Here is a 72,089-nt window from a genome sequence, read left to right on the forward strand (position 1 = left end):
GCTACCTCTTGAAATGGCTGATTGTGAACTAGTCCTTTTTGGGTACTCTGTGTATTTCTTCCATCTTTTTTCTGATGCTTCTTGTATCATTTAATATTTTGCCCAAGAACCTTTCAAACTTCAACTCAGAATTGACTTCTTATTCAGTTCTTTCAGTTGAGATATGCTGAGAGTGTTCTTCATTTTGGATCCCTCTACATCTTTGCATATTTCATTATAATAATGTTCCATGTATTTTTGAGTTAGTTTTGAAATAATCTGTTCAGCCCTTTTAAATAATGAACTATTCTATTTGCTTTAGCTGAATACAAGATGTGGGGGGGATGTGCCAGCCCCTGACAACTAATCACAGGTCTGGTGGGAGCAGTTGTACGGTTGAGATATATAAATATTATAGGAAAGTCACAGGAAGGGGTTGCACTATAGGTGATACAGCAATGAGAGGGGGACAATCTAGGGATGTACATGCCATAGGAAGAGGAGGGATTGGAGGTATACATGTGACAAGATGGGTGGATGCTAGATTCAGGATGGCAGCCTAACTTTGGATGTCACTGAGCAGGTTTGACTTGTTCTCTGGTTGTCCATCAAAACTATTATCAGTAGGGTGCAAATCCCACCTACAGGAACCAAGCTTAGGGTCGCAAGTCTTTAGGGAGAAGTAGCCCATTGTCCTTAAGAGCAGGGAGTGGGCCCTACCAGTCCAGACAGTTGTCTGGCAACTGACTGCCTTCAGGGAGGTAACTTGACAATCTCTGACCATTAGCTGCAAGCGGTGTCCCAAGTCTAACATATATTTGGGGGAGACAACTTGGGAGAAACCTTTGTTTCCCACAATTCCCCCTTTTGTTTTATATATAAAATTCAAAAGAGCCACATGGGCGACATAGCTATATTCTATATATTGAAGCCTGTCAAGGCAAAAGTTAATGATCCAATTAATATAGCCCAAAATTTGGGCTTATAGCAAACATTTTGGATCCAGGCGCTGGAGATAAAGTCCCCCTATACCCATCTGCTATTGAAGGAAGGTATAAAATGGGCTGGATGCTGCGGTGGGAAGAAATGGAGCCAGTAGGAATGTCTGCCTCTATAGGGAGAATGAATCAACCATTTATTTGCTCACATTAAGGCAGCACAGCTTTTGAGGAAGAAACTGTGGAAATGGTAGACTACCTCAGGAAAATGTACTCAGATTATATCTCCAACTACCAGACTGGTGGGCTTCCTGCCATAAAAATACTGATCTTCCAGATTCCCTACGTACCAGTCAGGGAGTAAGTCCCAGATTTATTTTCCTCAGTGCTAGTATCCCACATTTCCCCTTTCTGGATTATGTTTAAGATTCAATAGTGTCATAGAGGCAACATGGTCTATTTTCATATCTCTTGGCTTCCTATAGAAGCGACATGATACTGCAAGCATCAAAAGTATGATGAAAAGTAACAGAGTCAGACTGGAACTTAAGCTATGTGAAAGACTTCGAGCCCACGCACGTGGGATCCAACCCTTCTATGACATTCACCAATTGCTTAATCACATCAGAGCCAGGAGATGCCTCAAGTCTATCTTTGAATATATAGAAAATATCCTTTTAAGCTGATCAACATGTTTCCCTTAAACCCTTGCTGATGTTTCCTAATCAAATCCCAATCATGCAATGTCTTGTTGTAAGGATAAGGGGTTATACAAAAAGTAATAACATTCCAACAACATTATAGCATTGACAAGTCCAAAATCTTGATCTTTCAGCAAAAGAACAGTTCATTGTCACAGTCCAGTCACTGTTGTATAAAATGCTCATTTTTGATAGAGTCCCAGAGTGTCCCGTAGATAGCATCAGTGATGGAAGAAATATCTCAGCAGTCAGCAATCGCCATTCTCAGGAATATGTGAGGTCTTCTTGATGTTTTGAATAAACTCAGTAGCAGGACAGGGTCAGATCATGCATCAACTTCCCTCATTTCTTCTGGGCCTTGCTGGCTGAAGAGGAGTCCACCTATCTCCTTTTCCTGTGAAAATATAAACAAACAGCCACTCTCTTCGGGATGTCAGTGACCTAGAAAAGGAATTATGATTAAGATTGGATGGATTCTTCATATCTTTCTTATCCATCTTTCTCCAAATGTGACTGTACCCTTCTAAAGGGAGTCCATCAGCTTTATTCTGCAAAAACATAAATTATAGCCCTTTCTCCAGGTGACAAATGAACCTGGATCCCAAACACGATTTCCATCTTCTTGGCACTCCTTAGGATCAGCTTTCTCCGTGGAAGTAAAAATGTGTTTATCTGCCCTAATTTTGTTACAAGCTTTTAGTAAGGAGATATTTTTTTTGGTTAAAATGACTAAATGAACTTTGTCACACATAAGATTCCTCTTCTTCCCCTTCTGTTTTAACAATGCAGATGTTAAAGCATAGCTAGCAATATCCATCAACTTGCTTGGTTTAGAACCAATATTTTCACACTCAGGATGACTTGAAAGACTGAAAAAATTCTTAATAAATTTGTTCAGCTGTTCTTGAAGTAACTTACCAAACAGATACAAATAAGGTTTTAGGTTCAATTAAGACGTATTGCTCCTTTGGGTTATTACACTGTAGGATTTTACAATCTTGCAATATTCTCTCTTTGTGAATTTCACTCATTCCTTTCCAGCTGGATTTAGAGGAAGTTAGTGGGCGTGTTTTAGGCCCTCATGGATGTCTTAAGGAAATGACCCTAAATCCAGAACTTTAAAACTTTTCCCTCCAATTTCTAATTCCATGTGGGGGGTGCTGTTGTTTCTCCACAACATTCCAAAAGACCCCTTGGTTTAATGTGGCATGGTCTGACTTCTCAAGTACTCTTTCCTGATACACATACATTTTTACTCTAGGAATGCAAGAAAGCAAAAATTGGCTTAAGCGATCTTCCTTTATAAACCATGGTATATCGGATTTTTTCACTGCCTTAATTTCTTCATAATTTGAGCAACACCTTGAGAACTTATATTAGACTTTCCCAATAAGTGTCCCATAGTTCTTTTAGGTAGCGGGCCCAATTATCGTTCTTAATAATTTCTGATTTAATTACAGCTTTTAGCTTTTCCTCACAACTCTGATCAACTCCAGTATCAATTTTAATCCCTTGAGTACTTAGGTTAAATCCTCCTGATAGAAATTGATTACTCTTTCAATAAGAAGCTCCTGCTTTTAGAATCAACGAACTGTTGTGACACTGGGGGATACCTGTGTTTGCAGCCATTCAAAGATTCTTTAGCGGCTTAGGCAGCGGCTTTGCCTCCCGAGCTCTGTTGGGCAGGACCTGGATCAAGCTCCCTCCTCTATCTTCCGGCCAGGAAACCTTTGCTAATGGCAATCCTTTACTGTTGAATCTTGAGCGACATTGACTCACCCAATGAGTTCCCTTCCTGCAGTGTGGGAAAATTTCAGGTTCCTTTAAACCCGAACTAGGTGGCCCTGGCCCATTCTCTGGTGCGGGCCACAGCTCTCTCTCTGTGGCCAGGCTGATTACCCTGTATTGCCTATTCTCTCTTTGAAGATGACATGTCTTCCCAGCAACTAAAGCACTTTCTTCTAGGTCTGGCGTAATTTGCCAAGGCAGCTGCCATGAGGTTGGCCTTCTACTCAGCTGTCTCTACATTCCTGCATGTTCTGAGATAATCTGACAGCATGTCCTGTTCCCTGGAGGGACGCAAGGCATTTTTACAGTGTTTATTAGTGGAATCATGAGATGGCTTATGCAGTATTCTAAGTAGGTGCTAGATTCAGGATGGCAACCTAACTTTGGATTTCACTGAACAGGTTTGACCTGTTCTCTGGATGTCCATCAAAACTATTATCAGTAGGGTGCAAATCCCACCTACAGGAACCAAGCTAATGGTCACAAGGCTTTAGGGAGAAGTTGCCTGTTGTCCTAACTGCAGGGAGTGGGCCCTACCAATCCAGACAGTTGTCTGGCAACTGACTGCCTTCAGGGAAGTACCTTGACAATCTCTGACCATTAGCTGCAAGCAGTGTCCCAAGTCTAACATACATTTGGGGAGATGATTTGGGAGAAATCTTTCTGTTTCCCACAGAGATGTTTATTCTTTCTGAGACATTGAATGATAATTCATTCTATACATTTCTCTTAATTTCTGTTAACTCTAGGAGTTCCTTGGCTGGGAGATTTAATTTCATATTTACTCTCTATGTCTTTTTACATATTTTCTCATTTATAAGTTTGAATTAAGGTCTGCCCTATTCTGGTATAACCGAATGTTAAGTAACATTTTTAAAGACACTTTTTCCAAACAAGGTCACATTCATAAGTATAGGAGCAAGGTCGCCAACATATCTTTTTGGAGACACAATTCATTCTATGGAATCTGCTAATATTTAATGGTTTTTAATCTTATACAAAGTTTTTGAATGTATATATATCCATTATCCATTCTCTTCTAACCTATTTGTGTATTTATTTCTAAATTGATTTTGTATAAATAATAAACAATTGAATCTTCCTTTTCCATTCAATTTGATGATCTTTTATTATGGTGTTGAGATCATAGACACTTAATATAATTGTAAATATGGTTTGGTTTAAGCTAGGTTTGCTATTTATACTGTATTTATCCAAGTTTTGCTTGTACTTTGTACTCCCCACTTTTCTTATTTTTTTCTTTTTTGGATTATATTAAGAAAAATATACAATTCCATATTAGTTCACTTTGGCTTATTTTTATTGTTCATTGCTTCATGTTATTGCTGATTGGTTTAGGGTTTACAACATGCATTTTGACTTCATATCAAAAGTACTTTCATGTTACATTATACCACGTAACATACAATGAATATCTCTTACAACAATATGCTTCTATCATCTCCTTTCAATTCTTTGAGCTATTTTAAACTTCTCTATTTGTTATAAATCTCATAATATATTATTATATTTAAATTAAAAAATCTGTTTTAGGATAACAAAAATATTATAGCTATTAGGGTTCAAGTTAACATACATTTTCCAGTGTATGTTAGGTTTATTCTAAACCTAATATGTTTAAACCTGTCTCTGTGATCAGTAGACTACTGCAGACAAGGTCTCTCAGTAATTATTTTATTAGGATGTCTTAAAAAAATCCAACTGCAATTGTGGCTTCCATGGAGGTCTGCTACTCCAGTTAAATTCACGGGATAGAAGTCATTTCGGAATGTTAGAGAGGCTTTTTTTTTTGGTGGGGACTCCAAAATGATAGTCCTGGAAAATTTCCTAGAAGAACCAAGTATGATCATGGGGCTGATTAAAAAGGCTGATTAAAACCCCATTCTAGTTATTGTCTTTATATATTAAGCTATCCTGAGTTTCATATACAGGAAAACATAGAAAATCACATAACAGGGAGTCAAGAAGGCTACAAATTATGAAAAAATACAATGAAGACAAATCCCAATACGAAAAAAAGAAAATATTAAAAACCAGATAAAGCACAAAGTATATCAAAAGGGATAAGCTTTTAATTGTTCAAGTCAGATTTATAATTTTAATCTACTATAGTCATCTGTCTACTCTCTGGCTGAAAACCAAGTTACTCTCATCCCTCAATTATGGTTACAGGGAATTTACCAGAAGCTATAGATCCTGCAAATGTGTTTTGGGCTTCCACTGCCATCCACAGCCTTCTGCCCATCAGAATCTCACAATGTAAGCTCTGGTACTGTTTCCTCATTCGTATTTGGATAATTTAATTTACGATCCTTGCATCATAGATGTTTGCATGCTTTTTCCATGTGAGTTTAGTTGACATTTTAGTTAGACGCCTGCTTGTTTGAAAACAAGTACTTAAGACCCCAGGTGCTCATCTTTCTGAGAGTTAGGCACCATCTAATTTCTTCACCATTACTTTGCTATTGCATTCATGTCATCTGTGTTTCCTTCATGAGGGTGAGTATCATAGAATTAATTGTTCTTAGATTGGAACTAGGATAAAGTGTGAGCCCCAAACCCATTCCTGAATCTACGTTATTTTAGCTTCCTCTGGTCACTTTAGAGACATTCTAATTAATTTCTTGTCGAGAATCTTATAGGTCTTTTCCATGGAGTATAAAGGCCTTCTGTTTATAGTGTAGGCTAACTACGCAATGCAATGCATGCAAAATTCACTTTGGTAGAATACCTCCTTATGCAATTAGATGCTATTTCCATAAATAATGGGAGTTGATGGTCAGGCAAAACATAATTAATTCACTGATAATATCAAACACAGGTGTGTCAGAATGATACATATCTTAATATAGCAAGTAGGATATTGAAATAGTAAGTAAATGTTAGTGTGCCTACCAACAGTTTAATTCTCTTAGTACAATTGTCGTCTGTCTCTTCACACACCAGGTAGTTTCAGTCTTAAGTTCTCAGGGTACCAGTGTGTTTGAGGTAGAGACTACTTCACCTAGAGGGTTTCACATCTTCCTAGTATGGCCTTTGGAGCATCTCCTGTCACTTGAAGGTCCAAGGTTGAATGTTATAGTCTTTTCATGGCACATGGTCTGGGTCCACAGTAGATTTATATACACTCAGACTGATGTGGCTTATTAAGAGCATAGTGGCTTATTGGGGATGCTTATCATATTTAAAGGTATTGTTTGTCATTTTTCTCCAGGTATGTATCTGTCTTCTCCAAGATATGTATGATCCCTTTCCTCTCTTCTGGCTTGATATTCCCATCAATATCCTTCAATACTCTGGTAGGAATATCCTCCAGTCTGGGAGAACCTTAGTGACTGGAAAGTCATGATGAGGTTATCCTCCCCTCTCCCTCTCTCAAAATTTGATCCCAGCTGATATGAGAATCCTCCAACAAAGTGCCCTTGGAAATACACACAGAGAGGATGGTGCAGGCCCCCAGAGAGGCTCTCTGCTGAGCTGCCTGCCCTACCTGCCCTGAAGCCTGGACATCCTGAAAGGCTGCTCCCATCTTGGTGCTCATCCCTACAACAAGGGTACATACAGTATCTGTCCTGTTGTGACTGACTACCTTCCACATAATGGTTTTCAGATCCTTCCATTCCACGAAGTGTTTCATTATTGAGTTTTCAGGGGATGCACAGTACTCCGTTGTGTGTATATACCAAAAGTTTTGTGTTTTTTCTTTTAATCAAATCTTCTACTGTAGGAACTTTGTTTTCAATTTATTACTATCATGAATGCTGCTGCACTGATCATGAGAGAGCATACATCTGGTCATGATCTGTCTTTTGTTTCTTTGAGGTATATGCCCAGCAATGGTATCGCTAAGTCATCTGGTATTTCTATTGTCAGCTGCTTTTAACAGTGGTTACACTTATTTTCAAGCCCACTAGCAATGGATAAGGGCTCCATATCTCCACACACTCTCCAGCATTTGCTTTTTTGCATTTTGTTTTGTATTTTAACTGGGATATGGTTGTGGGTGTACGACGGTATCTCATCTTTGTTTTGAGTTGCATTTCCTGAATGGCTAGTGAACTAGGGCATTTTCTCATTGGCTTGCTAGCCATTTGAGTATCATTCTTTGTAAATTGCCCACTCAAGTCCTTTGCCCTCCTTTCAAAAGTGTTATTTGTTCTTTTCTTGCTAAGGGTTTTCAATATTCTGTGGGTTTTAATTAGTCTATTGTCTGTAACCTCATTGGAAAATATATATTCCCAAATCCAAGGCTCTCATTCCACTATTTTGATGAAATCTTTGATGTACAGCAATGTTTTGTTTTGAAGGGGTCCCAAATAATTATTTTGTCTTCCACTGTGTGTGCTTCCTTTGTTACATCTGATAGCCAGTTCCTTCCCTGCACTAGGGCCCTTAGATGGATAGCCAGTTGTGTTTATGTGGATGTTTTTATTTCTGGGTTCTATCCTTGTAGCAGTTACACAATCGCCTGTCAACTTGAGCAAAGGGGTGGAATCTAGTCTGTCAGTCAGGTCACAGCTTGATGGCCTCATTTGGAGACATGGCAGATATATATAGCTCACTAGAGGCCAGACCCACTCTCTCTGCCTTCCCTTCCTTCTGTTGAGGCACTCAGAGCTGAAGGAGATATGTGGAGACCCATGCCACTGTTGAGATGCTTCCACTGCCCCTGGACCCACAAGCCTACCTACTGGCCTGTGATCTTTCTGCATTTGGCATCATTTCATGTGCTGTGTGAATCTAAAGAGGAATGTATGGACTAGTATCACGCATATGGGCTAATATGGGATTTATGGACTTGATCTGGTCTGGGCTGGGATGTTTTCTCACTGTAAAATTGCTCTTTTATAGAAAGCTCTTTCTTATATACATATGAGTGTCTATAGATTTGTTTCTCTAGTCAGCCTGAACTAACATGGTCCTGATCCATTGGTCTTTGTATCTATCATTATATCAATACCAGGCTGTTTAGACAACTGTGGCTGTATATTAGGTTTTGAGGTCAGGTAGTACAAGATCACATGCTTGGTTTTTCTGTCTAAGAAGTTCTCTATTATCCTGTCCTTCTCCCCCTTCCAGCCAAGAATCTTACATTTAGCAAAACTATCCATAATATATAGAGAAATTAAAGTATTTTATTTTTTTGTAAAACATTTTATTAGGGGCTCATGCAATCTTATCACAATCCATACATATACATACATCAATTGTGTAAAGCACATCTGTACATTCTTTGCCCTAATCATTTTCAAAGCATTTGCTCTCCACTTAAGCCCTTTGCATCAGGTCCTCTTTTTCCCCCCTCCCTCCCCGCTCCCCCCGAAATTAAAGTATTTTCAAACAAAGAGTTAGAGAATTCATAAAGAGAAAATCAGCATTACAAAAATTTTCATCAGAACGCTATGATCAGAAAATCAATCATTGGAGCCCGCAAACATGAGACTACCACAGTGTATAACGATGCCCAGAAGTCAACCCATTGGAAACAACAAACAAAACAGAACTTGAGGGGAAGTGAAGACATGAATAATCTCTCTCCCTCCACCCCCCAAAAAGAAGAAAATTACCAAACAAAACATAATATGGCAGAAAGCAGTCTACATTTAGAATTAATAACATTGAAAGCCAATGAAATGCACTAATCAAGAGATAAGATATAGCAGACTGGATTAGGAAACAAGATCCAACAATCTACTGCCTTCAAGAGACAAACCTCAAACACACAGACAAAAGCAGAGGGAGAGTCAAAGGATGGCAAAAATTTACCAATCCAATGGCAATCAAAAAAAGCTGAAGTGGCAATAGTAATCTGTGACAAAATAGACTTCTAAGTAAATGACAGCATGAGAGACAGCAATGGACATTCCATTGTGATGGAAGGATCAATAGGTCAAAACACATAGCCATAATAAACAGATGCACCCAATAAAAGACGCTAAAAATACATCAACCCAATCCTCAAAGAGATGAAAAACAGAAATCACCCTTGGTTGGCAGCATTCCACTTCCCTCTTCTCAGGGAGTTGATCTGTCCGTGTGGGAACTGCACTCCTACAGCGAGTGTTGCACTGGAAACAGCAAAGAGTTACAAGAGTCTATGGCATGCCATGGTATCTGCTCTCCACATAGGAATACAAGGGGTTACATAGGTGTTAGGGATGAGGGCCTAAGTGAGGGGGTTCCTTCTAATCAGGGGGAGGCTGAGAGAAGGTAAGTTCCAGCACCAGGGAGCCATTGAGCAGGGTGACTGGGGAATGTGAGCCCTGTCTCTGATGTGCTGCCTAATGGATATTTATTCCAGCCCAGTGTCTGAGTTCCATAACGGGTCCAGTGCTCTACATCTCCAGGAAACCACCTGGTGCTGAGAGTTTCTTTGACATCTGTTGGTAGACCTTGGGAGCATCATCCCCAGTATTGGAGTAGGAGATGAGAGTGGAGGAGGCAGGAAAAGGTCTGAAAATTGCCTTCAGCTATCATGTGTTGTATGTTCCCAATCATGTCATTATTCATCCCAAACATGTCCACGAAGCCGTCAACATTCCAGCATCCCAAAGTGGGTGGCAGAAGCCCCAGCCTGCATCCTGCCGTTGGCAGGCTTGGTCCCTGACAGGTGGCCAGCTGTGATGCTGGGGAAGTAGCTGTACCCAGTGGCACCTGACAACATCCGGCTCGTATGCCGGCGGTGAACAGCAAAGGGGTCCATCAGGAAGAGGGGATCCTGGGGCTCTGCATCCCTCATGAAGCAGAACATCCTGATTTTAGCTCCAGCAGACCCCATGTGGTCCCCAAATGGGGCTCAGCAGCCCATCTGACCAGGTTCGCCTCTCCGTGCAGTGCAAACTCAGGGTTCATGGCTGAGGACTGGCGGACTGGTCTGAATTTGAGCTCTTTGGCCTTGTGCACCACCCCTTCCTACAGCTGCCATCTAGGTAATTTTAAAAATTACTTTAAAGAGAATATAGCGCATCATCTATTTTGAGTCTGACAGCTGGACTTGTAAGAAATTATACTTTTATTGAAGTCTTTACTGAAGGGTCAATGTGCTTAATATATATTTACTTTAGCTGAAATAAACTAATGATTTTTGGTTCTTTGTGATCTGTATCATGGTTTGTGTTAGGCTGGGTTATCTAGAAAAGCAAAACCAAGGATGTTTATATATATATATATATATATATATATATATATATATATAACAAAATTTATCTGAAGAAAATGGCTCACACACTTGTAGACATAGGTAATTCTAGTCTGGGTCAATTTAGAAGTTAATTTGGAGTCTTTTCCTTGCTTCAGTAGCTATTGGGCTGATGAAACAGGAATCAGGATGATAATGTGAGAAAATTATGCCTGGCGGATACAGAGAGGGATGAAGTCAAAGTCAGTAGGTCAGATGGTAGGCACTAATGATTCCCAGGGTCAGCAGGCAATATGGCAGGCTGCTAGCTCAAATCTAGGTAATTAGAGGTTTGATGAACCAAATGACACAGAACAGCAACAAGCAAACATGCTCGCTACACAGTCTACTTTGATAAGAGTAGGCCACATCCCGAGGAAACTTCTTGGCATTTACACATCAACCTAAGCTTCTCAAACTGCATGGCTGCTCACAGCAGATCCTATTGTGCGGTTCATTACACTGTGTTAGGCTGCACAATGGGGAAATGCCAAATTACTTAAAATCCCTGTCTAGTCAAGTTGATGCAAAATCTATCACATGGTTCATCATGCAACTTTCAAATCATTTTTATTTTATTAGAACTTGCTATCAATCAGCCTGAAAGGGTTTTACATGAAATATGTGCAAATTATTATTTGGCTATAGATTCAAAGGAACATCTATGAATTTTCCTAGGACTCATTTTCCATATAGTTCTTCAAGTTCTCAGTTCTATGAATTTTGTCTTTCTTAACCTCCTAGAACTCTGATACTTCCCCTCAACTGAGATTACTAGGTCCTGTTTAGTTTTCCATCCACCTCAGTGCATTTGAAAATGTACCTATGAATAGAAATATTTGATAGGACTTCATTTATTTGCTATTTCTCAAGGATCATATGCTTGTGCTACCTACTGTCAAATGCTCTGTTTTCTAGTAACTGATAGTTTCGTAATAATCCAGCTATTTTTCTCTCCCATTAATTTAATGAACGTTTTCACAGAGAGTATATTTTCAGTTGACCTACAAGATTAATACTTTTCAAAAGCTTCAACTTATTTGGAGCAGATTCTCTAACATCCACTACAAATAAATAATAAAATCACACGTGGGGATGCCATGTGTTCAGAAATCAAGAAACAGTTTCAAATAGTTCATAACTCAGAAAAAAGAAATTATAATGCAAATTAGAAAATGTTTTCAACTAAGTAATAAAGAATATGTACCTATTCGTCAACTTGTGCTTCTGTGATGTTGAAGCTTTGTCACTGGTATATCACATGCCCATAGCGTCACCCTAAGTGAACACATTTTAGCAGAGCTTCTACACTAAGAACAGACTATGAAGAAGAAGTAGGCCGTCCACTTCTGAGGAATTAACTCATGAAAAGTAGCTGAACACTGTCAGACGTTGTGCTAGAAGATGAGCACATGATGTCAAAAGGCACTTAAAATACAACTCAGAAAGAGCTGTCTTCTCAAAAGAGAGTTGACCACAATGATTTTGCGTGAGTAAAGCTTTGAAGACCTTCGTGTGCTGCTGGTGCAAGATTAAAAATGAGAAGAGACAGCTGAAAATAGTTATTAATTATTGGAATTTGGAATATACAATGTATGAATCCATGAATCTAAGTCATCAATAAAATGGACCACATAATGATTGATCTCTTAGGCATTAATGAACTGAAACAGCGAGCTGTAGTGGCCATTTTGAATCAAACTCTCATATGGTTTACTACGCTGAGAATGATAAAGGAATGCTGAAGGAATGCGGCCGCCTTCATCAACATGTATATTTCAAGATCCATCTAGAAGTACAATGCTCTCTGTAGTAATAGTTGTCCACAGACAAGGAAATCTAGTCCATACAACTGTTATTCTAGTTTATGCACCAATCACTAAAGCTAGTGATGAATGAATTGAAAACTTTTACCAACTTTTTTAGTCCAAACCTGATTAAACATGCAATCAAGATGTATCGATAAATATTGGTGATTGGAATGCAAAGGTTGGAAACAACGAAGAAGGGACACTAGTTGGAAAATATGGCCTTGGTGACAACTGCCCCTGTGGGTGTTCTGAGACTAGCTCTGGAGAACATCTCATCGTTGTCTCACTGAGTGGCTAGTGGTTTCAAACTTTTAAGTCTGTGGCGAGCAGCCTGATGTAGAAACTTACTACACTACTTAATAGGTAAATGATCCAATTTTACCTTTGCCTCTAACCACAGTAAATCTGCCTCTTGGTAAAAGATACAAAGCTAATTCTACTAACAGTTACGTGCAATGGTCTCAATGCTAATAATAGTCAATGACTGTCTTTTAATTGATATACGTTCTTTATTTCAGTGTTTCTTTGAAAATATAGTCTTCCCTTACATTATATGTACTATCTCTTAAGTGAAAAGGTTTAGTTTAATATCTGAAGGAAAGAAAAGCTCCTGTGAAGTTTTATATTAACAAAAACAAAACATGAAATAAAAAGGATATGACACCTGTAGAAGGAAGAAGGATAATAGTGAAAAAGAATGAAGAATATTTCTTGTAAATATTTGGGTGAACCACAAAAATGTGTATAGTTTCAAATGTCTATGTGCTATTAAACAAAGTATGTATAATAGAAAAATTGATTCACTAATACACAAAAGAAGAAAACCCTCTCTCTTAAATGCTCCTGAGACATAATGGGAGGGAATTTACCACTAAAACAAATGAAAGAAAATGCTATTTTCAAATAAATAAATTCCAATCAAGAAAAGAAGACTAAAACTTAAAAAAAATTGTTGACATTTTTATAGCAACATGGACATCTAAATGTGAAATCATGGTAGGGAGTTTTAGCTAGGAATAAGTGAGAACAATATTTTTTTATTAACCAATTAAACATGGCCTTTGGACAGCAGCATGATATGATCCATATCTTCCTACTTCTGAATAAAAATTATTAAGTGGATAAATTATAGTTTTTTAATAACCAAACATATCAGGGATATTTATTATTTTTTGACTTGGAATTATAATTATTCTGAATTTTCTGGCTAACAAATATTGCTTTTCATAAGGCTGTAGAAGTGAGAAGCAGAAAAGATTGCACCAAAGTTTAATCATGGGACTATTTGTTTACAGACTTTGCTTTATCCTTTTTCTTACCTATAGTCCTTTGACTCTGACATAATTTCTCAGCTTGTCATCAATATTGAAGATATTTGCGCAGAGTTCTCTGGATAGCCAGGATAAATCCATTTCAAACTTGAATTCCTGGGTGTGAATGAATGAGAGTGTTTCCAAAGCTCTACTCTTTCTGGATAGCTTGGAAACCTCATAGGATAGTTTTACCCTGTTCTATAGGGCTGCTATGCGTCAGAATCAACTCATAGGCAATGGGGATAATTTGATTTAGTATATAAATAAGAATTTTCTTTGTTGTTTCACTTAGTTTAGTCCAATGCAGGGTAGATTCTAAACCTAATTAATTCTGAAGTATAAAAAAGGCCATTATATAGAGAGAGACACACACAGAGGGAAATTCAATTGGAAGGCAGATATAAGATGTATCCACAAATAGAAGAACTTAATTATTATTTTTTTAGAACTTAATTATTGCCAGGTACCACAAGGTTGAAATCAATAAATAAAATATTTTCTTTGTGTTTAATATCTCTATATATACACTCACCCAGTGACATGATCATAACAAACTCTCATTTTGACAATGCACTGATAATTAAGATGAGCAATAAATTCCTTGGAAGGCCAGAGCATCTGAATTATGGTCTCTGTAGAGCACAACAGGAGCCGGTTGACCGCTTTTGATCTGGTTGCAGCTTTCTTCTCCCTTCCATGCTTATTTCTCCATGTGTGACAGTAGTTTCTAAGAACAGACAACTTGTTTTACTGGGAGCCCTCTGAGCTATCTCTCTAATTTACTTTAAGTAATGTACGATACACCCCGCATTGCAATCTAAAAAATCACACATTTGAAATCACACATAAGTATTTCAAATCTACCGTATATACTCATGTATAAGCCGAGTCTATTATTTTGTGCTAAAATACTGGGGCTCAACTTATACACTGGCCAGTGGTACCCCAGCGAGGTGTAACATCTCACTGGGGCCCCCGGAGGTAATGGATGAGCACCCGTTATCTTGTGGGTGATTGCCATTTCTCTGCTGTTCATTCAAAGCCTTGCTGACGCTGCAGGGCTTTGAATATTTGTTTATTCACATCTAACCAATCAGAGCCATACTATGATGTGTATGGCTCCAATTCACAGAAGCACACATAGTGATTCACTTATACCAGCAGTTGAAATGGTAAGGATGTGTCTGTGTCTGCACTCCGTCTCTCCCCTCTGGTCTCTGTGTTAATTCACATTCTGCATCCCCTGCCCACACAGACTCCCCCCGCCTCCTCCGGGCTAACACTTTGCGGGTGGGGAGGAGGGGGGACATTACCATGAAAGTTCTTTATCAAAGTCTTGTTTTGTTTTTTTTATCCTATTAGAAGTGGATACTCTTGAACCAAAACAAAAACGCCGATCATATGAGGCTGGTTTCAAGATGAAGGTTGTGTCAAGAGCAGAAGAGAGCAATAACGGTATTGCAAGTAGGGAATTCTTTGTTGACGAAAAGCAAGTGAGGGAGTGACAGAAAATTAAGGCTGACTTGGAACAGATTCCAAAAGCTAAAAAAGCTTGTCATGGTTTAACGTCTTTTTATGGGGCTCTAGAGAGTGAATTGCATAAATGGATTATGGAGTGTCGTCAAAATGGTTACTGCATAACATGCATGGGAATCCACATATGTACTCTACAAATGGCTAAGGATGACAAATATAAAGCACCAGGCATTGAAAAATTTGCTGCATCAGCAGGATGGTGTACCCGCTTCATGAATAGGTTTGGCCTACTATGTTTGAGACAAAGAACAAAGATTTCCCAGAAATTGCCACAAGACCTTGAAGAAAAAATTATGTTATTCCAGTCATTTATTATAAAACTAAGAAGGGTGTATAACTATGATCTGGATGATATGGGAATATGGATGAAATTGATCTTCCAAGCAACTGAACTGTGGCAAGGTTAGGAGAAAAAAACATTTTTCTCAAAACCACAGGAAATGAAAAAAATAATACTTCACAGTTGTTCTATCATGTTTCATTAATGGAACTAAGCTACATCCTGTCATTATTTTTAAAAGAAAGACCTTGCCTAAAAAGATCAATTTCCCACCAAAGGCTGGATAGATGAAGACGGAACAAAAAAAATGGCTGGAAAAAATTTGGAGCCGATAACCAGAAGCAGCCTTAAAGAAAAAGTCATTGTTACTTGTTTGGGATATGTTCAGAGCCCACCTATCGGATGACATAAAAAAATTGGCAAAACCTAGTAAAGTTACTTTAGCCACTATTCCAGGTGGGCTTACATCTGCACTGCAACCTCTGGATGCATCTTTGAATAAGCCTTTTAAAGACCGTGTATGAATGAGGTGGCATGAATTGATGTCATCTGGCCAAGCCTGACTAACAACAGGTTGAAATTTCATGAAGTCTGACATATAATTAATAGCAAAGTGAGTTCAAGATGCATGGGAAGACATTCCAGAAGACATGGTGCGATGTGCCTTCTAGAAATGTAGTATTAGTAATGCTATATAGTAATGTAGTATTAGTAGTGAAGAGTGCGCTTTGTGTGAAAATGACAGCAGTGATGGTGATGATGGCGATCTCAGTGAGGACAGTGTCTTTGATGACCTCACACCAGCTGAAGCTCTGCATTGGGATACGGATGATGATGAGGAAACCAATTTTGAAGGATTTAAACTCTTTACATTTTAGCTTGGTTGCTGGTTGAGCTCAGGGCATAGTACTCTTAAGGTATCATTGTTGATACCGTATTGTTTTTGTTGAACCTATTTTCCACTTACTGTGCTGGTTTACTAATGTTAGATGACTTTTTGTCTTTTATTTATGTTTTTCATTTAAAATAGATATTTAAATACACTACCCCACTGATGTCTCAATTTTTAGTAATTTTATTTTCATTTGTTTTGATTACTGGAACTCACCAATAGATTCTGCATTTTCTACCCTAGGCTTATACTCGAGTCAATAAATTTTTCTGATTTCCCAGGTAATAATTAGGTACCTCGGCTTATACTCAGGTTGCCTTATATTTAAGTATATATGGTATACCTCATCTATTTTATTTTAAAGTATTTATGAAGTGTACAGTTTTATAAAACTCATAGTCAAGTAATTGTCTTAAATATACTATTTAAAAATTTTGTTCCATGGCAGGCTTCACCTTGTGCATCTTTTTTCAAACCTTTTGTTTCCTTTCATATGTGATATAATAATCCATAATTACTTCATGCTGAAGGAAGATGTGGCATGTGCCACATGGACTCAGGAAATGTGGCCTCACCTTTAACCTCCTAAAGATGAATTCAAAGTAGTTTTCTGAAGAAGAGTTCCATTTGTTAAAGATAAAGTTGTTGTTTTGGGGTGACATGCAATCTGCTCCAGCTCATAAAGAGTTAACAGATAACAAATCAAATTGTTGTCCAGTTCTGTGTCAACTTCATGATCATTACTATTTGTGCTCATTGTTTTGGCTATAACACCATTGTGAATTTTCCTCACTTTGGCTGATCTTTTATTTAACCAACCATGATGATCTGTTACAGTAATTAATATTTCCTGATCACAGGCCCTACATGAGCAAGACAAAGTATTGGCTTCCTTAGTTTTATGTTTTTCAGGGAATTTAAGGACCACTATGACAATGCACAGGACAGGCAGTGAAGTGTTCATGCTTTTGTACGTAGGGTTGTTATGAGTCGGAACTTGCTCCACAGGACCTGATCACAAAGGCAGTAATTGGTGTGGTCAGTAGTAATAGATTTGCTTTTGTGACTAAAGTTGGGCACAAATTCAATCTTTGCATCATTCTCAGACCACTGTGACATATTATGATCCGAAAATTTCAAATGAATAGGAAAAATAGAGTACATTATTTATTAAATGGAATCATAATGTATTTATTGTTTTTAGAAAAGGGGGGTTAGTGAATAAATATAAATGAATTGAAGCTTGGAAAAAATTCTAAACTCTTTCCCCCCATCTTTGATTAAGACAACTTTTTGTTACAGGAAATTTGTAGAAAGAGAGCAAGAGGGAGAGGGAGAGAGAGATCATGACAGGACCATAGATTGAAATTTGTGTTGGCAAGATATTGTCTCATAAATATTCTATTTTCTTAAATGACAGTCCCAAATAATGCATTTGCAGAGGAAATTAAGTCCACATAACAGTAGCCCACTCCGTATGTCAATAGCCATGTAAAATCTCTAGAAATATTCCTAAGAACAAACCACCAATTAAGAAACATCTATTCAAGAAAATCAAAACATTTCAGTCACAATGGTGAAAGTCTGCTCTATCTGACCATTCTCTTACCATCAATTCTCCTCCCTACTCACATCCTTCTAGCTCAGCCAACAGCATATGAAAAGGTACTGCAACCCGACACATACGGACAGCCTCCATATGCTGTAAATGATTAGTGCACATTCTACTTTTAAATACAGTGATTCGGTGTTATTTTGAGTTAAACTTTCTTCCATAGGTAATTAATCAGCTCTTAGGTAGATGATCCTATTTAAGAGGATAACTGACATGGCTCTACTTTCGTATTATGCTTTTCTATGTTTAAAATCTAACATGAGTTGTATTTCAAGAAAGTTGCTCATCCAAAGGAAAAGTCCAGCTATCATCTAACAATATCTATGCCTGAACTATAACTTCATATTTCCTTGCCTTAAATTGGACTTCGCTTCACTTTTTCTGTTTCATTTAACCCTAAATAAACAATTATATGGGTTTGTCTGCTGTACCACCACATTTGTAGCCTCTATAACAGTTTTTCTCATTTTATCACAACCACAGTCACTATTTTCCTTCTCCTTATAGTATTACATAATACCAAAATACTATATATTTGCAATTCTATATATATTTAGCTTCATAGCCTGTATCGATCATTTGTTTTCTTCAATCCATGGTACATAAAGAACACTTTATTTAAATTGAGTATTTAAAGAAATGAATGCAACTGATTTGAATAACATGCTAATTTGAAAGTATAAAAATATATTGGGATGCATAATATTAAGTCATTAAAATCTAACAAAAGAGTTATACATATATGAGTATTTAAAATATTTTTATATTCAAAGTACCTTAACTATGATCCACTTACTCATGGATGAGATTTTTTTTTTTACTTAAATTTTTTAATGAATATATCATTCTTAGAAAGCTATTACTTTAAATGATAAAACAAAATTTTCTACATTTTCCTTTATTACTGTCTCTGTTTTGATCCATCAGTAATTTATTTTGATGTAATATGTGAGATACAGATTCAATTTAGCTCTCCCACCCCCAAGATAACTATCCAGTTACTTCAACAATACTCATAAAATGATCTTATCCTCTATAAGTTTAATATTTCACTTTTATTTTATATTAAATTTCTAGCTATATTAGGTTTATTTCTGAGCTTTTCCTTTATTGGTCTGTTTATAGCTTGATGTGAGAGTACCATGCTGTTTAAATTATTGGAGCTTAATAACATGTTTTAATATCTAATAAAGCTATTCCCTCATTTTTCTACTCTTATGTTTCAAAATGAACTATTCCTACTTGTATTTTTTTTTCTTCTTTTACATTTTATTAGGGACTCCAACAACTCTTACCACAATCCATACATATACATACATCAATTGTACAAAGCACACCCATACACTCCCTGTCCCAATCACTCTCAAGGCATTTGCTCTTCACCTAAGCCCCTTGCATCAGGTCCTCCTTTTCCCCCCCCCTCCCTCCCTTTCCCCCCTCCCTCATATGCCCTTGGTAATTTATACCTCGTTATTTTGTCATATCTTGCCCTATTCGGGGTCTCCCTTCCCCCCTTCTCTGCTGTCCCTCTCCCAGGGAAGAGGTCACATGTGGCTCCTTGTAATCAGTTCCCTCTTTCCAACCCACTCACCCTCCACTCTCCCAGCATCGTCCCTCATGCCCTTGGTCCTGGAGGTATCATCCACCCTGGATTCCCTGTATCTCCAACCCTCCTATGTACCAGTGTACAGCCTCTGTCCTATCCAGCCCTGCAAGGTAGAATTCAGATCATGGTAGTTGGGGGGAGGAAGCATCCAGGATCTGGGGGAAAGCTGTGTTCTTCATCGATACTACCTCACACCCTAATTAACCCATCTCCTCTCCTAAGCCCCTCTATGAGGGGATCTCCATTGGCTGACACTTGGGCCTTGGGTCTCCACTCTGCACTTCCCCCTTCATTTAATATAATATATATACACATACATATATACATATACACATAAATACACATACATACACACACTTATATCTTTTTTTTTTTTTTGCATGATGCCTTATATCTGGTCCCTTGGGCACCTCGTGATCGCACTGGCCGGTGTGCTTCTTCCATGTGGGCTTATTTGTTTCTGAGCGAGATGGCCGCTTGTTCACCTTCAAGCCTTTAAGACCCCAGACACTATCTCTTTTGATAGCCGGGCACCATCAGCTTTCTTCACCACATTTGTTTATGCACCCATTTGTCTTCAGCGATCCTATCATGGAGGTGTGCAGACAATAGGACAACTTAGTTGATATTCAATTATTTCGAGAGATAATATATGATCAAGAATAGATAGCAGTGAAGAACAACGTTCAAGCTTCACTGAAGTCATTGACCAAAAACACAGCTTCAGAAATTGATGGAATAACAAAAGAAATGGTTCAACATTATCATGTAGCACTGGAATCACTCACTAACCTAAGCCAAGACTGTTGGAAGGCAGCTACCTGGCCAGCTGAGTGAAACAAATCCTTATCAGTGCTCATTCCAAAGAAAAGTGATCCCACAGAATGTGGAAGTTAATTGAACAATATTATTAACATCATGTGAAAGTAAAACCTTTATGAAGATCACGTAGTGACAATGCAACTCTACGTTGACAAGAGCTGCCAGAATATCAAGCTGGATTGGGAAAAGTATTTGGTGCAAGGAATATTGTTGCTAGCTTCAGAAGGATCTGGACTGGAAGCCAAGGAGACCAGACAGATGTTTACTTTTGTATTGAGTTTGCAAAGGCAAACACGATGAGGAAGCGCTGACTCAATGACGCCTAACAAGTAAAAGGCATTCAACGGTGTGAATCATAATAAACTACAGAGAGCATTCAGAGGAATGAAAATTCCAGACTACTTTATTGTGCTCCTGTGGAATCTGTACACGGTCCAAGAGGCAATCATTTGAACAACACAAAGGATTACCGAGCACTGATGCTTTTGATGTGTGGTGTTATAAAAGAATATTAAATATATCACGGAGTGCAAAAAGAATGAAGAGATATGTCTCATATGCAGTACTATCAGAATGGGTGTTAGCAGCAAGAATGGAGAGACTTCATCTAATGCATTGTAGGCATCTTATCAGGAAAAGCAGTCCCTGGAAAGAGACATCCTGTGTGGCAAATGTAGAGTCAGCATGAAAGAGGAACAGCAATATGATACAGATGGACACAGTAGCTGCAACAGTGCGCTCAAAGACGGTGGAGAGTAATGGTGGCGTATAAGAGTGGGCAGTGTTGTGTTCTTTTGTGTATAGTGTTGCTACTCGTGAGAAGGGATCGGACAACACCTAACAGCAATAGCAGACCAGTATGACGCTTTACTTAATGAGAGGACCGACACTTGCTTTTGGAAGGGATCCTCAGACTGATTACAGTTCGTGAATTATTGTGAAGTGGTAGAACACAGGTGACATGAAGCAGAATAGCATATTATAATGATAGATATGCAGGAGTATGTCTCAAATCCTGGGGCAAATAGAAGCAGCTAGTAGATGGTGGAGGTGTGTGCATGTGCGCATTCTGTATTCTCAGGGTGCTCTTTTCTACTTCACCTCAATTTCCTCTCAGCTATAACCACATAGGAGCACAGTTGAAGTTCTCATCATGCCCACATTATTCTCTCAGGTACATGGGCACACATTTGTGTTCCAAATTTGACAGAACTCAAAGCATAACATAAAGAGACACCAAAGTCCACAGTGAGGCTATTAGAACGTCTGAGGATTTCCTAGCTGTCGGCAAGAGATGGCCGGTGATGATAGACTGGAGCCTTGGCAGCCATGTTTGGAGGCAATATAAGTAATGTTATAGAACCATTGCTCAGGTGGAATTTTCCCAAATTTCTAGCCTAAGTTTCTCAACATAAAATCCTGTGTATTAAAAGTGAGAAATAGATAAGATTTTCTACTCTATAAGAAAGAAAATCATGATTGTCATTTCAAATAAATAGTTACATTTCCAACAGTTTATTTTTAGAGGGTGAAAACTATGGTGGTTAGAGCAATAACAATCTCTTTAGAATCTCTTTTTTAACAAGCAATAAAATGATGTCACTTTCAGAATTTAGGTTGAAATGAAGATATACCCATGTGACATGCAGAAAAAAAAGTCAAATATCAAAACACTTAAAAATACTTGGCAGGTTTATCATTGATCATAAGAACAATGTTGGTTTTGTCTTGTCACTTAGAACAAGGGTGATGACATTGTATATTTTTAAAATGAAAGCTTGAAAACCTGTGAAAGGGAAAAAAAGTGTACCAAAAAATTTTAACACTGTCTATCTTAAGATATACTCTAATTTGTGAGAGGTGGAACTAAATCTAGAATCAACACTCTTTGCTAAGAAAAAAGTCAAATTGCAAAGAGTTGGTAGATTTTAAATTCATCTTTTAATAGATTTGATAGTTCAAATTCATCTTTTGATGGTTGATAGATTTGAAGTTCAGCTTGATAGAGTCAAAATTCATACATAAAGAACTATTTTTTATTTCAAAATACTGTAATTATTCATTATAATGTCACACATGAATGAGTGAATAAGAAACAAAATAGAGATGGAATTTTAAAATTCCATTTGGAAACTAATGCGTGTACTAAGAGTATAAGGAGCAGACTGCAAGGGAAATATGTACCTCGTTCTCCAGCCCTTTGACAACCCCCGGGAACGAGGGAGCTGATGAGGAAAGTTCAGGTCTTAGCCCAAACACGGGAGATGATACAAAACTTGAGCTGTTAATTTAAAGGTTGGCCCAGAGAATTTAGCTGGGGCATGTGAGCTTAGGATGTGAAATAGACCAAAGTATGGAAAAAAACTGCTCCCATAGGCTATTGTTAAAATTATTAAAAAAACATCTTAAATATGAAATATTAAAAATCAAAGGTTAGGTAGTAAACCATTTTAGAAACTAGTAAACTTGTGATATTTCCCCCTCATTCTCCTGTCAATCATAAATGTAGATCCCACCCTCACATATATTCTCTTTCTAGTCAAAAGTTAGAATATGCCTAAGCCATTTATTTTTAAATTGATTGCCATCAAGGCCCTCAACAAACATATATGCTTTTCTTTTCTCATCCTTTTCTGAAAATTTCTCTTATTTCTAACATTTTGTTCTTCTTACTGACCCACTTTCAGCTTCGGGAAATACGTCTGTATACTTTTGGTCAAATTCTCTCTGTCTTCTTACTTTGGACTTAAAAAGTTTTTCTTTTTTTTATTTTACTAAAGCTAATTTCTCTAAAGCAACTCATACAACAAATCAATTACTTAACCCAAATAGGGAATTATAATTTCATAAATGTTGATGGGAATCTCCTATTCTTCAATTTATTCCAACATGTCTAATTAAAAATCAATATCTATAGAAACTATAAATTTTTTATTAGACTCTTGAATTGCTGTGTGTTTTGTGGTGAATGTAATCAACAACAAAATTAAATAAAATATTAAAATGATTAATTAAGGTATAAAAATGATCAAGATTATTCATGTAAATTTTAATATATAACAGTATATATATTTTTATTCCCCCACCCTACATAACAGTATATTATTTTAACAATACATTTCTACTTAAAATGGATCATTTTTGTTTTGTTTTAGTTGATACCAAATGGAGTTTTAGGTGTTAATATTTTTTCTAAGCTCCATCCTTGACTAATCTTGAAATATAACTAAATAACTCTCAAGTTTACTGTCTTGGACTCTAAGAAATCAAAACCTTAATACCCTAATGTAGAGCATCCTAGTCACATATTCAATAAAGAGAGAGAAAAAACTCTGATCTGACTGAGTAAGGAAAGGGAAATTGATCTTTCAAAGGGAGAGAAAACGTTTGCAGGACGTTATCTAATGAGTGAACACAAAGCGGCCAAAGGAAACATCTCATGACTTCATTACATTCAAATCTTAGTCTAATTTCAGAGGAAAAGTAATACCTTTCACATGTGTAATTAATGAGCGCTTATTGGCCTTGGAACTCAAGTGATATGAAAATATAATGAAGGGTTAGATAAACAAAATACAATCTTACACATGATAATAACATGAGTAAATGTAATAACTGGTTTACGTAGTTGAAGTTAACAAAAGGTGACAGTGTCGCCAGCAGGTTAGAGACAGCATATGTTGTCAGGAGTGACAAGAGGCAATCTATATCAATTATCTGAGGTCTTCAAATAGACATGGCTGGTAGACGGGAGAAGAACTCAGCTAGAAATCAGAATTCTTAGTTTGGGGGCTAAGCTTTGAAAATCTCTAAACGCTGAGCCTACTGGATGACTTCCTGTTTCTTTGTAGTAACTACTCTTCAAACGTGAGTTTCCCTTATGTGAGACCTTAGTGCATTCAGATTTCATTCTTTTCTGTATATTTTGTGTTTACCTATCAAAATGTAAATTAGAAGGTAAATAATTGGATAGGCATGGCTCTTTAGCTGCAATCAGCAACACAAAATTGGTCTTGGGAACTGGAATACAAAAACAATAATAACTATTGTGAAGAATGATCCATATTCAACCTGAACCAAGTTTTGGTTTTGACAGTGAATAAATCTGGATAGGTAAAAAAAATAACAAAACCTAGATGTAAATAAGTATGGATGCAGATCTTACCCACTGAACCCGTTGTCACTCAGTCGATTCTGATTTTTTAGGGCAGCGTGGTACTGCTCCATTGGGGTTCCCGGGGCGGATATCCTCATTTTTCTATCAGGGAGCATCTGGTGAGTTCAAACCACTCACATTGCTGTTAGCAGTTCAAGGCTTACCCTCCCTACTAGACCACCAGGGTTCTGAATACAGATCTTTGAACTGCATCACTATAGCAACTAGTGAAAAAGTAGGTAAGCTGCACAAAACCATTTGGCAAAACCAATGATCAATATTCTTAAGTGCTTTTGATAGAGTTGGCTTGAAGTTATCATGTGTGGTCGTTACATATCTGGTGTCTATTTGAGGATTAAGAGTGTAGGGGTGGAGTCTAGGCCATCAATCAGGATATAGTCAATGAGGCCTCTGTGTGGGCATGGCCTTCTCCTGAGAATTCTGGGAAACTCCTGATTTCCTCCTTGGAGGCAGGAGAGACTCTCAGTTTACTCCCTTGAAGACTCTACTGACAACACTCATTCCCTGAGAGATGCTCTAATGACAAGATACATGGCACTATGCCCTGGGAGCTGGAGAAGCCACATGGAACTATCCTGATGTAACCACACCTCTGGAGCTGTAGAAGCCACAGAGAGACCCCTGTCAGTGCTGAGATGCTTACAGTGCCACTGGATCCAAAGACTTTTAACCCACTGGCCTGTGATCATCCTGCATTCAGTGTCATTACATGTGTTTCATGAGTCTGAAGAGAACTTTATAGACTGATATTGGACATATGGCTAATATCAGACTTATAGACTTGGATTGGACTCAGTTGGATGGTTTCTTAATGTATAATTGCCCTTTATATAAAACTCTCTTATACACATATGGGTTTCTACGGATTTGTTTCTCTAGTCTACCCGGACTAACACATCATGGCTGGAACAATGACTGGCAATAGTTTTTTGAAAGCACACATACAGACATATCTATCTGCTTGACTTAAATGAAGAGAAGATTTTGCTGTCTCCATTACCCAAATTATTCCTTAATATTATTTTTTGCTTGGTGTGCTATATTCATTGTATGGTTTTGGCATAGGTTTTTAACTTTTAATTTTTAAGTAGTTTTACTGCTCAGTGTTTCAATTTTTTAACATAATTGGAAGCACTTTAATTGCACATTCCCTTACTGTATGGGCTTTAGAAATAAGCCAACATTAGCAAGAGGACCCTCTTTGTGGTAAAGTCATTCTCACAGTACCCAGAACGCAAAGGATTGTGAACGAGGGTCATTTATGACATTTAAAACTACACACAGACAATATGACAAGTTATATCACGTGAGGATAAGAAGACATGTGAGTAGTATATAGTTTAGAACTTAGAGTCTTTACATTTACAATGTGAAGAATATTTTAGAAAATTTTAATTTTCAAAATTGAGAACCCATTAAATGAAACAACATTTTGGAAGAATTAATAGCCACTTTCTGTGAGTCAGAATAAACTCATCTGCAGTGAATGAGTTCTAGCAACAAATATAGACTACCCTAATTAGTTCAAGTGTTCTCTTTGTAACAACACACCTGTTTATTTAATAGCTACATCTAATCTATAAAAATTATATGGGATCAATTAAGTAAAACTTTTTATTCTGAAGTAGTTGAATATTTACAGAGTATGCTATCAATTTTTAATTAAACAATTCATACACATTTAATTTCAACTCATTGATTGCAATCTCTCAAGATGCTTATCCAAAATTCCTCCTTTTATTTCCTGTGTTTTTTAAAATATAAATATTTTATTTTAATTGAAATCACTGAACACTTTAATAACTATACTTAATTAAAACTTGATTTTATCATTTTATTTGGTGCTCGTACAACTCTTATCACAGACCGTACATACACTGTCTCAAATAAATTTGCATATATATTGCCATCATCGTTTTCAAAGCATTTTCTTTCTACTTGAGCCCTTGATATCAGCTCCTCATTTCCCCCCTCCCTCCATCCCCCTTCTCTTTCCTACCTCTGTGGCTAAACACTGCCCTTTGGATCTTAAATAGTTGCTTGTTCTATCAGGTAGGTAAATTCAGCTCCAGTTCCTAAAGCTTACGAAGGGCCAGAGTCTCTTTGATGATTTTGAGTTCTGTTCCCACCTTTTTATCCCACTCTATCTAGGACCCTTTCGTGTGATGCTTTTCAGCAATGTTGGCGGTAGTAGTTGGGTACCATCTTGTTCGGTCGTGGGGGTGTAGAGACTGACATCTGCCTTGTCCATTAGTCCAGTAGACTAATTTTTCCTATGTCTTTGATTGTCATTACTCTTTTCTCCAGATTATGAAACACCAAGGGTTGCACCTTAGATGGCTGTTCATAGGCTTTTTAAACCCTGTTGCAACTCATCAAAATATAATATTAGCTCTTTGAGGAAGACGCGGCCGTCGTCCCGCCGTGCTCCGTCCCCCGCTCTCATTCCTGACTCACCGCTGTTCGCTCTCACGGAGGAACAAGTTGGTCAGGAAGCGCCCCGCCGCCATGGCATTTAAGGACACCGGAAAGACACCTGTGGAACCAGAGGTGGCCATTCACCGAATTAGAATTACTCTGACCAGCCGCAACGTGAAATCCTTGGAGAAAGTGTGTGCTGACTTGATCAGAGGGGCTAAGGAGAAAAACCTGAACGTGAAGGGACCAGTTAGGGTGCCTACCAAGACTCTGAGACTTACGACCAGGAAAACTCCCTGTGGGGAAGGCTCTAAGACCTGGGATCGATTCCAGATGAGGATCCACAAGCGTCTCATTGACTTGCACAGTCCGTCTGAGATAGTGAAGCAGATCACTCCCATCAGTATTGAGCCTGGAGTAGAGGTTGAAGTCACCATTGCAGATGCTTAAATCAACTATTTTAATAAATTGATTTATCTGTTGGTAAAAAATATATATATATATAATATTAATGTCAAGACGTTTCATTTAATCGTCCCCTGTATTATATATACATATATATATATTCTTGACAATACTCTCATTCTCCTCCCCACATGTGGTTAGCCTGAATGTTTGTCTAAATGTCTATTCATAAATCACCACAATTTGATGTTGTTTAGACAACAGTATCTTCCTGTTGCCTTTGACTCTTGCAAACCTTCCTGTGTGTTCACATTTCTCTCCCCAGCATCCCTTTCATTGTACATTGCCTTTCCCTGCCCCCCTGCTAACACTTCTCTCCTCAGAAGCCTGTGACTACTCCTTCCTTCTGCACCTTCCCAATCCTGTTAGCCATCAAATAAGGTTGTTTTCTTTATTGTGAAAACTTTTTAATTAATGGTGGTCTAACACAATATTTGTTCCTTTGGGGATGAACTAATTTCACTCAGCACAGTCTCCTCCAAGCTTATCCAGGTGAGGAGGCACTTCCCAGAGTCATTATCTTAATATGACAGCACAATTCCATGTGTCTATGTACCGAAGTATTTATCCATTCTTCTACTTATGAACATTTACATTGTTTTCATCTTTCTACTATTGTGAATAGAGCTGTGATGAGCATTGGTGAATAGATGCACATAAATACCCATAGACATATATAGACACTCATATATACACACACACATTTATAATCATGTCTACCAGAAACACTGAAGCAGAAGGATGAGGCTCTCTTCCTGAAAAGATTTATACTTTTGGAAACCCACAGGGCAACTCAACTCCGTCCAATTGCATTGCTGAGTCAGAATGAACTTGGTGGGAGTGAGAAGTTTTTTGGGGCTTCAGAGGATTGCTGTGTCATATAATATGTCCATTCCTAACTTCTTGAGGAAGTACCATACTTTTATCCACAGTGGTTTCACAGCAGTGGATAATAGTTCTAGTCTCTCTGCACCTTTGTTAGCATTGCTATTTTATGTTTTTGTGAATTTGCTATTAATACTAGCTTGATGTGAAAACTCATTGTTGCTTTGATTCATATCTATCCAATATCTAATGACCATGAATATTTCTTTATATGCTTTTTGGCTATCTACATGTATTCTTGGTCAACTGTCTATTTATGACCTCTGCCCATTTTAAATTGGGTTATTTGTAGTTTTTGTTGAGGTGTTGAAATGTTCTGTAAGTTTTAAAGATTAGTTTCTTGGTTGATATAACATTACAAAAATTTCCATTCTATATCTTCTCTTTGAATTTTTCTATTGAAATATTTTGGTGCACAGAAATGTGTAAGTTTTAGGAGGCCACTGTTAACTAATTTTCTCTTCTGCTGATGGATATATATTACTGTGTTTGGCAGTATATTTATGCCATGCATTAGAGATCTCCAGTTTGCCCCTAATTTTCCATCCATGATCTTGGTAGTTCTAGGTTTGCATCTAGATGTTTGATTCATCATCTTTAAATCATTTTGGATATGATGTGAGATATGGATTGTTCTTCATCTTCAAATAGATATCAAGTATTGTCAGAACCAATTGTTAAGGTATCTAACGTACTTCTCCATTACGTGTATATGTATCCTTGGTCAAAGATCAGCTGTCTGTAGGTGAATGGATTTATTCTGTGTTCTAAATTGTGTGTCGTTGTCTATATGTCTATTTTACTAGTACCTGGTTGTTGTACAGTAGGTTTGTTCTTATTTAGCAGTGCGTTGCTTCTCTGGGGTCTCTTTCCTTTATGTAGCCAATAGTTGCTTAGTTTATCCATCTCTTTAAATAGTGATATTGGAATTTAAGTCAGAATTGCATTATATCTATAGATTACATTATGTGGCATTGACAGTTTTACAATGTTAATTCTTTCTGTCCATAAGAATGGAATCTCCTTCCACTTGTATAGGTCTCTTTTAGTTTCTTGTTGCTTTCCTTGTACAATTCTTTGTCTCTCTGATTTAATATTACTAAGGATTTCATTTTGGTGGTGGATATCATAAATGATATTTTTCTTGATTTCCTTTTCAGAGCTCTCTTAGTGCACATGAGTCTTTGAACTTGATTTGTGTATGTTGATATTGCACTTTACCACTTTGCCAAATCTTTAAATTAGTTCTAGTGATTTGTTTCTAAGTCTTTACATTTCCTATATAGAGGATCGAATCATCTGCAGAGAAGGGATTTTACTAATTATTTGCTAGCTTGAACATCTTAATTTCTTTTTCTTGCCTTATAGCTAAGACTTCTAGCACAATATTGAGTAAGAGTGGTGATAAAGGGCGTCCTTGCCTGGCTCTGTTCACAGAGGAATGCTTTTAATTTTTCTCCATAGAGAGTAATGTTGGCCATTGGATTTGTATTGATGCCTTTTATTAGGTTGAGAAATTTCCCTTATATTCCTAGTTTGCTGGATATTTTTGTTATGATATTATGCATATTTGATTTTAATAAATTACCTTCTCAGCAGGTAATGTGATCATGTGGCTCTTTTCCTTTGTTTTATGCATGCGATTAATTAAATTGATTGCTTTTATAATGTTGTACATCTTTGAATACCTGGTATGAATTCCATTTGGTCATGATGCTTTATGAATTTTGGGAGATGGATATATTTTTTTGCATTCTTTTGGCTAGGATTTTGTTGAGAATATCTATGTTCATGGTATAGAATATTGCTCTATACTTTTCTTTTTTAGTAATGTCTCTGCCTGGTTTGGGTAGCAAGGTTATGCTGAATTCATAAAGTGAATTTTGGAGTATTAAATTTTTTCTAGATCTTAGAATAATTGGGGTAGAATTCATATCAATTATTTCTGAATGTTTCGTAGAATTTACCAGTGAAGTCATCTGGGCCCAAACAAATTTTGGGGGGAGACGTTTAATGACCTACTCAAGTTTTCCTTTCGTAATGAGTCTTGGTGTTTTCAGATTTCCTAATTCATTGTGTGCTCATGTAGATATGTGGTTTGCTTCCAAAAATGTGTCCATTTCTTCTACATTTTCTAGTTTTTGGAGTACAGGTTTGCACATTACTCTGTTATTATCCTTTCATTTCAGTTGTGTCTACTGCATTGTCTCTCATCTGTTTCTTATTTTTGTTATTTGAGTCTTCTTCTTTTCCTTCGTTAGATTCACCAGTAGTTTGTTAATCTTGTTATTCCTTTCAAGGTACCATCTTATTTTCCTGTTGATTCTGTCGACTGTTTTCTTGTTATATTTATTTATATATTTATTTCCACTTTAATCTTTATTATTTCTTTTTCTAGGAACTATAGACTTATTTTGTTGCCATTTTTTAGGCTAAGGTATTGGGTTTCTTTCTTTCTTCTCTTTTAAAAATATGGATGCATTTATTGCTAAAACTGCCATGATTGTTTGCTCAGTATACATATTCAATAAGTATGGTAAAAGAATAAAGCCATGATGCACATCTTTTCTGATTTTAAACCATGCAGTATTCCCTTGTTCGGTACCCACAACTGCCTCTTGAGTTTTATACAAGTTCTGTAGGAGAAAAATGAAGTTTTCTTGAATTCCCATTCCTATGAAGGCTTTCCATAGTTTGTTATGATCCACAGAGTGAAACATCTTGGCATATTCAGTAAAACCAAGTAAACATCTTCTGGTATTCTCTGCTTTCACTCAAGTTCCGTCTGACATTAGCTATGATATTTCTTATTCCATGTCCTGCTCTGAATCTGGCAGCTCCCTGTCAATGTTGTTGAATGATCTTCAGCAAAATTTAACCTGCAAGTGGTATTAATTATATTATACTATAATTTGAGCACTCTGTTGGGATGTCTTTCTTTGGAATGTACACAAATATGTATCTTCTCTAGTCAGTTGGCTAAGTAATTAGCTTAAAAATTTCCTGGCATCAACAAATAAGTGCTTCATAAGTTTGTTGAAACATTTCAATTGGTATTCCATCAATTCCTAGAGCCTTGTTTTTGCCTAGTGCTTTCAGTGCAGCTTGAACATCTTCCTTGAGTACCATTGGTTCTTGCTCATATGCTACGTCCTGAAATGATTAAGTCTTGACTATCTTTTGGGTCAGTGACTCTGTATTAGTTGCATTTTCTTTTGGTATTTCCTGTATCGTTCAATATTATGCCCATAGGATCTTCTAATACTGCAACTTGAGGTTTGATTTTTTTTCTTTATTTATTTTCAGTTTAAAATACACTGTGTTCTTTTCTTTTGATTTTTCAGCTCTTCATCTTTGTACCTTTCTTAGAAATATTTTACCTGGTTTTCTCAAACTGACCTTTGAAATTTTCTGTTCAGCTCTTTAAAGTCATTATTTCTTCCACTTGAATTAGCCACTCTATGATTCAAACTAAATTTCACAGTCTCTTTTGACATCCATTCTGATCTTTTCTTTTTTCCTATCTTTTCGATGAATGATATTCTTGATGCACTCCTACACCTTAACCGACAGATCTGCCATCAGCGTCAAATGTGTAATTCTTGACATGTCCTGGAAACTTGGGTTAGGTATAGATTTTGGCTCTTGTCCACTTATTTATGTTTTTTTCAATTTCAACCTGAATTTACATATGATCCACTGATGGTCTGTTCCACAGTTGGCTGCTGGCCTGATATTCGTGGATAATTTTGAGCTTCTCTGTTGTCTCTTCCCATAGATGTAATCAATTTGACTTCTGTGTATTCCATCAGTAGAATTCTATGTGTGTTGTTGCCATATGTGTTGTTGAAAAAAATACTTGCTATGAAGAAGTCTGGTCTTGCAATAATCTATTACACAATCTCCAGCTTAGTTTCTACCACCAAGATTATGTTTTCCAACTACTGTTCCTTCTATTTTGTTTCCAACTATTTTTTTTGTTTCTGCATCTTGACTGAATGTTTGATAAATTTCATGCTGAAAACGTTGGTAGAATCCTTCACTTTCTGCATCACTGGTTTTAGGGGTTGATGCTCTAATTTGAATGGTAGTTGTATTGATTTGAATTTCCCTGTATGCAGATAGATATTATTTTTATCATGACAGACAGCATTGTACTTCAAGATGGATATTGCAGTACTCTTTTTAATGATGAATTTCACACCATTTCTCTTGAATCTGTCAATCCCTGTGTAGTAAACCACATTATTTTATGACTTAAAATGACCAATACTAGTCCCTTTCAAATAGAGTATATTGATCTCTGCATTGCATTTCATTTTTAGCAACTTCACATTTTAGAACCGTTCTGCATACATTCCAAGTTCTGGTTATTACTGCTTGCGGCTGTTTCTTCACATTTTGAGTTGTGCCTCATCAGTCAAAGAAGGTTCCCAGGCTTTACTCCTTTGGACTTTATTTCATTCATATAATTATGGTCAACTTTATTAGTCATATTTAGTCATAACTTAGCTCCTCCTTAGTTATATTTTCTTTATATTTTAACCCGAGGGTCACATCGTTTGGCACTATCTCTGACTATGTTCTGCTTCTATTCAATATGTCTTCACTAACTGACAATATTTTGATGATCTCCAGAGGGTTTTCAGTGGCTAATTCCTCAGGAGTTGACAGTCTAATTATTCTTTGTATTATGTTCTTAGTCTGTAAGCTCTGCTGAAACTTGTTCACTGTGGGTGACCCTGCTAGCCTTTTGCATAACAGTGGCATCACTTCCAGAATGACAACACAAAACCGCCACAGTACATCAAATTGGCAGACAGATGCTGGGAAATAATTTAGTAGAGGATTAAAAAAATTAGAGGAAAAACACAGAAAATTGATGAAAAAAGAAGAAAAAAGAATCAGAAGGGGGGAAAAGTAAAGCAGAAAAAGAAAGGCTGGAAAAGAAGGAAGGAAAAGAAAAGAAAATATGGAAAGCTTACAATTGGGCAAGGGCAGCATTCAAAAAGAAAAACACTGTGAAGGGCAGCGTGGCTGCTCTGGGTCCACCCTGTCTGCAAGTCAAGAAGCTCACGGGGTTTTAGGATGCGCAGGAAGCCCTTATCTGGTGGATGTCCTGTTGGGCTAGCCTTATCTGGTGCCAGCAACCTGATCTGGAAGCAGTTGGTTGCTGAGGTCAGGTGTTAATCTAAGACAATAATTTTTTGAGGCCAGAAGGAAGCTGGGGGCAAGGCAAGTGTTAATGGAAGGAGTTCTTGTCTACCTGGTGTGATTCAACAAGAGCAGGTCCTTAAGAATGAGGTTGGGCACAGTTGTTTAATTGACCACTGGCTAGGTGAAGGTGAGACTGATAGCTATTCTGGTCATTAGGAAGCCGTGAAGAACGAGGGAGGATCTGGTGTCTGACACCATTAGCCACTGGTGTGGGTGCTTGTGCTAATCCTGAGCAAGTGGAGCTGATTACAGCCGAGCCATCTCAAGCCAACTAGCTGCCTATTTGCACACCTGTCCTTTCCATGATTGATTTTGTTCAGCTTCTTTTTTCTGGTCAGTATTCAATCCACGTCTCTGTCATGTTTCAGAAGCTCAGGGGTCCAAGATTTTTGTTCAGCTCTTCTTCTTTTGGGTTCTCATTTGGTTTTGGTAGGGGATCTGTTTAACATGTCTGCCTAGGCCTCAAAGTCCAATGTGAAGAATTCCTTTACTTTGCATCAATAGGCAGTGAATTACCATAAACAAAAGTAGTGGAGTAGGTAACAGAAATATGGCCATCAGAACACTAATCTAATAGATTATATTATTAAAATCACTATACAAAGGCTTATGGAATCCTGAAGCATCAACAACTAGGTTTGTTCATTTTTTTTCTTTTTCTTTTTCACCCGAAATCAGAAGCTGTGGCTGACACTGTTTTAATAATTTTGATTTTATGCCTCACCTGTTCTTGGATTGCCTAAGCCCTTAGAAAATTTTTCTTTTTATATTCAGAAGTATATTTGGTTGATGATCCAAATTTTGGATATAAAGTAAATTTTCTACTTGCCTAAATTTATGATTGATGCAGTTGTGGCTATTTTGTAATTTAGTGAAAAAAATGCCCACCTTTTGCCTTAACATAATTTTCTAGTACAGGGAACTAAGCTCTTCTGGAGAAGGGTAGGTTTCTGGACTAGGTGAGGAAAATGTGCAAAATTAGGTCCTAATATTTTGACATAACAAATAGCAAGTGTTTATATATAATATAGACTGCCTCTAACAAAAGTATGCAACATTTAGATAACTAATAAAGAGAATAGACCCAATATATTTCTTTAAATCTGTGGATTCAGAATGATACTTAAATGTTAACTGTTGCACTACAAAATAAAACAACAAACAGACTCTCTGTAACTGAGTTGATGCCAACTCATGGCAACTGTACAGGACATGCCCCCTGAGTTTCTGAGACTGTAACTCTTGATGGGAGTAATCTACAGATTTAAAATTGGTCCAATTACAGTCAGTTAGGCATATATGAGTATCCACTAAACACTGAAAAAAGAGACAACCAGAGATGATGTGTATCTCCATGTAAAACAAGATAATACAATTTCTGAAGCAGTCATGAAAAAATGAATCAAATAGCATGAATTTGATGTAATTGACAAATACATGCTGTTGGTTAATTAAAGGATTTATAATTTTATATTTTCAATAAGTACATTTCTTTGGAGAACAAAGATACAGCAGAGTTGCCATGAGATTAAAAGAGATTATTTTCAGTTTCAATGGTTTACATTGGAATCTATGATTAGATGGTTGTTTCTGTTAGGGGTTGTCATGGCAATCTCTACATCGTGGGCACCCCATGCATAAAGATACTAAACATTGCCTACCTTACACCATTCCCATGATCTGATTATTGAAATCTGTAGAGTTTTCACGTAGGCTCAAAAGTAGATTCTCAGGGCCTTTTTAGTCTGAGTACCTGTTCAACATTATAGCAACATGCAAGCCTACAATGACAGATGGATGGGTGCTGCATTGATCTAGACTCAAACTCAAGCCTCTTTCACAGAAGGTTAATTCCAATCAACCAATAGCTTACATGAGATAGACTTATGTTAAACACATGTATTTATATGCATGCATGTAAAATGTAGTTCACGATTATTTGTTATCCTCTTTTACCATTTTTGAATTTCCACTGAGAAGAAAAGAAAGTGTTTTCTTTTTGTAACTTAATTTTGTAAAGTAATTTGATATGTTCAATATTTTAAGCTAATGGAATAAAAAATAATGTTTTAACTCATAAGTATTATTTAATTTCCCCCCCAGATCTCTTTTGAGTTCCTAAGCTTTGTAGAATGTTGACAATATGATAGATAAATGAATAGTGTCTTGAAGTTAGTAATGTGTTACTTTTCTCTCAGCAATCTGCAAGGAGTCTGAGAATGGATAATATCTGACTCTTCCTGCCTTGTTTATTGTTACATTTACTGAAGAAACTGTATTTTTAATCCTAGGATATTACCAATGCCATCTTTCATTTTTTTATATTAATGATTTTCTATAAGCAATATCTTTCAATATTACTCACTGCTGGCATCTATTTGTTTTGCTAGAAGTTTAAATATTTGCTTTTCCCTTCTAAGCTGGTTGAGAATTGATTTCTCTCTAGTATGGAAAGAGTTGTTTATCTTTATTTTTAATATCTATGAAAGAATTTTCCAAAAGAATGGGGAAGAGAGCTTATGATAAAGTCCTTTATATTTCAATTAATGGGAAATAAAACTCATAATAATCCTCTTAGGATATATATACGCTGATATATATTCTTCCAGGTAGAATTTATAAAAAATAGGTTGAAAAGTAAACGCAGACACATTTTAATTTTGGAAATGTAATTATTATAAGGGCAATATGGAAATGCTTTCAGGTTTTTCTTGGTGACCTAAAAATTTTAATGTATCATTTAAATAATATACAAATGCATGATATATTCAAATGCATACCTATCTCTATCTACCTATGTATACAGTGGTAGTTAGAATCCTATCTGTCAATCAGGTCACCACCTAATGATGCCTTATTGGGGCTGTGGCTCCCTTATAAACAGAAGTCTGGAAACTTCCTTCTCTAAGACTTCACATTCCTGCTGCCACCCACCCTGCTAGCTAGCTGCCTGTGACCTATTATGTTTCCATTGACTTTGGTTCCATGCAGCTCTGCACCCACTGACCTGGGAACTTTCTGCTTCCTGGTTCACCATTCTGTGTCACTGGCATGTGGTTGCCTGAATCTGAAAAGGGACTTCTGCACTAGCTTTGCATTTATGGGCTTGAGTTGACTGGGATGCCTTCTTGATAGGAAGATCTGTCTGATACATAGAAGAGTGTCACTGAATTTGTTTCTCTAAATACCCAAATACACACACACACACGGACTTTAAAAACTTTATGGGAATATTTTATTATCTTATAATTCTGTTTTTATGCAAACTTTTGAAGCCCCTTGTGCATGTCTGCATATGGGAGTGTGTATACATGAGACAATTCTCATGGTAACCCCTATCTGTACCGAGGAGCATTGCTTCAAAGGATTTTCAAGATGGTATCCTTTAAGAAGCAGATGGATGGGCCTATATTCAGAGGTGCTTTTGAGTGGGTTTGAACGGTTAACTTTTGGACTAGTAATCGAGTGTTTAACCATTTCCATCATCCAAGCACACATCAAACCCAGTTTCAGTATGAAGGATAGATAATATCTTACTATCAATACTGGTTCTTTGACCCTTCCTGGCAATATTCCTACTAAGATATCTGGTTTCAAAAGTCGTAAGTGAAAAAAAAAAAGTCTTGAGTGAAAAATGATTGAGAATCCTAGCAGAAAATGAATAGATTTTCCAAAGATGATTTCCACAACATCCCTACCTTTTGTTGCAAGTTACTCAGGTAATTCTCCCTGCCATCGTGTCCTTTGTGACCCAAAGCGACCCCGTATGACCCAGTTGAACTGTCCCTGTGGGCTCAGAAGAAACTGTCATTTTTCCCTCTCAGAGCAGCTCGGGGGTTGCTCCATGCTGACCTTGTGGTTAGCGGCCCAGTGTGTCACCCCCTCTACCATCAGGGTTCCCCCAGGTCACCCTAAAAATATTATTCCTAGCTCTTGAAAACCATCCTTTTGAGAGATGAGGAAAACCACACATTGGTGTATGTCATCAATAGATCCTTCCAGTGCTATAATACGATTAAAAATTGAGATGAGTTTTACTTCCAAGTGTGATCAAAATCCTCTTAGAAAACTAGAATAAACCAGTTGTTGACTGCTTTTCTTCAAATGAGCCAATTCCGCCTTCATTTCCCAGGACTCCAGCTGCATAATTTACTAATCCAAAGTTTTCTTTCTTCTTTACCATTGCCTATCATACAAAGATGTTTTTAATGTCTCTTCATGAATACATTTTCATTATTTTATTTATTCAATGATTCGCTATTGATTCTGGATTATATCCTGAAGACAGTAATATTAAAAGAGTAAACAAGAATAAATATGGTTATTCAGAGAACATAAGGTATAATGGAGGGGAATACTGTTCATCAAATACAGAAATGAAGTCATGAATCTCACAAGTGATGATAAGAAATGGACATGGTCTTAGGAGTACACCAGAGATCCATGTGCCATTTCCTATGTAAGTGGTATTAAATGAAGGTATTGATGATGAGAAAAACAAGTCAGGTCAAGATGGAGAAAAAAAACATACAAGAAATCCTAAGTTGGGAGGAAGTTTGGAAAAGTTGGGAAAGGAAGTTGAAGAGATAAAGACCTTACTAGGTGTCACCCTGCGTGTTTTGGTGCTGCACATTTTTATTTATTTTGCAGGAGCAGCAGGTGGTTTTGAACTACTGACTTTGCAGTCAGAAGCCCGATTAACAACCCACTCTAGCATGAGGGCTCCTTTGACTGCATCCCTATCCCTTAAAAATATTTACATATCAGGTGTGATAGTTAGATAATTTCATGTCAACTTGAAGCTATATTTAAGTGTAGGGGTGGTTTAAATACCAGTGTCAGTCAGATCACAGCCCTATGGTGCCTCCGTGTGGGTGTGGCCTTCTCCTAAGGAGGACTATGGGAACCTTCCCTTTTCTCTCAGCCTTCACCTTCCTGCCAAGACTGATTGCTGCCAAGCATCCACTGCCTTGAGAGGCACACAATTCTGCACACACCAGCCTGTGATATTCGGCATTCTGCATCTTTGCAAGTGGCTGTGAGAGTCTGAAGAGGGACTTATGAATTATTATCAGGTTTATGTATTTGAGTTGGACTGAACTAGATTGTTTTATTGATGTATAATTACTTTTTGATATGAAGTTATCTTATACATATGAGTTCTCTGCATTTGTTTCTCTAGTCAATCCTGCCTCTCACATAAGGTTGCCTTAAGTTTTAATTCTATGGAGCTAAGAATATGACAATAGCGATTCATTGTTTTCCTAGATTGTCTTTATGTTATTCATAATTTATTTTAATTTTATTCATATTTTCCAAAGTAGATCTCACAGCTGGAGTTGTACAATGAGCTTGTTTACATTTCTGAACATTGATGAATAAATTTTAACAATTTGCATAGTATCCTCAGAAAGAAAAAAGAGATTTCTGCATTAAAATTATCTTTGCACTTACCATGTTAATAAATGCATACATAAATGAATAACATTAGTTTAATATTAAATGAATGAGCCCTGGCGGCGGCGTGCAAGGTCAGAAGTTCAAACCTACCGGCTCCTTCAAGAGAAAGATGGGGCTTTGTGCTTCAATAATTAGAATGTTAGCCTCAGAAACCTGCACACGATGTTCTACACTGTCCTTTAGGTTCTACTTAAATAAATGGTTTCCTTTCCTTCTCTTGCTGCTTTCCTCCCCCGCCTCCTCTTCTTCCTCCTCCTCATTCTTCTCGAATTCTCACTCTTTGTGTTGTTGCCAGTATAATTTTTCCTGCTCTTTCTGTAAGTGTAATTTTTCCTGCTCCTTCTCTGGGGTTCTGATTTGTTTTGACCCGGAGCAACTTTCGAAATGCCACAAAAATGTTTTACTCAGCCTTTCATTATCGTGGAAAAGGTGTTCCTCAAAGTTATCATATAGTGATCAGACTCATTAGTTCTCATAGAGTATGCCGTTCTCCAACACTAGCATCATTTCATTCATTCTGTAAGTACTGTCTATGCTGCGGCCTCCATAAGGCAAGCGGCTAAGGTGAGCAATGGAAGAGATTGTTGTCTCGATGGTTATGTTGCACTACCGGGAAAGCTATGCGGTTTTATGCAGCAAGAGCTTAAATACTTACCTGACTTTTGTTTTTAAATTATGCATCCACACTTCACTGGTTACACTATTCTTCAGAAATAACTACAATTATTATGGCAGCAATATCCAAGTTCTATTTTCAGTAAGAAATCTCTGAAAAGACCCAGAGGCAATTCGTCAAACTAGGACACAGAACATTATGAATTATGCTATGCCAATTATCCTCTTTAACCCAGTGACTCAACCTAATTAAGTGTTTGAATATGTCTAAGATATTTCGGTTACTATGCCCACTGTGTGATTTAGCTGATATTTATGTGTATATATATGCAGCACACAAGTACATGTATATCTCTATAGATAAATTTCGTTACTTATTGACCAGGTTGTGATAGTGTGGTGGCTTGCATGCTAGAAGCTAGGCCACTGGCGTTTTAACAATTAGCAGAGTCACCCAAGGGGAACAGGTTCTGCGGAGCTTCCATACTAAAAAAAAAAGACTATGAAAATAAAATAAAATAATTCCCCTTCTGGAAAATTAGCCATGCAAATCTTATGAATAATGACCATGATCAGATATGGTGCTGAAAGACAGCATAGACTGTTCACTTGAGGGGACAGCCACCGAGACTTTTCTAAATAGTGGCAGAAATTGCCGTGCAGAAAGCTGAGCACCTTAGGTTGGCAGGCACTTACCATTGACTGAGGAATAGCTAATGCTTCAAAATCGAATGAGTCAGAATGTTGTAGAAGCAGTAAAGCTTCCAGAACGCTCTCTGGCATGACTCAAAAACAGCTGCAAACATCCATCAAGAATAGGGATGTTGTATGCATGAAATATGAATCTAGGAAAACTAGCAGTCATAAAACATTACATGTGATTCATAAAAATCAATATTCTAGGTATTCATAAGCTGAAATGGACTAATATTTTCCATGTTGAATCAACAATCATATGGTTTATTATGTGGGAATTACAAATTCAAGAGGAATGACATCCCACTTGTAGTCTAAAAGAGTATTTCAGTATCTATCCAGAAGTATAGTCCTATCTGTGATAGAATAATACCTATATGCATAATCCAAGAAGTGGGACTATGGGAAGGATAACATGACCTCAAGGTTGGAGGAAGACTTACTAACAACCTTCCATATGAAGATGACACAACTTTGCTTGCTGACACAAAGCCCTTGCTGATGAAAGTCAAGGACGGTAGCTTTCATTATGGATTACAACTTCATGTAAAAGAACCAAAATATCCCAACTGGACCAATGTTGTTGTTCTTGGTAAGTGCTATAGAGTTGGCTCACACCCATAGCGACCCTATGCACAACAGACTGAAACACTGCACAGTCTCGTGCCATCTCACACTTGTTCCTATTGAGCCCATTGACACGCCACTATGCCATCCATCTTTTGAGGACCTTCCTTTGCAGCCTTTCCATTTTTCAAGCACGATATCCTTCTCCAGGGACTGGTGTCTCCTGATGACATGTTCAAAGTCTATAAGACAAAATCTTGCCAAGAAGCACACTGGACGTCACTCGATGTACTTTTTCCAACAGCATGGCCAATATTCTTCTCCTGCAATACCATTCAAATGTGTACAGTCTTCTATGGTCTTCCTTATTCACCTTTTAAATGGAGCAAAGATTGAATTTGTCAAGGATTTCATCTTGTTTAGATCCACAATATACGCTTTTAAAAATGATTTTAAAAAATCAAACAACGTATTGCATTAGGTCGATCTGCTGCATATGCCTTCCTACGTATGCATGCATGCTTACCTATCAATGTAATCATACTCACATTTTAACATTTTATTGCTCTTCTTGGGAAATTGTATGTATTATGACAGTAACAGAAAGCTTCCTTTATTCTTACATACTTCATTTACCTTGGTAAAGTTGTGCTGACTTCTCTTATATTGGTATCACCTCCCCAACCCCAGAAATAGCAAGTATCTATTATAAAAAGTATTCCCTGCATCCTCCTCTATTGATTTTTGTCTGCATACTTAGTCTTACTTTGTTATCCAAGTGAGACCATGCATCTATTTTTTTTGGACTGACTTATTTCACTATAATGTCTTCCAGATTCATCTATGTTATAAGATGCTTTAATAATTCCTCATTGATTGTTATATGTGTGCAATATTCAATTGAATATGTATGCCACAATTTGTTTATCCATTTATAAATTGATGGGACATTTAGCTTATTTTAATCTTTTTTGTAATTGTGAATCTTTCTGAAATAAATATAGGTGAGCTTATGTCAGGTGTCACTCCTTTTATATTTCTAGCCTATATACCTAGGAATCGTATTGCTTTATTATAAGGTATTTCTAGTTCTAAGATTTGCAAAAAAGGCCAAGTTGTTTTTCACTGTGGTTGTATATTATTATCCCACTAAAAGTGTATGAGTCCCAATCTTTCTATGATCTCAACAGCATTTTTCTTCCATTGCCAGTTTTTGCAGGTAATATGATACCGTATATTAGTTTTGCTTTCTAGCTCTCTAATTGTGACCGCTCGTGATCATCTCTTTTTTAGTTTGTTTGTTAGCTATATGAATGTATGCTCATATCCGTTGTCCATTTGTTGATTGGATTGCTTGTATTTTTGATATCTGTACTTTTTAGATTAGACCCTTTATAAGTCATGTCTTTACCAAAGGGGCAACCCCTAATCTACAAGTTCATTTTTTAAATACTTTTGGTACAACCTTTTCATGATCTTCAGTGTTTAATTTTTAGGAGATCCAGTTTTCTAAATTATATTCTTTATTGATTTTTATTTGTGTTTGATAAGCTACTTATGCCCCAAACTGTCTCCTGCTTTTGTTCCTGTATTTTTTCCCAAGAACCTCATAGATTCAGTTTTAGCACTTAGGTTTTTGATACATTAAGAGTTAATTGTGAAGCATGGCTCCTGTTTAATTTTTCCACAAATGCATACCCAGTTTTACCAGAACCATTTTTAAAGGCACAGTTTCTGGCCCCATGAAATGGGTGGGGGGCGGCGGCAGGAAATGTTCTTTGTTAAAGATCAGCTGCCTGCATTTAAATGGACTTACTTCTGGATACTTAATTCTGTTCCATTGGTCTGTGTCTATGATTGAATCCACTAGTTTTTAAAAATCATAGTATGTGTTACTCTGCTAACAAAACCATGATCTCTTTTACTAATACACATGGCTTTAAGCAACTCTATAAATTATTTCTGGAATTTAAACTCACTAAATTATATTGACGTTAAATTTAGAAATCTTGGTTTTCAATTAGAAATACAAAACTTAAAATGTAGTATAAAATATAATCTCCAAAGGTATTATTTTTCACACTAAATACTGTGAGAAAGATTAAAGGAACAATACAGATAAAAAGTAAGTATGGCTACAGTACTGTGAGTCATAACTTTTTAATCTCTATTTTTTATTATTAAATTTGAATTATTTAAGCCACTCTAAAATATTCATTCATTTCATCAATATTTATTGAGCACTTGTTATATGATAGACACAGTTCTAGCAGTATTTAAGGAAATTGAAAATCTATTATTTATTTACACTATAATTTATTTTAAATTTATATTAAGTCAAATTTCATGCTACTTAATTTTAATTGGATGATGTCATTGAAATATTGCAAAATAAAGTTGCTTTATTTTCTTGATTATCTTGAGGTGCGGACTTTGTTGGGTACAAGAAAAAAGTAATTTTGTTCTTTTTACAATTTTTTTTTCCAAAATGCTCTGTCCTCTCACTTTTATTTTTGTCCATATCCTTTTTGTCCCATAGATTCTGAAGACTTGAAAAACATTCTTATTAATAACTAATGATAAATACAATTTGTTATTGTTATATGCCATCAAGAAAGTTCAGACTAATAATGACCATATGGGGCAGAGTAGAACTATCCCATCGGGTTCCTTAGGCTATAATCCTTATGGGAGTGGAGTTTCTGGTGGATTAGAAAATCCAATTAAGAATAGTTAAAACCTTGTAATTGGTTCCTGTGGGAAGCCGCAGCTCTCGCCGCCATTACAAGATGGTGCCGGGCAGTCAGGGTGGTGGCCCAGTTAAGTGGTAAACAACCACTTAGAGCATGCGCACTGCTTAGATGACGTAGTCATAACTCCACCCTGGAGTATGCTAATAAGGGTTCTGGCGAACGCACCAATCAATGCACAGCACGTCCCCATTGAGCGCATATAAGCAGCAGTAGTTTGGGGCTTCGGGGTCTTTTTCCGCATCTGCAAATCAAACCCGCATTAAACGCCTGTGGAAGAATCCTGTTGTGGCGCGTCCTTCTTGCTGGCGAGACTGAGCGCGCAACAGGTTCCCCCTTTCTACCGCACCTTCCCTTCACCCTCCTGGTAGCACTATTCTCACCACTGGTCCTGAAGGGGTTCATCTGTCCTGGATTCCCTGTGTTTCCGGTTCCTATCTGCACCACTGTACATCTTCTGGTCTAACCATATTTGTAAGGTGGATTGGGATCATGATAGTGGGGGGGGAGGGGATCATGTAAGAACTAGAGGAAAGTTGTGTGATTCATTGATGCTTCGCTGAACCTTGAATGACCCGTCTTCTCCACACTACCCCTTTGCAAGGGATGTCCAGTTGTCTACAGATGGGCATTGGTTTATGAGGGAAGGGGGAACGGAGAGGAAGAGAAAAATTGAAAAATAAGGAGCTGATTCCAAGAGCCCAATCGGAAAGCAAATGTTTTGAGAATGACGAGGGCAACGAATGTACAAATGTGTCTTACACAATTGATGTATGTATGGATTGTAATAAGAGTTGTGTGAGCCCCCAAAAAATGATTTAAAAAAAAGAATATTGCATTTCCCATCCCCTGTTTGCTGCAGGATAAAGACTAAAAAGGCCTGGGGCCTCTTTCGGTTCCTGTTCCTCCTCCCACCACTTGCTCCTTACCAGTGTGGAATCGTGCTCTCTAAGGCCCTCCCAGGGGAGAGGACAACGAACGGGAAAAGGGCAAAGTTCCGGATTGTCGCGATTTTCATTGGATATTTTTGTACTGTTACTAGAGTGTTGGATATCAAAGCTTGAGGATTTCTGCCATAGACATACGCATATATTGTGTTTTGTTTTCTTTTGAGATGCCCATTTTGGCTCTCATGATTACACGGTCTCTCCTGAGAAGAAAATACTCTCAAAGTCTTGCTTCCTATGGTCGATTATCCCTTTTTCTGCACCCTTTTCCATATATTCTTCCTGGTAAGGATTCTTCAGAGTGACCCACAGCTGCTCTTTTAACAGCGTCCAAATAGACCTTAGAGCAATATGCTTATAACCTTGCCTGAAAACCAAATCAATCCTATTGTCATGGAGTTAATTATGACTTTTATTGTGCCTATAGAAATGAGTAGACATACTCACATTGTGTTTTCTAAGGCTGTATATCTTTTTGAATTTGTTGAATAAGTTCAGATGCCTGACCTTTTGGGTTAGAAGCTTAGCAACTTAACCACAGTGCAACACAGCGCCTTCATTTTAACTTACTAAGGCTTCCCCTCTCTGCACTGAGCCTTATATTTGAGGAAAGGGTCCCAGCATTAACAAGACCCTAAAGAATCCCTCGTTCTAATTTTTCTCAAACTAATTGTATTAGGGAAAGAAACTGTTTTTCCAAGATTACTGAATTAATTTAAACAGGTCACTTCTCATTAATTCAAGAGTAAGCTAAAAAACAAAACAAAACCTTCCAGTAGGATTATAGCTCATACCTGCATGGCTTAATTCCAGACAAACCATTTATTAACATGGTTTCATGATCAGTTAACTGCTGCAGACAAATTCTCTAGGTAGTGTACTTGTGTTAGTCTTCTTAGGGTAAGTACCTCATAAGAGGGAACTGATTACAAGGATCTACATGGGACCTCCTCCCTGGGGGACAGACAACAGAAAAGGGGGTGAAGGAGAAAGAGGACAGGGCAAAATATGACAAAATAATAATTTATAAATTATCAAGGGCTCATGAGGGAGGGGGGAACAGGGAGGGAGGGGGGATAAAAGAGGACCTGATGCCAAAGGCTTAAGTGGAGAGCAAATGCTTTGGAAATGATGAGAGCAATGAATGTACAGATGTGCTTTACACAATTGATGGATGTATGGATTGTGCTAAGAGTTGTATGAGCCCCTAATAAAACATTTAAAAGAAAGAGAGTCCAATCCAAACAATGGCTTCTAAGGGAACTGCTGAAAAAGTTATGGCAACTATTATTTGTGGGATTCAAAGGGGATAAACTTTACAGACTTTTCTCAAAGACAGAAGATGATCATGAGGACTTCCTAGGAAGAATTGTTTAAAAAATAAACTTGAAAATTGCATTGGTGAGAAAAGTACAGATAACTTCATGGAGGAATTATGCCTTAACATGATAAGTTAAAGTTGATGCAGATTCTAACAAATCGAAACCCAAAACTTTGAAGTCAATTTTGATTGTGACCAATTGTAACAGAGTAGAGCTACTCCCTACAGTTTCTGAGACTGAACATTTTTAGTTGAGCAGACAGCCTCAGCTTCTCCACAGCATCTCGTAGATTTAGATGCTTATCCCAATGTACCATTAGTGCTCCCATAACAAATCCATAAGAACCAAAACAGGACCAAGAATAAGTAGTTAGGTCCTTCATGTAGAAGAGAAAGATGCCTGCCTTGTCTGGCACCATTCTAACAATTGTTGTAAGGTTTGAGCCTATTGCTTCAATCTCTCTCCGTGAGAGAGGTTTTCTTTTTCACTGCTCTGTTAGTTTACCTAACATGATGTTCATTTCCAGGTCTGGTCTCTCCATAAACTTAAAGATCATGTCAAGATTCGATAAGAGCTGATGGACTGAACATTATGACTTGACACCAGACAAGTTGTGGGGTGACATCAAAGACATGCATGACAATGACTTAGTCCAGCACGCATAGTTCTGTTTCTGTGATTGAGCTTTATTGAAAGTTTTGCCCACCCTCCCACCCTCATTGTTTGTGCAAATTGTGCCTAGTCATTTAAGTTTTAAATCTGTGCTAGTCAGAAATGCATGTATCTTAATTTAAAAGGCTGGCCCAAACTTTTACGTACCTTTTTTAGCAGTATTTTACAGTCTACATTATTGACTAAATTAATGATTCTAGTAATAGAATTGCCATATGTTCCATGGGGGTGATTAATAATGCTTTATAATCCAGTAAAAATGATAAAGATGTTTCTACAGTGAACCAGAGGCATATAGAAACCATAATGTATGAATGGATTTTGAGCTTGCATTTAATTGTTGCTGTAATATAGAAACAATCAGTTTTTATGACTTGGTCCGAATCAGTACTTGTCCTCAGGAAGAGATTGCTAAAGATATGAGTGCACTAGCAACGTGTGGTGAAGAAATCAGATGATCCCCAGCCAGCAGAAAGAGTAATGTCTGGAGTCTTAAAGGCTTGTCTTAAAACAAGCAGTTATCTAAAAGAGGAGTCAGCTAAGATCACATGGAATAAACATACCAGGCTGTGTGATCCAAGTAGTGTAAATGATAAAATTCCAGCCAGAGGAGAGAACATTACTAGAGCTGAACTTCTGAGCACTCAGAATTTTTAAGAAGGCTATAGGTGGCAGGGAGAATGAAAATCCACCTGCAGTGTTCTCACTAGCAGTAGCCCTCCAGTCAACCCCTCTGAACAGCCACTTTCTTTTTGAGGATTCTGTTTTATTTTGTTATTGTTGTTGTATTTGGGGTTTTTTTTTGTATATGATATTCAGGATATGTGTCCAAAGACAGTACCTTGATTAATAGTTACTCCATTTATAGCTTCCTAGGATATGGCAGGGGAGGATGGGGAAAAATTTGGAGCTAATAATAAGAAATACAAAAATGAAGAAAGTGTTCTAAATAGTAGTGATGATAGCACAACTATTTTTAATATAGTATTGTTAGACAGGGTTCTCTGGAGAAATAAAATCAGGACATTTATGATTAGATAAATAGATAGATAGATAGATAGATAGATAGATAGATAGATAGATAGATAGAAAGTTAGATTTATACAGCACGAAGGAATATAACAGCTAATTAGTCCATACATCAGTACAGAGGGCTCAGTTCAACTCACTTCTGTGGAACAGTTAATATACTGGAAGTCCTTCAACTCACTAGGGCTGCTGGGACCAAGGTCAAAGAAGCAGACAGCTGAGTCTTCCCTCAGCAATGCAGGCAATCCACCCACAGGCAGCAAACAGTAGGGTGGGTCACCTAGAGTCAGCAGCTCAGGAGCTTACCAAAACAGGCCAGGATGGGATATCAAATTCAGGCAATGCTAGACAACAGGATCCACCAGCCTCAAGCTCAAACTACACACCACCATGGTGACAAAGCAAGTCATGAAGGAACCTCAAGTTCTAGTAACATGATCCACAGGTTGGCTGTCCCAAAGGTAGTGCAGCTCACAAATTGACAGAGAACTAGCTAAATCAGCTGCATGCTGATCTGATTACCAGAGAGCATGAGAGAGAGGAGCAGGCCTTGCTAAGCCATTTATCTCTTTGTCCTCCAATCAAACTGAAACCTTATTAATCCCATATGTTCCTATTGGTCAGGTTGGCACAAAAAACCCTACCTAATCATAATGGTTAAATAATTTAATTGTATGACATATAAATTACATACTAACAAAGCTGTTCTTTTTAAAAAGGACACGCATGAAGAAAGAATAAAAAGCCAGGGGGGCGGGAGACAGGAAAGAAAGACAAGGCAAAATGGATATCAGAAGACACTTTGAAAATTGTTCTTGAACATAGAATGACTATGGCAATTGGAGGAAATTATGATGTTAAAAAAGCTGAAAAGAATATTTAAAGGGGCAAGTTAAGAAGAAAGTAATATACTGAAATGTGCAAGAAAAGACCCAAAGTTGGAAATCATTACAGAACGAACATACTTAGTATTTCCCAATCTGAAAGAACTAGAGAACATAGGCAAATATCAAATTGAAGTATAGAAGTATTCTATGGGCAAAATATTGAAAGAAGATGGAAGGAATAAACAGGCTCACTGTATCAATAAGAAATTATCAATGTTCAGTACATAGCCTATGAATGATAAAGAAGCAATGGTATTGAAGGAACAAGTCCAGTCAATAATAAAGGCTTTGGCAAAAAAACAATACTCTAGCAATTGATGGAATAGTTATGGAAATGAATAAACTAATGGACGTAGTGCTGGAGGTGCTCATTTATTTATGCAAAAAAATTTGGAAAACAGCTACCTGGGCAGCTGTCTGGAAGAGATACATATTTATACCCATTATGAAGAAAATAATTCAACAGAATTTGCAATTATCAAACAATACCTTTAATATTACTAACCAATGAAATTTGCTGAAAATAATTTTTTAAAGCAGTTGTGGCAGTACACCAACAGGAAAATGCCAAAATCCAAGGTGTATTCAGATGAGGTCGTGCAATAAAGGATGTGATTACTGACTCATCAGAAAACAGAATATATAGGAAAGATATGTGTCATTGATTAGCTAAAGGTAATGGACTGTGTGGATATTAACAAAGTATGAGTAACTCTGTAAAGAATGGGAATTTGAGAGCACTTAATTATGCTTAGGAAGAATCTGTACATAGATCAAGAGACAATCATTAAATAGAACAAGGGGATAATGATAATCAGAAGAGTTAATAAAATAAAATCAGTAATGTCTCCCATCATTCTAATTCAATCTTTATACTGAGCAGATAATCAGAGGAGATAGACTAGATGAAGAGAAATGGGGATCAGGATGGAGGAAGGCTCACAAAAACCTGCAGAAGACAGGAACTGGCTTGCTGAAAGTGAAGAGAACTTGCAGTATTTATGGATAAAGATCAAATATGTATTATACCTCAACATAAAGAAAAGAAATACCCCCTAGACTAGAACAATAAGCAACATCAGGAGAAAGGGAGAAAGAATGATGTAGGATTTCATTTTATATGGATCCATAATCAATACCCTTGGAAGTAGCAGTCAGAGAATCAAACCACAAATTGCTTTGGGAAAATCTGCAGCAAGAAACCTCTTTTAAGTGTTAAAAACCAAAGATGTTAGTTTAAGGGATAGGCGTGCCTACCCCAAGTTAGAGTTTTTCCAAGTGTCTCATATAAAGTTAATTAATGAATAAGGAAGACCAAAGAAGAACTGATGCATATGATTTATGGTGTTACCAAAGAATATTAAATATATACCACGAACTGCCAGAAGTACAAATCAGTTTGTTTTGGAAGAAATATAGCCAGAACATTCTTTAGGGCTGAGGATGGCAAGGCTTTGTTTCACATACTTTGGATGCCCTATCAGGAGAGCTCAATGCCTGGAGATGAATATTTGCTTAGTAAACTAGAAGGTCCACAAAGAAGAGGAAAACTCTAAACAGGATAGAATAATATAGTGTGTTCAAAGATAGAAATGACTGCGACAAAGAACAAAACAAAACACATCAAGAAAGAAAAGCTTGTAGTTAGTTCAAGGATCATTTGTTGGCCTTTAGGAGTGTTTTCCAGTCCAGTCTATTGGGGCACCACGCCCTGGCCCCAAAGTCCACCTTCACCATTCCCTGGGGAACTTGCCACTCCATTCCCTTGCTGTTCTGCTGCACTCCCCCAGCGCTTTGCCTCGGATTGTGATAAGAGTTGTATGAGCACCTAATAAAAAGTTTTTAAAAAAGAAAGAAATGACTGTGAGTCGGTGCAGTGAAAGGAAACATTTGGTCTATTGTACAAAGGTCAGCTATGAGTCGGAGCCAGCTTGAGACCACCTAACCACAACACATTGGTACATCTAAACAAACTTTGACTATAAAAATCAGTAGAGAGATATTATTGCAAAAATTATTATAACAGGATGGTATTAAAAATATTAACAGCAAACAAACAAAACAGCAACAACTCATCGCCATCAAGTTGATTCCAACTCAGAGTGACTCGTGACATTGAGTTTCTTCATTTCTTTCCACAGATGGAGGCAATTATCTACCTGCTGAATCTTATCAACCTGGTGAGGAAAGTGTGTATAGGACTCATTTATTTCTTGAAAAAAAGGTTCCTGCAATGAATAAGTCATTGATATTTCAAAAGTGTGTATGTGTCTTTTCTATCACGAAGGTTGTATTTTAAATTAATAATCTGGCTTTGCTTCTAAGTTTTATATTCCAATCACTAGTAACTATCAAGGAATCTTAATTGCAAATGTAGTAAACTTCAGATTACAGAAGTTGGTAAGGTCTTTGATTTCTTCATCTTTATTACTAGTGATTAGCACATCTGTTTGAAAAATAGTCGTAATGACTGGTCTTATTTGTAGACAAAAGGATATTTTCCTACCCATGACTGCATTGTACTTCAGAATATATGTACTTCACAATCTAATCCATTTTATTTTTTAATGACTTCCATTGTTTATTAATTTCATGTATTTTACATTTCATGTTCTGATAATTACTTTATATTTGCAAGTGTTTCTTCTCCCTTTGAGTCATGCACCGTTAGTAAATGAAAGTTTCACTCCATGACATTGAAGTCAACTCTGCTTTGAGGAAGTAGCTTTTCTTGAGTCATATTTCAAATACCATTCAACTTGAGCAGCTCATCTTCTGGTATTACATCAGACAGTTTGCCTGCTATTTTTAAGGCTTTCAGTTGCTAAATACTCGGAAGTCTACCACCTTTTCCTTTTCCCTGGTTTGTTTATTCTGGATATTCTGCTGACTCCTGACCACCATGGGTGACTCTGCTGCTGGTTTATAGCACACTGGTGGTATAACTTCCAATAGCACAGCAATATGCAAGCCATCATAGTATGACAAACTGATGGGTTCAATTATATCTACCCATTTAATTGCTCATGAATTTTTATCAAATATCAGTCTCTTTTGGGAATTAACTATGCTGAATTATATTGCTTAATATTCATCTAAAATGACCTTACTCCCTTGTTCCTGTATAATCTTTAAGTAGAATAAAGACAAGTTTGCAGCACTATGACAATATCATTCTGTTATCCTCTGCCAGTTATTAATCTATTGTCAATCCATTTTATTATAGATTTTTTAATTTCTGTACTTTGCAATTTTTCCTTCTAGTCTATTATGGTTTACATGCATTTCAGTTTTTCCCTGTAGAATTTCAAACTATGTATTTGTCATTTATCTAACCCATATTTATGCATCAAGCAAACATAAGAAATACTCTAAAATATCTTTTAACTAAGATAGCTTTTGTTTTCTTTATTAGGATCCTTGCTATATCAAGCATAAATCTCTTATGCAAATATTCAGAAACTAATTGTTTTCTTGTCTGCTTTAGATTCCTAAAGGGAACTCTTTATTCTTTCATTTATAAAATCAATTAAAAATAAGATGTGCAATGTGAATCTTGAGTGATACTATTTATTTTATAGGCCAGTCTATTATTTAGCTAGAACATGCCTTGGGATTTGTCTCAATTCAAAGTTTAAAGGGTAGCTTAGCATGATAGTCTCTAGAATTCCTTTGGTTAATGTCAGTTCAGTAAGTCTGAATTTTTTATATCTTTATTGTTTAGGAGTTTGATACTGTTTTATAGTTTTCTCCCATTCTGTCTAGGATCACCTTGTCCATGGAATGGCCAGTAAGAGGAGCTGGGCACCACCTAATATTTTTGTTTTAGCATTTATGAAAGCATAGCTTGTTTGGGCATTTAATCCTGTGAACTAAATTTGTCTTTGGTCTTTGGTTTCAATCTTTGTCTTTTGGTCCATATGACTAGAGACCACATGAAATCTTCAGCCTTTATACAACTTGACTATCATCAAAATTCCTAAGTAATTACGGAAAGCAATTTGTTAATGCAAAATCAACTTCTCTATTGTATTTGTGATACTGTGTCTCTCTATTCAGAGACATTTAAGATATCAAGGACAGACCATCTATTTAAATTTAAAATGTATATCCTTTAAAAGGCTTTTACATATTCAAGAGCCAAAATTATGTTAATATGACATAGGTTTAAAAATCTGAAATGTAAGACTTGATGAGTTCCATTAGGATTTGGGGATTTTATAAAGAATTAATAATTGCAGTTATTTACTTTGTTAAGCAGTACAATAACATATTTTATTTTGGAAAAATATTTACTATTATGTGTGGAAAATAGAAAATATAGTGTGAGAATAAAGTCAGACTGATCCCACGGAAGACAATTGATTTGACCCATACAAGAGATGGGTAATAGTCCATTTGGAAGAATGACATTTACAATGTAGAGAGTGGTTTGATTCATAGTTAGTAATTACAAATGCTTCTTGACAGATTGATGAATGTGTCAGGATCACGCTGATGTTGACCTAGGAAACACAAGAAAAAGACTCGAAATATCAGGTTTGAACAAAACAAGCACAGGCTGCTAGTAGGACATCTTCTTGGATTCCAAGTTATAGGTCTGAAGTTCAGGAGGAAGTCTTTGTTCTCTTATGCTTAAAGTGAGAAGACAGAAGCAGAATATATGTGTAATCATCAAGAAGAGGGTGAAAATAAAAGGATGGGAAATCCAGGGTCTGGAGAAAGCCACGAGATCACAGAATCAAGAAAAAGAACTTTTTTTTTTAGCTTCATATAGGAAGTTGTACTTAACATTGTCTCAAGATGCTGAAAATAAAATATATGAACGAGGAAAGCTCAAATCCCCTTTGGCATCACAACAAAGAGGCAACAGCAAGGACATGCTATGAGGGTCTTCTCAAGAAAGTGGTATTTAAGAAATTTTGTTGTTTGTGAGAAGGAAAGTGCTAGAAACAGAAAGTCTAAGCAATTGTTTTTAAAAGTTATTTTTGTAAAAAGGCTTTGTTGGTAATTATTCTGAAATGTCTATTTTTTTTCCAATTTTTATTTAGCCATATGTTATACTGTTTACCAAACAGATTGGCATATGTATCAATAGTCATACTTAGTTACAGCCTCTCAAAAATGTTCCAAAATGGTGAAGTGGGATACCATGTAGCAGTTTACAACGTTCTCCATATTTTTAAAATATTTGTATGTACACACGAAGACAGTGTTTGCCCAGTTCTGTTGGTATTGGTAGGCACTGTTGAGTCAGTTCTGACTCACAGACCCTAGGAGTAACCGAACAAACACTGGCCTGACCTGCACCAATAAAAATGAATATTGTCTCAACAGACAATAATCTCTTTATGGCATTTCTACATATCTCTTTGTAGCATTTCTAATTTTATTTTAAATATCCAAAGGAAAGTTTGCATTTTCAGATAATACAGATACTTAATTTTTTCCTTAGATTATATAAAGGTAAGTTTAAAAATGTTGCTACTAGGATACTCATTCATGTGTACATGGACTTACTTCAAACAAAGCGTGTTGCTGTGATCAATGGATGGCTACAGACAAGGTCTTTCAGTAATACACTGAATAGCCTTATTCTTTTTTTAGGATATGCATGCACACACACAAAACTGGCCAATCAAAGAGTGGCTTCTTCTGAGCTAGTTAAATTTAAATCAGAGACTAAGGTTCAGAAAGTTATGGATGGCAATTAATTTTAGACATCCCAAATCTGAAATCTTACCAGATTTTCCTAAAAGAGACGGGAGGATCACAGGGACTTCAACTGAGGAAATTTTCAGAAAATTGAAAAGGATGGCTAAGTGGCACTGAGAAGTATTTTTTTCCCATTGTGAAGTGCTTTTCCCATCATTCTTCCAGGGTTTTACCATTGGTCATGAAAGCATCTCACTGAGAAACCTTGTTCCATTCCCCCCACAGTCCTGATCTCAGCCTTTTAGCCTTCTTGTTATTACCCAACTGAAATATATCAGAAGACCCGCACGATCGTCCCTCCATGGTGAGGCCGGCACTGCTAGTTAGATGTGCTGCTAATCCAAATAGAAGGACATTGGGGGGGAGGAGCAGGGTGAGCTGGAGGGTGGAAACGCAGCCTCTAGAAATGTATGGCCTGGGTGGGGTAGGCCAAAAGACAGCCTCCTATTTGGATATCTAAGTTTCATGATGGTTTCTATGATGTATGATGATATTTTAAAGTTTCTCTTGTCTACTGTACATCTTCGTGCTTCATTTCCCAATAGCTGTTGTTTATAGCAATGTTCAATGGTCATTAATCCATTTGTTTAGTGTTAATATTATTTGTAAAAAGTGTTAATAATAAAAATACATCACAGATATTGAAATAATAGCCCTGAGATATATTTATTTAAGAGGAAAATATGCTAGCTGAATATATAAAGAAAAATAACTATCCTTAGATACTTTTTCAATTACTGGACTCTAACAATTGGCAGGATTTGGACTTTGCTTCAGATCCTGTGCTTTGAGGGCAGCCAGTCTTATGGTAGCCTGAGACAATCATATATATATATATATATATATATATATATATATATATATATATGATGGTATTAAAATAGTATATATATGTATACTATTTTAATACATTGCCTGATTTCTTATGACATGTATTAATCTTATAGGTATGGTTTTTGCCTTTGTGAGGGAGTGTTATCGAAAGTTTGCCCATCATTATCCACCTATTGTTTGTGTCAAAAGTGTATAATCACTTAAGAATTTAATCTGTATAAGCCAAAATTCATGTATTGCAGTCTGCACTATAGAAGCCTATGCTTGTATAATTTCCTTTTCTCAAGAGTGTTTTAAAATCCATACCATCAGCTAAATTAATGACACTATCAATTGAATTGTCTTAAGCCCCCGGGCTGGTTTAATATTTTCTATCATAAAATGATAATTATGCCTCTAAAATGAGCCAGAAACATATATAAACCATAGATATATGAATGGATTTTTGGGGTCACACTTAGTCACCAACCCAATACTAGATTGACTCAAATCTAGAATTGGGTATAGAATCGGTCAGAAGAACAATTAGTTCTCCTACATATAACACCCTCCCATGGGGACAGACAACAGGAAAGTGGTGAAGGGAGACATTGGGCAGTATAAGACATGACAACATAACAATAATTTATAAATTATCAAGGTTTGTGAGGGAGGGGGGAGTATGGAGGGAGAGGAAAATTGAGGAGGTGATACCAAGGACTCAAGTAGAAAGCAAATGTTTTGAGAATGGTGATGGCAACAAATGTACAAATGTGCATGACACAATGGATGGATGGCTGGATTGTGGTAAGAGTTGTATGAGCCGCCGATAAAATGATTTTTTTAAAAATAAGAACAATTAGTTCTCATGACATGGCCCTCCTCAATGCTGACCCTAATGAAGAGATCCTTGAAGATAAGAGTACTATAGTAAAGTGTGGAGAAGAAACCAGATGGTGCCAAGCTATCAGAAAGAATAGTGTCTGGTGTGTTAAAGGCTTGTCTTAAAACAAGCACTCATCTAAGGAGACGCCAACTACTTCCACATGGAAAAAGGGCACCAGCCGTGTGATCCAAAGATTGAAATGATGAAACCTACATCCGTAGGAGAGAATATGTAGTGTCTGAGCTTCAATTGAGAGCACCCAGCTATGGATGACAGTAGAAATCCCAAATCCCTTTGCAGCGTCTCCGCATGGATGAAGTCTCTGGTGAATCCCCTCAGACTATAGTGCAGGTATGTGACGAGCCTTGCTGGCCGAGAACATGGTAAAGCTGATCATGGCAGATATAGTCACGTTAGCATTTATACGCCATCATCGAGCTCCCCGTTTGCCCATTTTAAACTTGTTTCAGGTTTTTACATTTAAAAAATTACTAAGAATTATTTGTACCATCATCCACTGAACAGCATTAATTTGCGTTCCAATAGAAAGCCCAAATGATTTCTGCTGATTTTACATCAAGTTTTGACTGATTACACTACGGTGATAACGTAAAAGGAAATCAGAGCTGAATAATCTCACAGTAGAGAACACAATTCTCTGGCAAAAGATTATCAAAGGACCTTTAGATTCTTATCTTTCAATGTTTTGAATCTTGGTTTCTGTAATGTGAAAATTAATACAGCAGCATGAAAGTTATGGTCAAGTTCAAGGTCATCTCAGGGCAGCTTCATTTATAGAAAAAGCTAAAAAAGAATAATTCAATTAGTTTTGACCAAGGAGTGGACAAACCATACATAAAATTATTCTCACAATTTTCCTTTTTGTTGGAGCATATGTCTATGCAGAAAACTACATTGTCTTATAAGTGAAAAAATTTAAATGGTAAGGTTGTAATAAACTCCTATTTAATATTAGATTGTCAATATCTCACAAGTTAGAAGAGTCCTGAAGAAGATGGATTGTCACTTAGAAATATTATTCTATTTGGAAAACAAACTTAATTGCACAGTTCCAATTTGTCTTTGCTATTCATTATCTGTGAGTGTTTATTACGGTGTTAATTTTCTTTCCTTTATCTTCCTGCGGCTGCCTTTCATTTCCTAATGACAACTACAACACATCCAAATGACTAACAGCCATAATTATGACCAGGTACACAATCATGGTTTTCAGAAACTTTAGAATCACTTCGTAGTCACTGTGTGCTCGTGCGGTGGAGTAAGCACTTCACTGCTAAGGGAAAGATGACACAATCAAGAGGAATTGCATTGCACTCGTCTTCAAAAAGACTTATTTGGGGGCGGGGTAGAGAGATGGAACCACTGCCTGCAGAACTGTATCGATGTAGATGGAAGACATGTCAAGAAACAATAGCTTGATACTTTGATATTTCTCTTTAACAAAATGTCATATGAGTTTGTTACAATACTTTTAGATTTTAGCCAGAGATGCAGAGTAATTAACAAATATTAAACAATCATTTCCCCCACCTAGGCTTGCTGTATTATGTTCAAGAATTACAGACAGAATTGCAACCACATTTAGAAGAAGTTTGAGCAAGATTTAGCCATATATTTAGGGAAAGAGACATTGTATTCTTTTCAGGCAACAAACACATTTATTACCTAAAGCCATAATAAAAGTTCGATGATGCTATTTGAAGAGAAATCTATGATTAACTGTAGCTGTTGGATGGTTCCAGCAGGGGGAAGCAGACTTCTTCTTAGTACAGGTGATTGCTCTCAGCCACCCATCTGCAAGGGGCTCCTGCCAGGGCGGTGATCCGCAGGTGTCCTAGAGTTGTGAGTACGGAAACAAGATGGTGCTAACTCATCTCCCCAACCTTGCCTCTTCTGTAGTCATTTATTCTTTTAATATACAATTCTCTTGTTAAATCTAATGGAAATAGTAAGTAGGTTAGGATCAGCACATGGAGACACACAGTATTTTATGCACAGGTAAATGTATTTCTCTTGTCATAACCCTGGTTTCTATTGTAAATTCCCTATACTGGGTTGAGTCTAGAACCCAGCAGTCTACCTGCCAGATAGCCATCAAATCTGGACTATTGACAAGTGCGAGGATGAAAACATAACATTTCAGCTTTGCTTCTCTGGTTTATCTATGGCAATGCCCTTGACTTCATCTGTTTTATCCATTGAGAAGATACAATAAAGCAAAGTGTAGCTAACAATATTTGTTTATTCAGAGTTATAAACTTGCTTTCAAGCTCAGACAATTAAGCTCAGCTGTATCTAACCGCATGCCCTTATCTGAGCCCAATTATCAAGATTTCCTTCTAGGCAGGCTGAGAGCAATCAGGATTTCTGGAATTCGTTCAGCAATTCAATCTTATTGCATTCAGCTTGACACCTCACCTTGGAATTGGCAGTAAGCTGAGAACTCTGAATAAATACATATTATTAGCACTTTAAAAAGTCACAATGGATCAATAACACATGACTTTCAGCCTTGAGTTTATAACTTTCTAGTTTACCCAGCTAGCATTTTTGGAGCAGTGTCTAACAGTAACTATTTACTATCTCATAGATATTGTATGCTCTCATGCACTCCTTGTGTATCAGGTTGTTGCACTGGGGTGATGTGTGTAGCTGTGATGATGAAAGCTATGTCACACTCAAAGGGAACAGGATGCAGTAGGATTTCCACACCAAGAACAAGCTAGGAAGAAGGAATTGGCTGTCCACTTCAGAGGAATTAGCAGCTAAAAAATGTATGGATAGCATCGAAAGGCGGTCAGTGATAGTGGCAAAGACGAGTCCCTGAGGTAAGAGAGCCACATATGACTGAGGTGGGACGACTGTCTCAAAGTACAGCCCACCATTATGACAGGCACGGAGTAAAGACTGTGGGAGTAAAGCATTTGGATTTTGATTTGCTGATGGAGCTCAACTTGAAATGAAAAAGAGCCTTGAAATCATTAGTAATCAGGACTTGCAATGGAAAATGTATGAATCTAAGAAAATTAGAAGTAGTACAAAATGAAACGGAACGCATTAAAGTTATTCTCTTAAGCCTTAGTGAACTGTGGTGGACTGGTATTGATGTTTTGAATGAGAAAATCCTTTGGGTTAGTAGGCTGGGAAGGATACAATCAAGGGGAATGGCATTGCATTTTATTCTACAAGGACGTTACAAGATCTAAACACAATGCTTTCTCTTACAGGATTATATGTACCTGCAACCAAGGAAAGTCAATTGATACAACTATTATTCAAATTATTGCATCAGCCACCGAAGCTAGTGATGAAGAAATTGAAAAATTCTACCAATGTCTTCAATGTGAAATGATCAAATGCATTTTATCTTCAGATGTGTTGATAATTATCAACCATTGGAATGAAAAATTGGAAACAAAGAAGGAACAGAGTTGGAACACATGGCCCGGGCCATAGAAAAGAAGCTAGAAACCGCATGATAGAAATTTGCAAGTCCAATGACTTGTTCTTAGCACAAAGCTTCTTTCAACAACACAAACAGAAGCTATACAAATGGAATTCTCCATATAGAGTACACACAAATCAAACTGATGACATCGGTGGGAAGTGAAGATTGAGAAGCTCAATAGCAGTAGCTAAAATGAGCCAAGGATCTGATAGTGGAACAGACTGCCAATTGCTTTGGTGCTGCAGCTGAAGAAAGAGGAAACAACTCCAGGCCAGCTTCAGAAGAAGAATGGAGAGGGAAATCACTGCTACCAGCAAGTGGATCTTGGCTGAAAGATCTTTTGTTTAACTGATCATGATAAGGCCAGTGAAGCACTTGCTGATGAAAAGAAAGGATTGCAGCCTTCACTACAGGTTGCAGCTCAATGTAAAGAAAACTGAAAGCTTCATAATGGGACCAATTGGTAGCATCGTAAAATGGAGAAATGTTTGAAGTGGTCAAGAATTGCATTTTGTTAGGATCCACAATCAGTGTTCATGGAAGTAGCAGTGAAGGCATAAAACTATGTGTTGCATTAACTAAATATGCTGCACGAGATGTCTTTAAAGTGTTTAAAAAAGAGAAGTTTACTTTGAGAGCTGAGGTATGTCTGACTCAAGCCATGGTATTTTCCATCACCCCACATGCATATGAAAGTTGGACACTGAATAAGGAAGATAGAAGAAGAATCACAATTGAACTATGGTTCTGTTGAATATTGAAAGTACCACGGACTGCCAAAAGAAGTGTACTGGAAAAGTACAAACAAACCTCTATTGAAAGAAGCTCCACCAGAATGCTCCTTCGAGGCAAAGACAGCAAGGCTTCATCTCATGAACTTTGGCCCTGTTTTCAGGAGGGTCCAGTTCCTGAAGAAGAACACCATTCTTTGTGAAACAGAGGGACAGAGAACCAAGGAAGGCCTCAACAAGATACATTGAAACAGTGGCTGTGACAATGTGCTCATTCATAAGAATAACTGCGGGGATGGCGTAGGACCGGGTAGTGCTTCTGTCTGTTGTGCATATGATTTCTATTCATAGGAACCTCTTGATACACATAACAATGACATGTTATTATATATATTTTTTGTTTTATTTACTTGCTCATTTTATTTATGAGACTGAAAAACTGGGATACCCTAATTTGGGAAACAAAAAATGAGCTTCAAGAATACTGAATATGTTACAACTTTGTGTGTGTGTGTGTGTGTGTGAGAGAGAGAGAGAGAGAGAGAGAGAGAGAGAGAGAAATTGATAACAAATTTCATACTAAAATTAAAGAATGGTAGTCTACAATATAAACTATTAATATGCAAACTAATAGTAAATTGCTGCTATAGGAGCAAGGAAAGGGAACATGTCCACATCTGGGTGGGGCATGTACTGGGTCATTCAGAACCGAGGTTGCATGAATGATGCATGGTAACACGGACAGAGATGGACACACTGAATCTGGGGAGGAGCCAGTGTGGAAGCTGTTCTACACAATGGCTAATGTTCAACTCCTGGAATGAAGACACTGCTTCCTTATTAGTATTTGTAAGCCACTCACTGCCATTGAGTCAAGACCACCTCATAGCGAACCTATGGGACAGAATAGAGCTGCCCCCTTTGAGTTTCTGAGACTGTAACTCTTTGTTAGACTAGAAAACCCTTTCTCCTATGGAGTGGACTGGTGGTTTCAAACTGCAGACCTCACAGATCACAGCCCAAAGCTTAACCATTTTGCCATCAGAGCTCTAGTATTTTTAATTAGCACCCTCTTAGCTATGTAGTACACAATCCTCTTGGCACATGACACAAGGACAACTTTAAAGCTATTTATTAAGGTTTTGTTGTTGTTAGGCGCCATGGAGATGGCTCTGACCCACACCAACCCTATGTGCAACATAACGGAATACTGCATGGTCCTCCTCTATCATGCAATTGTTCCCATGCCTGCCCATCTGATGCTGCCATGTGTTGATACATTTTGTCAAGGACCATCCTCATTTTTCATCGCCTCTTCTCTTTATCAAACATGATGTCCTTCTCCAGGGACTGTCTCTCCTGACAATAAGTCCAAAGTATGTAAGATGAAGTCTTGCCATCCTTGCCTCTAAGAAACCCTCCAGCACCACAATGCAAATGCATCGATTCTTCTATGGTCTTCCTTATTCAATGTCCAACTTTCACATGCTTATGGTGTAATAGTGAATTCCATGGCTTGGATCAGGTGCACGTTCGTCCTCAAAGAAGCATCCTTGCTCTTCAAAACTCTAAAGCGATCTTGTGCAATAAATTTACCTAATAAAATACATCTTCTGATCTCTTGACTTCTACTTCCATGAGCATTGATAGTGGATGCAAATATGACAAAATCCTTTAGAAATTCAAACTTTTCTCCATTCATCATGATGTCAACTATTGGTCCAGTTGTGAGGATTTTGGTCTTACTTACGTGAGTTGCAATCCACACTGAAGGCTGTAATCCTTGATCTTCATCAGCAAGTGCTTCAAGTCCTCCTCACTTTCAGTAAGCAAGGTTGTGTCATCTGCATATTACAGGTTGTTAGTAAGCATTCCTCTGATCCTGTGCCACAATCTTCTTCATATAATCTAGTTTCCCTGATTATTTTCTCAGTATATATATATACTGAAGTAATATATATATATTGAACTAATAGGAGAGGATAAAACCTAGATGCACACCTTTCTTGATCTCAAAGCACGCAGTATTCCCCTGTTGTTTGCGCAACTGTCTTTTGATCCATGTACAAGTTTTTAAAAGCACAATGAAGTGTCCTGACATTCCCATTCTTCTCAAGGTTACCCACAGCTTATTGTCCACACAGTCAATTTCTTTGATACTCATTGAAACACAAGCAAACATCTTTCTGGTCATCTATGCTTTGAACCAAGATCCATTTGACGTCAGCAATGATATCTCTTGTTCCACATCCTCTTCAGAATCCGGTCTGAACTTCTGGTAGGTCCCTGTCTATGTCCTGCTGCAGTCATTATAGGATGATCTTAAGTAAAATTGTACTGTGTGAGATGCATGATGTTGTTCTATAGTTCGTGCCTTCTGTTGGGTCATCTTTCTTTGTAATGGGCACAGATATGGATCTCTTCAACTCAGTTAGAAATGCAGCTGTCTTCCAACTTCCGTAGCATATATCAGTGAGTGTTTGCAGTGCTTCTTCAGTTTTCTGAAAGATTTCAATGGGTATTCCTCCACTTCCTGGAGCCCAGATTCTCGTTTGTTTGTTTTTGTGAATGCATTCCATGTAGTGTGAACTTGAGCGTCATTGGTTCTTGCTCAAGTGCTACGTCCTGAAAGGGTGGACTGTCAACTAGCGCTTTTTCACACAGTAACTGTGCATTCTTTTCATCCTCTTTTGATGCTTCCTGCATTATTCAATATTTTGACCATAGAATCTTTCAAAATTGCAATTTAAGGCTTGACTTTTTTGGAGTTCTTGCAGATTCAGATATGCCGAAGGTGGTTTTCCCTCTTGGGTTTTCTAATTCCAGGTCCTGGGCCATTTCATTCAAATATTTGATGTTGTCTTCTCTAGCTGCCCTTTGAAATTCCCCCTACAGCTCCTTAAAGTCATCCTTTCTTCAATTTTCTTTATCTACTCTATAATTCATAGCAAGTTTCAGAGTCTCCTCTGATACTCACTTCGATCTTTTCTTTCATTCCTGTCTTTTAAATGACCTTTTGCTTTCTTCATGAATGATGGTCTTAATGTCCTCCCAGAGCTCATCCGGTCTTCTGACATTATTGCTCGATGTATCAAATCTGTGTTTGAGATGTTCTCAAATTCAAGTGGGATAGACTTAAGGTCGTCTTTTTGCTCCTGTGGACTTGTTTTAATTGTCTTCAGCTTTATCCTGGACTTCCAGATGAGCAATTAATATTGTTCCACAATCGACCATCCCCGGTCTGGTTTAGTTGCTGATATTGAGTTTCTCCATTGTGTCTTCCTATAAGTGTAGTCAATTTGATTGCTGTGTATTCTATCTGGGGATGTCCATGTGTACAGTCACTTTTTGTGTTGTTGAAAAAGATATTTGCTATGAACAAGTCATTGGTTTTTCAAAATTCTATCATGCATGTGGTAGTCACACAATTTCATGTTACCTCGATAAATAAGAAGAAGGTGTGGCATCTAGTCCGTCAATCAGATCACAGCCTGATAACTCCTGGTGGGTGTGGTCTTCTGATGCCTCTATTCCTCTCTGTAGGTGGGACACTCTCTCTGCTTCACAGTCGGGTTGGCAAGCCATATGGAGCCATGCTGATTGCAGCCAGAGCCCTGGAGATGCTTTCACTGCTACTGGATCCACAAGATTTCCACTCACAGGCCTGTGATCTTCCTGCATTCAGCATAATTTTATGTGTATGTGAGTCTGAAGAGGAACTTACAGACTAGTATCAGATATATGGGCTAATATCAAATGTATGGAATTGATTTGGACTGGGCTAGGTTGAGCTACTGATGCATAATTACTTCTTCATATAATGTTCTCTCTTACACATATATGAGAGCCAATGAATTTGTTTCTCTTGTTAACCCAGATTAACACAATGAGATTTACAGTTTAATTTCTATCATCGTGTCCATATTTTCCAACTACTGTTCCTTCCTCTTTGTTTCCAAATTTTGCGTTCCATTCACCAAAAATTATCAATGATCTGGATTGCATGTTTGATCAAATTTTGACTGAAATCATTGGCAGTATTCTTCAATTTCTTTGTCGCTACCTGTTGTGGTTGGTGTATAAAGTTAAATATTAGTTATATGGATTGGATGTCATGGAGGGCAGATAGATATCATCAGATTACAGATAACATTGCACTTGATGATGGGCTGCCTAAGCACGCTCTTGGCTGACAATGAACGCAACGCCATTCCTCTTGACTTTATTATTTCCAGCAGGGTAAATTGCATGATGTTTGCCAGTACCTGTCCATTTCAGCTCATTAAAGTCTAAGATATTGATCTTCATGCATTCCATTTCCTTTTTGACCATGTCCAGCTTTCCTCAATTCATACCTCACACAATCCAAGTTCCAATCATTAGTTTTTGGCAGCTGTTTTTCTTTACTTTGAGTTGTGCCCCGTCCACAAATAAAGATCCTAAAGTCTTCAGGACCAGACTTTAGCTGACTAATGTCGCCGTGGTTGACCCCCTCCACATAATCCTTTCATCTCCAGTCACATTTCCTGTGCCCTCAGACCTGAGGGGCCCATCTGGTGGCAGTACCTTTGACATTGTTCCGCATCCTCTGTTTAGGCTTTCAGCATTTGAAAATGCTTGGAAGCTCTACACAAGGTTTTCAGGGGCTTCTTCCTCTAAAGTGGGAGCCAAGTTTGATTTGTTGTCTGTTCTTAGTCTGGAAGCTCTGCTGAATCCTGTTTACCATGGCTGACCCTGCTGGCATTTGAAATACCAGTGACATAGTTTCCAGCATCACAGCAACACACAAGCCACCACATTCCAACAAATTGACAGACACACTCTGGCCCTTTTTCATCTTTAAGATTTTTAGTTATATCATATCGCATAAGGACCTAGAGAACTTAATTTTTTATAACAGAAAGGATATCCATCAAATAATATACATTTCAGTGTGGCAAAATAGCCTTATAGTTAAAAAATTGTTAAAATCTCTTGATGATTACTTTTATATTTGCAATTAAGTTTTTCTTTTGTATGCTTAACTTGCAATTTTTTTGGTCAAGTCTGATCTATATTTCTCATTTCATTAATAGATACAATAATAGATCTATCACATGCATTTTTTTCTGTTGCCTCTGTCTTGTTTTCTGTGCTAGGTCCCTTTGATAGTTTCAGTAAAATATTTGTTGCCTTTCTAATTTTGTCCCCTCTTTTTCAAACCAGCCTCTGCACAATTCCCTGGTTAAGTTACATTAAATATAAATGTGCTATCATGAATGACATATAGAGAGATATATCCCTTAATTGTACACTTATTGTGTTCTTGCACTTAGACTAGTAGAAAATTCACCATTCCATGAGAAATTCTGTCTTCTAAGTAAATCTGATTATCTTCCAATTGAGAGGTATGTTTAATTATCTAGCACATCTTTTTTCTAATAGTGTTCACAATTATGTCAGTTAAAATAAATACTCATCTGTGAATTATATGAGAAAGATAGTAGTAGAGATGATTTTGAATATATTAAGAAATTCTGGTTATATTTTATTTCCTCTGCAAGGAAGGCAAACTTTGCCAATACTGATATTCTCTTATTAGACTAGGAATTACAAAAATGGATACATTAAAAATAACTCAATAGCTTATATCCTTAAAATTATTCAGAAATAATATGAACACTTTAATTAGTGGGGGAAAGACAGTGTAAATCTATACTTTAAATAGACTCTGATGTAACACTATTTAAAAGTTAATAGAAAAAAATATTTCAGAACCTTCTTAGAAGAGGACTTTTTAGTGAAGTTTTCTAGGCCTCTCTACATCTTACTTTCTTAGAACTAAAGTAGATAATTATTATAAAAGACTAGGTAAATATATTATATATTTGCATATTAAAATTAGTGCTTTGCATATTACAATTAATGAAAGTGCTTAGAAAAAATAACTCTGGAAGTGATAATGAAATGTATGCTGGCTCTATATAGAAATAGGAAACTGCCATTCATGATTACTCAAAAGCTTTTAAATATTTTTTTCATATTTTGATAGCTACTTATATCCCTGCTTTTTAAATATCAGTCCTTAAATTTAATTGAAAACATAATACAATAAAATAAAATAAAAATATGTTTCTTTTTCCAGCAAATAGTTAGGTAACTTAGGTACTGAAAAATATACATACCTCTGGAAGACTCTAAATTAGAGTTGAGCTTCCTGCGGCATCTGTGGGGTCTGATAGGTTCATAGCTGTCCTGTGTGGGCAAAGCCGGAATTCCTTGATGCTTAGCAGGTGTAGCCTTTCCCTTGCCCAGTCAGTTCTGCAGTGTCATTTAGGGGAGTTATTTCTGGAAGTCTACCTGAGTCAGTCTGAATCGACTAGAGAAACAAATACATTGACACTCATGTATTTATAAGAATGAGCTTTATAGCAAACATTAATTGTATATCAAGAAAACACCCCAGCCCAGTCCAGATCAAATCCATAAGTCTGATACTAACCCATAAGTCTGATACTAGTCTATAAATCTCTCTTCAGACTCGTGTAGCCACGTGCAATGATGCATTTGGCAGAAAGATCATAGGCCGGTGGGTGAAAAGTCTTGTGGATCCAATGGCGGTGGAAGTATCAAAGGGCTGGCACTGGTCTCCACGTGGCTCAATGTGTCTTAGCAACAGGATGGTGAAACAGTGAGAGAGAGGCTTTTGAGTGATTTGTCAGCTGGAAGACAAAGGCAGAGAGAGAGTGAAAGTTCTGAGAATCCTCATGAGAAGGCCACGCCCACAAGGAGGCATCAGCAAGCTGCAACCTGACTGACGGGCCAGCCTCCACCCCTTCATTCTTAATACCCTCAAGTTGGCACGAGGTTATTTAACTATCATATTGTCCTATGGTCTTCCTCCAATACTGTGAAGTTTTGCATGTCTGTCAGTATATGCACTTGTGCACCAACTATAGAAAGTAGACTATTATTTTGTCTGCAAATAAGAAACAAATGTCTTCAGTTATGATAACGTCATCTATGTATGGCCATTTATTGTTGTTAATGATGGTAAACATTTGCCAAAACATAATTTAATGAACTTTATTTTTACCACAATTTGTGTTGGATATCTTTTTATCAAAATCTAAATGCTTCTGAATTTAAATAAATGTCTATCTGGCTAAAAAGAAAAGAGCGAGGACTTGCACTATGAGGAATTTTTGTTTCTATGTTTGTTCTGGTAAATTTCTTGACTTAAAAACCTATCTTAGACATGCAGAGGTAGACAGAGAGAGGTTTTCCCTATAATCCATGGAGGGATAAATGTATGCATGTGTGTGCATATACATCTTAAACATTTTCTTTCCTATCACTCTTTGAAACTAGTTCAGAAGCATATTTTGCAGCCAAATATATCTGACAATTTCTTCACGATAAAAAACAAAATTACTGGATTTCACCAAATCACTACACAGTATAATAAAAATAAAAAGAGTAACAGAAAGTATAAAAAGCCATCTTTTATCAATTTAATGCTTCAGATGTTCTCAGGCTTCAATTCTGTACGTACACATTTATTAAATAGATGTACCATTGAAAGATTCCTTTGTTCTATAATGCTTAGGAGTGGGAGACAATATGACAAAATCGATATTTAATAGCTCTTCATTCATCTTGCTGCTGTCCCAACAAATTACAGTGCCTTCAATTATAGACTCGGCTGCTCTCATTGCAATCACAAGGAGTTTAATTTTTGATCGTTTTTTGTAAGCTTGAAAAATAAGGTATGACTTAGGTTGTTTTTTTTTCCTTTTTAGATGCCTGAACCCTCAATTGAATTGACCCTTGCTCTTGATATATTCTCATAGTTGATCTATGTTGGCTTTCTTTTATTCATTAATTATTCATTTGTTTTTCCAAATAATATAATGGGCATCTGTGACATATTTTGGCTGTAATGAATGTTTTGGTTACTTATACAACATACACTATTTGCAAAATACAAATGTAGGATGAGAAATGAAATGAAGTAGAAAAAAGAGGCCTATTCTCAGGTTTTCAATAACAGTTTAGAGTCTTTCATAGGGAGGAAAGGCACATTAATTATCAAGATCAATCAGCAATTTTTAATACAAAACACTATATTATATAGGTTGTATATTACTTCTAAAATTATTCTTTTAAGAAATAAAAAAAGTTTGATATAAATAATTTGAACCTAGGCTTAAGGAAATTAGGGAAGTTACAGCTGTTTTGCTACCTGTATTTGAACTTAATGTACTTTTTTTATAGATGCCATTTCAAATAAGTTAGTGCTACCATGAACTGCTAACGTGACAAACCGGACTGTCTCAGAAGATATAAGGTAAGGGTGTTGCTTAGAGGAAAGGGAATCATAGACATTAAAGGAGGATAGCATGATGGGTGAAGTAGAGGGAGAGTGAAAAAGAGGATGTCCCTCGAAGGAGATGGATTGACACATGTCTGAAGCAATGAGATCAAGTTCAGAAACAATTGTGAGGATGGTGCAGGACCAGGCAGTAGTTGGTTCTGTTGTGCTATGTGTCAGAACTGACTCAATGGCACCTAACAACACCATATCACATTGAAATCAGGTGATATTAGGGTGATGAATAGCATGTGGTTGACATATCCCCAAGAATAATTAAGTTGCAGGAATCTATTCTGAAATTTTAACTGGTGTGTGGCAGATAAGAGAGTGTCTTAATTTTCTAGTGCTGTCATAAGAAAAAAATTCCACAAATGGATAGTTTTAAAGAAGAGGAATTTACTGTCTCATAGTTTGGGTGGCTACGAGATGTTGCCGGATAACTCCTTGTCTGTTTCAGCTTCCGGCAGCCATAGGCATTTCTTGGTTACCAAGGAGGCTTCTCCTATATCCACTCTGGTCTTTCTTTCTTTTTTTTAAAATAAGGCACCACTCAGAAAGGGAGAAGTAATGGTTCCATTTAGGGACAACCCTTGAGTGATTCAAAGAGTTTGTGCTGAAAGACTTCCTAAAGACTGGTGATTAGTGTGTGCTCACCTTCCCCATATAAACGCTGAAGATGAATGTGTGCTTAAATAAGTGTGCCAAAGAAGACTGATGGTGCCCAGCTATCGAGAGATATAGCATCTGGGATCTTAAAGGCTTGAAGGTAAACAAGCGGCTATCTAGCCGAGAAGCAACAAAGCCCACATGGAAGAAGCACACCAGCATGTGTGATCATGAAGGGTCGAAGGGACCAGGTATCAAGCATCAAAAAAAAAATCATCTCATCGTGAATGAGGGGGAGTGCATGATGGGGACCCAATGTCCATCTGTAGACAACTGGACATCCCTTGCAGAGAGGTAGTGGGGAGGAGATGGGTCACTCAAGGTGCATTTTAGCATTGATGAAGCTCACAACTTTCCTCTAGTTCTTAAATGCTTCCTCCCCCACTGCACTATCATTATCCCAATTCTACCTTGTAAACCTGGTTAGCCCAGGCAATGCACAGTGGTGCAGATAGGAACTGGAAACAGGGAATCCAGGATAGATGAGCCCATCAGGACCGGTGGTGAGAGTGGTGATACCGGGAGGGAGGAGGGAAGGGGAAGTAGAAAGGGGGAACGGATTACAAGGATCTATATATAACCTCCTCCCTGGGGGATGGACAACAGAAAAGTGGGTGAAAATTATGATAAAATGATAATTTATAAATTATCAAGGGTTCATAAGGGCAGGGGGAAGAGGAGGGGGTGGGGATGAGGAACTGATTCCAGGAGCCCAAGCAGAAATCAAGTGTTTTGAGAATGATGAGGGCAATGAATGTATAAGTGTGCTTTACACAAGTGATGTATTGGATTGTGATAAGAGTTGTATGAGCCCCAATAGAATGATTTTTTTAAAAAAACAATAAAAACGGAAACAAAAAAAAGATTGGTGGTTAGAACCCACTCACTGATGTCTCAAGAGAATGGCTTTGTGATCTGCTTCTGGAATCATTAGAGTAAAAAATGAAATAAATTGAACATAAAGGGATAACTATTTTTCAAATGTTTTTCTTCTTTTTTTAATCATTTTATTAGGGGCTCATACAACTCTTATCACAGTCCACACATACATCAATTGTGTAAAGCACATTTGTACATTGTTGCTCTCATCATTCTCAAAATGTTTGCTCTCCATTTAAGCCCCTGGCATCAGCTCCTCATTTTTCCCTTCCCTCCCTGCTCCCTGTCCCTCATGAACCCTTGATGATTTATACATTATTATTTTGTCATATCTTCACCTGTCCGATGTCCCACGTCACCCACTTTTCTGTTGTCCATCCCCCAGGTAGGAGGTCACATGAAGAAAGCTGATGGTGCCTGGCTGTTAAAAGATATAGCATCTGGGCCCTTAAAGGCTTGAAGGCAAACAAGAGGCCATCTAGCTCAGACGCAACAAAGCCCACATGGAAGAAGAACACCACCCTGTGTGATCACAAGGTTCGAAGGGATCAGGTATCAGGCATCATCAGAACAAAAAATCTTACCATAGTGAATGAGAGGGGGAGTGAGGAGTGGAGACCCAAAGCCCACGTGTAGGTCACTGGACACTCCCCTACAGAAGGGTCTCAGAGAGGAGATGAGCCAGTCAGGGTTGTGATGTAGTAACGATGAAAAATACAACTTTCCTCTAGTTCATAAATGCTTCCTCCCCACGCCCCCCTACTATCATGATCCCAATTCTACCTTGCAAGTCTGGCTAGACTAGAGGATTTAAACTGGTACAGATAGGAACTGGAAACAGGGAATCCAGGGCGGATGATCCCTTCAGGACCAGTAGTATAAGTGGGATAAATATATTATGCGGCAACTATTGTAAAATATCAAGAAAAAGTTGTCATACTAAAAATAAATATTATTTTATTACCAGAGATGGAAAGGAAAGAAAGATTAGTGTTTTAGGTTGGATTCGCTAGTGAAGCTTGTGTGTGTGTGTGTGTGTGTGTGTGTGTGTCTGTCTGTCTGTCTGTCTAGAGAGAGAAAGAATGAGAGAGAATGAGACTAAGAGATTAAAAGTCCTATCAAGAAAATGCTTCATACCTTTGAAGAAGCAAGCAAATCCAAGTCCCGGCAGGTTCCAAGTTCATGATTAGCTGTTAGGCTGTAGGCTTCTCCTAATGGGTAGATGAAGGAGCTGGTGAACTCAAGATGACAAGCTGCTGATGATTCCCAGGATCATCAGGTAACATGGTAGGTTGGTGGATTGAGTCCCAAGAATGAATGATCCATGAGCTATTGAAGGATTCAGATCCAGCAAAAAGCAAGCATATTTTCCACAGCATCCACTTATATTGGAAGTTGGTCAATCCTTCTGTCTCCCCCAAGATAACGTTTTTCAATTGATTGCTGCAGGGTTGTTATCTGAGTAAGGGTAGTGCATCCCACACTATGCATCCAACAACTGATTGGCTGCACAAAACAATTACATTGAGTTATATAATATCATTCTGTCATCTCATATCGTGGGGAATTCCTGGGTTTAAACTGCCAAACCACTAAGAATCCTGACTCCACCAAATTAATACAAAACCTATGACAGTAAGCTATTGACTAGAGGTTAGTCACTTATTGACTTGGCTGAAGTAGAAGACCATATACCGTAAAAAGGTCAACAACAATGAATGAAGCAGGGAGTGACACTGGGAGGAGTTCAAGTGCTTGCCCAGTGATAGACGAGCAGGCTGAATGCTTGTAAGAAGGAGTATAGGACAATATAAACAAATGTATAGTTTTAACTGAAGATATACTTACAGAAAATATAGAGTCTGAGGTCTGAAAGGCCTTTCTTTAAACAAGTGGCCAGCTGACTGAATCCCATCTGACCACTTACCAGGGATATGAATAATATTGTTATCATGCTGAGAGCAGTGGTCTTCTTTGGTTTCTTTTGT

General features: G+C 37.3%; 1 protein-coding gene and 1 pseudogene across 1 annotated transcript; one reads left to right on the plus strand and one right to left on the minus strand.

Moving 5' to 3' along the window:
- Window positions 1-9,593: 9,593 nt before the first annotated feature.
- Window positions 9,594-10,178, minus strand: LOC142440599 (myeloid leukemia factor 2 pseudogene; annotated as a pseudogene).
- Window positions 10,179-27,136: 16,958 nt separating this feature from the next.
- LOC142441467 (small ribosomal subunit protein uS10-like) lies at window positions 27,137-27,555 on the plus strand. The gene has a single exon (XM_075543442.1). The coding sequence runs from the start codon at window positions 27,165-27,167 to the stop codon at window positions 27,522-27,524; it is 360 nt and encodes a 119-aa protein (XP_075399557.1). The 5' UTR covers window positions 27,137-27,164; the 3' UTR covers window positions 27,525-27,555.
- Window positions 27,556-72,089: the final 44,534 nt, after the last annotated feature.

This window comes from Tenrec ecaudatus, chromosome 2 (assembly GCF_050624435.1).
Source record: "Tenrec ecaudatus isolate mTenEca1 chromosome 2, mTenEca1.hap1, whole genome shotgun sequence".
Lineage (NCBI taxonomy): Eukaryota > Metazoa > Chordata > Mammalia > Afrosoricida > Tenrecidae > Tenrec > Tenrec ecaudatus.

What these genes read in the sequence shown, in the direction of transcription:
- LOC142441467 (XM_075543442.1), top strand. Translation starts at nt 27,165, where the DNA reads ATGGCATTTAAGGACACCGGAAAGACACCTGTGGAACCAGAGGTGGCC.